Source organism: Larimichthys crocea, chromosome I (assembly GCF_000972845.2).
Source record: "Larimichthys crocea isolate SSNF chromosome I, L_crocea_2.0, whole genome shotgun sequence".
Lineage (NCBI taxonomy): Eukaryota > Metazoa > Chordata > Actinopteri > Sciaenidae > Larimichthys > Larimichthys crocea.
Window position 1 is genome coordinate 26579478 of NC_040011.1, and position 72089 is coordinate 26651566.

Consider the following 72089-nt stretch of genomic DNA (forward strand, 5'->3'; position numbering starts at 1 on the left):
AACCTTTCTTCATAAGTGACCATTAAATGCATGGTTAAGTGTTCAACCACCAGTAAGCCTCAGAAGAGCGACTACAGGGCTATATCGCCCCTGTGCCATTTCACCGTAGAGGCTCACCAGAGGACATGTCAGGCCTGCAATGTTTTACAGCTCAGTTTGCAGACAATACATCTCAGAACCAAATCCCTTCAGCAACATCTGCTGCCAATTTGGCGGAGGCATTCCTGCAGTCTGCACTGTTTAATATTCACAGGGGTTAGGATCTGCCGGGACAGGGGTGGACGGGGATGGTGAGGAGGGGGGAACCTGCTTCTTCAACAATCCTTTGGTCCGTAGTCCAGACATGGTGAAAAATGAGGGGTTAACAAAGAGTGAGCCGGAGCAGGGGTGGGTTAACTGGGCTAATTTGCAGGGATAATAATGGTGTTCATGCAAGGCCTTTGGGGAGCAGCGGTGTGGAACACAGACCTGACGGTGCAACCACACAGGAAGTTTACAACATGGCCAAAAATGTATTTAATCATCAAACAACAGCAGTGAGGACTTGGCGGCATAGCCAGAGCCAGCAGCCATCCTGAAGATGAAGACAAATGTTTAGAGAAGGAGCCAGACAGCGCTGCAGATCTACACCTCCGAGTGTTCAAACTCCTGATTTTACTGGCCAACTCGAAGCACAACATGTCATAAGTGCATATTTTCTTCAACGACGTACTTCTGACAGTAGCCTTGAGCTTAATAGTAACACTATAGAGAACATTATATATGTTTTTAATTATTCCCATGTGAATAACTAAAAATATATTGTTGTACCATGAAACGAACAATAAACCTGGAAGCATTGCAGCATTTATAGGAAATTGCTTGTGAATGGTAGAACTTAAAAAGTATTTTATTAGCAGTAATCAAAATATCCTGCATACATAACAGCGCATATGTGCTGCCTGACTGAGTCGAGAGAGAGTAATAACCCAGTTAATTGATAATTAAACCCATAACCTCTTTAAATATGGCCACATAATGTCCTTGTGAATTTTTATGGATGTATTCCAGGCACTGCTAACTTTGGAAACAAAGGAAATTCAACCCAGTTTCCTTCTTTTACTCCAAGTTTATCTGTTTATGCTTATTTCTGTGAGAAAATGTATTTTGGTGGGTATTATGTTTTAGGATATACAATAGCTTGTAGAGCAGGAAACCTTAACTTGCAAGCAATAATACACAGAACCTAAAATACTCGAGTTCAAATGTATTTGTTTCAGTGAGATGTAGTTCTCATCTGTGGGAATATTTACTTTTCATCATGTGCAGAAGCTATCCATAACTGTCTCGTTTTTGGGGAGGTGAAATGGCAATTTATGTAAAAATAAATTCTCTCTATATTTTGCAGTACATGTCCTTGTTCCCAAAAGAACGCGCCCACCCTGTTGAGAGGATGGTATTTCAGAAGTTCACACAACCGGGGCTGTCTAATGACTCCCTGAAAGGGTGATGTGGATCGTGCGACACCTCTGCTGCACCCTCACTAAAGGACACCCCTTGCCATGGTAACTGCATAAACATCTGTCTCCCTATTCAAGGGAAGGTCTTGAGGGAATATACGAGGCTGCAATTTATTATATATAAGAAGAAGCCGGGGTGTATGGCTACATTGCTGCTTAGTGGAGCGAGAGAGCTACATGTAATAATGAGGACATCAGATTTCACATAATATGAAGTGCAGTATGTCCTGCGTACAGTGTTACACAACATACCGTATGTAATGTAGATATGTGTGAAATCTAGGAAGGAAGGAACTGTACATAATGTGCTCCTGGTTCAGGAAAAGTTCAACATTTTCGTAAATTATTGCTTATTCTTAAATTATCTGCTTTAATTATTGCAGAGAGTTAGATTGATACCACGCTGATGTCTGTATGGTAAATATACAGATAAATAATGTTTTAATTTGACTTGTTCTTAGTTTGTGCTGCTGCCCGGCCAGGACTCCTTTGAAAAATAGGTTTTTAATCTCAATGGGACCCTTCCTGGTTAAATAAAGGTTAAGTAAAGATTATTTAATCATACTTATACATATAGATCAGTCATGAGCAAATAATGTGAACAACATTCATGTTGGTTTTTGCTGGTGTTTATCCTCCTCCAGCACTACACTTAATTTGTCTTTTTAGCTTCATTCATCATGCAGAGACCAATCCAATAAACAGTTTGACCTCTGACCTTCTGGAAAAGTGCTACATGACATCTTATTAGCAACTACAACTGCAGAAAACAAAGAATAGTTTATTATAGTTTATTGTTCACATGTATAACAGCACATAACTTGGACTTATTAATGCTTTACGAACACGTTAAACCACACATTTGATGGATTATTAGAAAGTGGGAAGTAATTGGCCCTTTATAACTCAACAGGCTGAGATGTTTTTTGTCGTATTCATAGTTCATAACTGGTCTATAACTGATTTATTTATAGATGACAACATATAAACCTTTATAAAGGGTGACTTATTAGAAACTGGTACCCTAAAATCAAAGAACTGTTCACTTTATATAAAATTCAGTGTCTATGGTGTCATGTTTTTAATCCAGTGACTTGGAATTAAGTCTGTACAGACATTTTTCATTCAGGATCTTGTAGTTGTGTCAAAACATGTTTTAGGAATCTGTTGATGCATGGCATCCAAGAGCCATCCACACTCTTTAACATGTTTTACATTCCCACCTCATGCCTTGCATTACAACGATGAGCAGTTGGCTTGGTGCTGACAGAGTCCGTAAACATTCATCGTATAGGGAACAGTTTGCTCATGCTGAAAATGAAATGACCCCAGGGTGATGGAAATGTATGCAGTGGCCTCATTTAAAAAATAAAAAAAAAAGGTTTAAAAATAATTTATGACAATATGATTTATGGCCAAACACCATTAACTATGTAAGTAGTACAATTGAGGGGCAGGACTTTAAAACGTACAAGTATTTCTTCGTGTTAAAATGTATCTCTGGTACAAAAGTTCAATGTTTGTTGCACAGTAATGCTGATCGTTCATATGAAATGTGCTGTAAATTCTTGTCAAGAGCAGTGACTTTGCAAACATAATTAAAGTAGTTTGTTTTTACTAGGCAGAGCTGAGGTAAAAATATATATTTTTTGCTAATGAGTCCCATTATCAAACACACAGCAGTCTGATAAATACATTAAGTATTTTTCTAACCCCAAATGTGGATTAATTTCAAATGTCTGCTGGCATAAAAAACATTCAGACAAGTTATACGTGAACATTAACAGGCTTAAAAACAAGCACTGGTCGGTTAAAACCACAGCCAGGAGCAGAGATCTCTATCTATAAGCCTCAGTTGCGGTTGGCTGGTGCTTTCATATATTGTCTGGACGGTAAATGAAGCATACCTAATGGGATAATAACATGTCAGATATCCAGGTTGAGCACAGAGCTGCACTGTTTTTCAAGAGATGCTGACTGTGTCAAAGAGCCAGAGGTTTGTTCGGGTGTCGCTTTTGTTGCCTTCTGAGTTGTGTTGTTGGCATACGGTGAAAGGTCTATGGATAGCTGCCAATGGCTGAGGTCATTATAGTGTGAGTTTCTAGTAAGCTGTGACCACAAAGTTACTTTCACTGAATCAGACACAGCAGAAAAAAACAATGCAAGCGGGCCTTCACTGTGGTTTGGATTGAAGCTTAAAAAAATGTAACCAAAAATATTTTGACAGAGATTTTAACAGTAAGAAAGATCTACATTTGAACCTTGTGACTGCTGTCTCAGTGGACACATGCCCTGCTGAGCACCTTTAAGCACAAACATGTCCTAGAAATAACATTTAAATATTCCTAATAAATTTTGAGAGGAATGTTAATTCCACCTGAATTACATTTTTATGTAGCAGCATGGCTCTAGTGTGTCAGAGCCTACCAAAAACAGTACAGTGGTCCCTCGTTTATCGCGGGGGATCCGTTCTAAAAATAACCCACAATAGCTTTATTTTTTACAATTATTATATGTGTTTTAAGGCCGTAAAACCCCTAACCACACACTTTTCTCAGACAGGCATTAACATTTTCTCACATTTCTCTCTTATTTAAACACACTCAAAGTTCAACTTTCGCAGATTTAACAAAAATAAGTAGTAAATGAAACCAAAGATCAAAACCTGTTTTCAAGCCCAAACATTTTTAACGAATTTATTTTTAATGATCAATCTACGAGGTTTGACACAAGAAATTATTACCAGTAACTCACGCGTATTTCACAGTTCCTCTGACTGCAAACATACAGCACTTCACAGTCACACTGCTAGAGATTGAACATTTATGTAAATCTGACTAGCTGAACGCATTTTGTACAGTACTCCCTTAGCTAATCAGGACGCCGAACACAATGCACGTTTATACTGTACAGTACGCTGTAAAAAAAAAGCATGCAGAATTACACAAAAAAAGTCCGCGAAACAGTGAGGCCGCGAAAGGTGAACCGCGTTATAGTGAGGGACAACTGTTGAGTGCCATGAAATTTATCCCATACATGCATGTTCCCCGTGTTCCCCGAATGTTGCACAATTATTTGCAATCCCTTTGATTATTCTCTGACTTTTCATGAGGTCCAAATTTCAGTTTGACCAAATACCTGCACTATTTATGCACTAAATCATGGTTTAATATGGAAAAAGTTAACATTTTAGAGCATGAAAAACTTGTTAACATTTAACCATTTCTCTAACCTTAACTTAACCAAAGCGGTCTTGTTCCTAAAAGGTAACTGATCAGGAAGCACAGCGTGGTCTAAGGTGTCAAAGTCCTCTCATTTTGACACCCACCAGTCATGACAATCACGTCCCTATAACGTCTGTTCAATACAAGAACAGAATACTTTACCAGACTTTTCTGTGGCAGCCTTGCTTGAAATGAATTGCTCTGTTATAGAACAATAATCCCCTGAATAAAAAGACATAAATGTGACAATAAAGTTCGTAAACTGACATATTTCTAAGAGATAATTTCCTGGAGGCAACTTCCTTTTCTTTGGTGACTGACAGTGAGAGAAGTGTGGTATAATGCACGCACTGATATGAAGAATTTATTCAGAGTGGAGTGAAATTAAACACAGACTTTGAAGAAGAAAAAAAAATCAAACTTTCAAAAACTTTTTTTTCTTCCTTTTTCTGTGATGAATTGCTGCGCTTGAGGTATTCTGTCAAGTGTGTCACTGCGGTTTTTCATCCGGCACAAAAATAAATGATGACAGATCTGTTCTTTTTAAGATACGCCGACATCAGGAGGAATAATGTGAAGAGAGACCAAACGTCAGTATTATTCGCTCAGGAAACCTCTGCTTCACTAGATAGTACTCAGTGGAACATGACAGGAAATTCGGGAAGGAAACAGATGATGTCTAGCAGAGGTCGTGAGCTGGTTTTGAACCCGTGATGACAGGAACACATGGTGTTCACCTCGAGTCCACTGAGCCACACGGACTCATGATTTATCTTTAAGTTAAGCATGTGCCACTGAATTTCTCTTTATCTCTGTTAAGCCGTGTGTTTGGTGTGCACATATTTGGGGATTTTCAAAGTGCCTGGTCTGGTTTTATAGCGAGCTCCCCTGGAATCAGATTACTTTAAATTTTCAGGCTGTGGTTAGTCTAACAGAGATCATGTTTACGTATGGAGTAGCTGCTGAAGGGACGACCCTGTGTGAGCCAACTTGGCTGAACTAGAGAGCAAGTTTAGACCTTCACTGGCCAAAATTAGGTAAACATTGTGTCATCATGCACCATGAGCTCACTGAATGTATTAGATCCAAACAATATCTGTGAAATTACTCTTAAAAATATTTTAGTCTACGTGTTTGTGCTTTAGCTAATGTGCGTGTTGACGCCCACACGTCTGACCTTTTGAGATCTGACTCATGTCAAATCATCCCTAATCCATCCTTATCAGTGCATGTGTACTCTGGATACTACTGTGCCTTCACCCCGGTGTTTTTCTTTCGTGTGATTGGTTGGTTGCGGGTTGATCTGTGTTGTCTGTAATGTTTACCTGTTACAGGCAGATATTCTCCAGGAAAAGTAGGAACACGACCTGGCTGGCCTATCATGCAGTAGTGGGCAGTAAAATGATCTAAAAAACAAGTTATGAACTGTGAACAACAGCAAGTTTAAGTGTGTGGGTTGATCAGTTTTAATTTTCAATAATGCTTAATAGGCTAGAGCATTTTTAAAGCACAAGTTGTACTGACATCCCAGTTTTTAAAGACAGGCAACGTGCTTTGAGAGTAACAGATTTACCTATAATGGAGTAATCAGGATACAAAAAACACTGTAATCTGTTACAGTTGCAGAAATCGCCCCCCAGACATAATCAGATTACAGATACATTTACACAGAACATGCATATCTGTAAAGATGTATATATTTTTGTATTTTTGTATTGTGAGCTCCTGTAACAAACACATTTCCCCAGTGAGGGATCTTATCTTATCTGGGTAAAAATACGGATTATTATCAGGATTAAAATACATTTAAAAACAAAGAACAATATGCTATCATACTCATGTGTAGTGCACATACATTACAACACTTAACACATCTCACAACATGTCCCTTGTCTTGAGTGAAACCATGGCTAATCTTACAGTCACCAATTTCATTGTTCCGCTGTTTTACAGAATAAACTTAAATAAAAGTTATTTTATTGATATTTCTTTTCTCTCATCTTTTTTTTTTTTTGCATATTTGGTTATGAGGTAATCCAAAAGTAATGGAAAGTAACTGAGCTTTTTTACTTTAATATTATGATACTTTGATTAGGTTACGGGTCATTTTAGAGTAATCCTCCCAACCCTGGCAAGCACACACACCACAGCTGGTTCAGATGCTGTGACTGATGACCATGTCTGTTCAATTCGGGGTCAGCTGTTGTCAGTATTTCCAGGTTTTCAGCAATTATTATATTTGTAATAATTTAATTTAGCCTTAATGCATGATTCTTTTACAATGTTGTTATTTAAATTGTTTGTGAAGTCAAACCATTTAATGTTGCATGATTATCCTCAAGTTTGGTTAGATAATGGTAAAGAATTACACTTTACAGGTTATCACGTTACGACCAATAATATTGTAAAAAACAAACAAAAAAATTGTTAATGAGATTCATTTTGTAATGTGCTCTCTATAAATTTACACTTCACTGTTGAAGTGAATCGTGTCAGTTTTATGTGGGGAAGTTGTGAAAGGTTACCGTTAGCATAAAAATTCCAATAGCCTGCTGTGTTTAAATGGCTCAACTATAACAACTAGAAGCAGAGAAGCTTTCGGTTTTAGTAAGTCTTCCTGAGGGAGAACCATAGATGTAGAATAGATAGTCTTGAAACAACATAGACGTCCCTCAATTCAGACAAGACAAACGGATGCCATCTTGTTAACCTGCTAACCGTAAGTATTGCAGTAACCATTGTCTCTGTACGCAGAAGGACATGAACTGAATTGTACTGTCATACCGTGGATGGATAATTGTTTTACGTAATGCATGCCATACGCATAAATGAACTTTTACAGCAGAAATCAGAAACAGGTTTATTGCCAAGTAGAGTAAAAATATAAGTGAGATAAAAATCAAATAATAGAAGATATAAATATATGTACAATAGTAGTCAAACATACTGACACAAACATAATGATAATAATTGAAGCAGAGTAATGCACTCTTAATATCTCTGCCCGTGAATGTCCATGATTGTCAGTAGATTGTCAAACTTAAATTTAAGCAGACTGTCCACCATCTTCTGGGGAAAGACGCATAAGATTGCATAAGATTAAGGTGCAGTTTAAAAATGATGTGACATTCAGCAGCCACAACTTGTGCAGTGCATTCAAACACCATCAAACTTGTAATTGCACCTCATAGGAAAGTAATGTTCTCTCTTCTCTTCTCAGCTGGCTCTTGATCATTCTCTCCACCCTCCGGCCCTCCTGACTCATCTCCACTGTGTCTCCCTGTGGTATCCATGGTCAGTGTGCTTTGTATATTGCTGATGTCTGTGTTTACTAGTCTTACATGCAATGTTAGCCGGAGATGTCACCTACATGTACATAAAGTACCTGAGTACACACATACAGCTAGCGTGTAGATTTAAACAGAAAGGAGAGAAGAGTCTTCAGGGTTTGTGTTTGATAAACAATTCAGTGGAGGTAATTAGTTGATAAGACATCACTTTGATTTACTGTGGGGACTTGACTGCATTGCCTGCAAGCAGAGACTCAAACTCACAGGCTTTGTATTACCATATGTTGAATTTTTAATCAATTAACATACTGAAGGAGAAATTATAAAGTGCAGATTTGCCCTACTGGAAATGTAAGGGCAAGGGCGATTCTTGTTATTTGCATACGGCTCATGTTTGCGCTACCATGCACAGTTCTAATACGTGCTCCTATATGGCTTCTGCAACTGTCGAAAAAATGCTGTCTGCTGCTTCTGAAGTAATTAGTAGCTCTGACCACTCAGACAGCTGGCCAATTAAATGTGCTCATGGCTGCTGCTGCTGCTTGATGTGTGTTGGGCTTCACACAGAGGTGTAGATGGGAGGACAAACTCATCTCTCCGTAGTGGGGGGAGAGATGCCAGGAAAGCTTGGCTGTGTCTGAGAGTGCTGTGTCTGTGTGCTTCTCAACTGGCTGTGCGAGCAGATAAGAAAGGAGGCAGAGGGAGAGCTGCTGATTCTGGGGTTATTCCACAAACCAAACCGCCCTCCCACCCTCCTCGCTCTTCTCCTGGTCTGTCTTTCTCTGTGCAGCTGCAGGTCTGGGAGCTGACCTGCATTAAGACATCAGAAACTGCCTGACGGGCTAATAGGAACAGTTTTCTAGAACATCATCAAAAGCTTGGTAAACTGTGGAGTTTTGGCATTGATTTAAGGAAATCTGCTATTATGGTTTAAATAGAGTTCACCTAATCTATGTTGGCAGATTAGAAATGCCTGGACATCGACCAAATGCTTCCTCACTGACTGATGGCTCTGTGTCTACACCAATGTATTTATTAGACATGCACAAGTGCAGCCTTTACTCAATGAATCTCATGAGCCAACGTTTCTTAAGCCTTTCTTACTTTTCATGCACCATGTTCCTTACAATGGCTGTCATTATTGGAGAGTACAGTGTTGTACAAAGATGTAAAAAAATCATCACTCATTCTTAAAAGTTCTTTTGTTGAAATGCGCCTAAAGGATTCTTTCTCTTTTATTATAACCATTTGCTTTTATTGTTTTCCATAAACCCTCTGATGCTGATGGGAAAATAGCTTCAGTTTGGAGTGGTCTAGCCAGTGGGCATCTGACAGTGATTTGCTGATCCTGTGCAATTGCATGATGGCTCTCATCCTCTAAGGCCACAGGGCCTTAAGAGCCAGCCAATCATTGGCCCTCAGCACTCTGCTGTTGACAATTATAGGTCAGTGTGTGTCACGACATCATTGTCTTCCCTTTGAATGGCTCAGTACCAGCTCCTGCGGCAATCACTTGTGTTTTTCTCTTTGCTATTTCAAATGGAACAGAAAATCCAGTAACAACATGACTTCTGTTTGCTGAATCATTGTTGTTTGAGAATGCACTCAGTCAAATAACACATTCTTCTAGTATGCAAGCAAAAGTATGAAGTCAGTCTGAAGCTTTGCCTTTATTAACTTTTACTGTTTAATAAAATGCTTTTAACTTTTCTTTTATGAATTATGTGCAAGATGAGACCTGTTACACCAGTTGAACATAAGTTTGAAGTTAACACTGTTCTTGTATGCTTTGCTCATTTGCATCACCTAAACTAAGCCATCACTTAGGTGATCAAAACAAATTATCTGACTGTGACGTATCACTAGCCACTATGAGCTAGTGATTGAAATAAAAGATGGACAATATATATAAGCTTGTTACATCATTTATCATTTATGTTACAGTTGAAGGTATTTTTTTACTACATATAAAGACACACAACACAAATAAAAGTCTCTGGAAAACGTCCATCTTGGTGAAATTATTCTACCAAAGTCAAAACCTGATCAGTTACAGGTCTTTGTTACAAACAAAAACACATTAAATGAATGTTAATGGCATCAATTCCAAATAAATGCAGCATGAAATCACACTTGTGATGTGTCTTCATCTAATATAGATTAAAGTAACTGGACAGCACAGTAGTCTGTAAAGAAAATTTTGCACTGGCTCATGAGTCTCTCTCATCATCCTACTATTACAACAGCTCATTTATGAGACTGTTAGTGGGAGGTGTAAATTTTAAGATGTCTTCACGACTGCTTTGTCTAATTTTAGCCTTTTTATTATTGTTGATTTGGAAACAGAGTTATTTATGAAAATATTGGTTACGCAATATTGGCTTTCTAAATTTGTCACCAGACGTAGACAAAAACATTCAGCGTCTCTTGGCAAACTTGACTCCTTGGAACCTCTTGACAGATCAGGGAAATACCTTGAGGGTAGCGAGGTGACTCATGTTGTTGTCTGTCTTTGTGTGTGCGTTTGTGTGTTTGAGTGTCCATGTGGTAAAGAGGTTTGGACCGTTAACAACTCTGTGGTCGCATGGCAGCCCACAGAGCATAGTGACGCCTTCCTGACAAGGTTGGATCAGCCCTCAGAGACACGGCCTCTTAACAGGCACTAACAAGATAATAACACTGCACGGTTCCCCAGATCAGCAGCAAATTGTTTCGTTAAGTGCTTTAGGGTTAGAAGAGGAGTGGGCTTTACTGACGTGACCTTGAATGGATCTCATCAACGATCTCTGTAAAGTCCAGGATGTGTTAACAGATAATCTGTGCCATGCACAAAGCTGATAAACATGTCATTGTGGGTGACACCCATATGATCTGCTCACCTACTTCTTGGCTCTTAGCATGCTATGTATTAATGTGTATGTGGTGTGGTTACAGATAGGGCTATTAAAGAAAAACCTCAAGGACAACTGGATGCTTTAGATTTCCGTTTGAAGCCGTTTGCGTGCTGTTAAAAACGTAACTTGAAGGAAGCCATGAGGACATTTTAATATCAAAAGCATCCAAACAATAGAAAACATTCTTGTGGGGTCGTTGCTCAATAAAAAGTTTTAACTCTTTCTAACGAGACAGCACAACACAGTGCACAGCTTTACAATGTCACATAAATTCCCACAGGGTTCCTTGTTTACCACCTCATATAAGATTTCACTTAGCCAGTGCCGCCATACCACTTCATGATCAGCACACCTCCATGCTTGTGTAACCATGATTAAGAAGGTATTGTAGGTAGACCGGTGCTAACATTTCCCTGTGTAATAGGAAAGGAAGTGTCCTCTTGGCCCCAAAAGAGGACACTTGGGGAAAGGGCTTAAGGAAGTTAACAGTTTATATCCTAAGTCCATCCGTCATCAATGTGTAACCGTCTAATGATGGGAAAGTTATGACCCTTATTATATTAGCCTACGGGCCAGTGCACTCACTTTGTTCCTGGCCTGTGAGCTAAAGGTAATGTGGCTAAGCTGTGTATAGAATAATCCTCAAGGAAGTCTTGGCTCATTGGACTTAAGTGCAGAGAAAGGTGCAAATTCACTAGACTCCATTGTCGTTTTTCCCATTGACGGTTTTAAAAAGATTACAGTAAACCCTAAAAACATGTACAGTAGAAAGGAAACTCTTGGCAACTCATGCAGCTACTACTTTTTTCTGTATGTCACCCGCATCCCAGTTTTGCATTTCTCAGTTGCGCCCCCCCGACCCCCGTCCTGTGTTTGTGCTGGCTTTGTTTTTATGACCACGCCAGTGATCCGTCGCCACTGCAGAGCTGCTGGTGTTAACACAGCTGAAGTGCATTACACAGACTGTTGTTCCTGCCTCTTACCTGGCTCCAGGCGCTGTTTGCAGCCGGGTCACTTCAGAAGCAAATGCAGACTTGTGCGTGCATTTTCTCTCCCGTACACATATGCAGGGTTTGAGTGTGTGACATTGTGAGAATGAACCCCTTGAAAACATCAAATTTCCTGTCTTTACAGCATCCCTGCGGCCAGCTGTCCATCACAAAATGAAGGGTATGATCAATGCTTGGCCAAAGATCTGTAGCTATATTGAGAGGCACACCTGACATTTAAAAAGGTGTTGAAGATTTTTGATCAACAGAGTGATTCGTCTGTTTCTCAGTGAATTATCTAGCGTTAGTTGGCTGTGCATGTCATTTTTAGGTCCTGTATGTTGCAGCTACATCGCAGTTAATAACTGACCAACTGCTAACGTTAGCTAACAGTAAATAATAGCTGGAATCCTCTTAGCTACACTTTACTTTTAAGCACATCACAACAGTATCTTAATCACCTTAACCAGGATCTCAGGGCATTCAGGGCTGATTCTTTGAGCAAATATGGCAACAACAACAAAAAAATCACTGGTATGAATATTTGATAGTTAGACTTATTCTGGCACCCTGGAGACCAAATGATTCATTGATTGATTGAGAAAATGCAGCTCTAAGCAAAATACTAAATATATAAAATATTTGGGAAAAGCAGTGACCAGCCTAGAAAATAATCTCGGCTCAAATGCTGCCAGCACACACCCTTTGAATCATGTACTCGTTGCCACATAACTACAGAATAACCTTGATAAAAAAATAATAAAAAAATGTAATCAAAACCTTTGCAGCACCTGCTTGTTACATGTGTACTTATTTCACAATCACAGTCTGCACATTCTGCATAATTTGAGCGCATGGAGTCCAGGTGGTTGAATGACAGCAGTGAGCTGGGTAATATCCATCATTGTGGGTTTGTCAGCGGTTCTGTGGGCTTTGTTGGTGGTATTGTGGGAGAGCCAAAAGCAGTAAAGGTTTTTATGATGTGGCAGAAGTTGATTCAGGGACTCTGTGCCAAGAGCAATCCAGATGTTACTCTCACGGTCTATTTCTGTGGCGTACATACGTGTATACATACGTTGAAGTAGCAAAGGCACATAACATCGGCCTTTCCTCTTTCTCCAGCTGAGGGGATGTTGTCAATAATTTAAATTACCTCATGAGAGCTTGTAGCTGTGTCTGACACTCATTATCCTGTGCAATACTGTACCTCACTCATCATACTGAATGCTTTATTTTATTTTTTTCTCACAACAAATCCAGTATGCCCAATGTCTCCTTCACCCACCCCCACACTCCCAGCAGTGAACTGGTTGCTAGCAGGCAGTGACACACATTCCAGCAGTGACAGTGAACAGGACTGGAGCCGCTCTCGCAGATGGACCTTGAACTCTTTAAAGGGACGTCTGGCCTCGTAGTAATGCCCCACCGGCGGCCCTTGCTGCCCAACTACAAACTGTAACTCTATAGCCTCATTGTCACGCTCCATATCCTCCTGGTGACCCCAAGCCCAATTATACAGCTGACCCAGGCTTGATGATATAACCTTGGGTGTCTTTTGGGGGCTGCCGGGGCTCAGGGGTGCACCTCTTGTCTATCATGACATGTCAACTCGGTGCGTTAACCAGACACTTCCCTGAGTGGTCCCAGTGGGGGTTTGTGAGGAAGAGAGCCCATACAAGGCTCAGTACATTTCAACACATTGCCTCACTGAGGCTCTCTTTTTAGATAAACAGTATAACAAGAAAGTAACATGAATGATGTTGTCAAATGTGTCGTGTCTAGTGCAACGTCTGTAAAACTAAGCGTGCATATCAACACATATTTAATCAAAAAGTATTAGTCAAAGGACTATATTTTAACTTTATTCCAAAAGTCCCCCCCAAAAAAGCAGCAGAAATATAAATGTTACCTCTACTGAATTATTTTTTGATTACCCAGCAGTGAGGTCCTCCATTGTATGTAAATATGACATGTATGCATGCTGAATATCAGTGCATCTAGACATATCCGTAGACTCCATGCATGCTCAGCAGCTGTGATGCATTAATGTGCAGCGTGCTTAGTATGCACTATAAGCTCTGGAAAGGCTACCTGTCACTGGTGAAGTGTTCCTTAATGGATGAGGAGTTGATTTACATGTGCATAGTGCAGCGAATGAATTTATACACAAGATTCAACTGATAGTAAAGGTTAATGTCCATGGCAGTCAGGTAAACATGTCTCACGTAGAGTTTGAGGCTAGGTTCAACTGCAAAAAGGTCAAATACACAAACAACTGTGCTGACTTGAAGTAAAATATTTCAAGTAAATCTTCATTAGCTTAGCACTTCTGTTGAATAATGAGGACGCAGATTATTTCTGATTGGAGCATCTCATTTGAGTTGAACAATTGTGAGACGGCTTGTTGATTTCGCTCAGCTGTGTCAGTCCGTACCCTGAATAGAGAGGATGACAAAGGTTTCTGCCAAGTGCAGTTGCACTGAATATCAAGCGTACATTTCACTCTATTATAACACTTATACCGTATATTTAACTTCTACCTGTTGTCCAGTATCTTGATAATGACTGCTGAAGCTGTTGTGGCTCTGGGGATGGAAATGTCGGTTAGTCTAGACAGAAATATCTATCCAGTGGATTGACTTGACATTTTGTACCGATGTTCATGTTCCCCAGAGGATGAAGTAGTCAGATTTCAGTGATCTACTGACTTTTCCTCTGGCACAACCAGCGAGTTGACTTTCTTATTTTTTTTAGTGAAACATCTCAACAACAGTTACAAGTCTTACCCAATTAACTATTTCCGCCTCTGCAAAGTTGGTAGACACAAAATCTCTCTTAACATTCATGGTTCCCAGAGGATGACTACTGAACGGTAAATGGACTGTATGTATATAGTGCCTTTACACTGCGCATCACATTCCCCTGGTCATACACTGATGACAGTCGCTGCTATGCAACACTTGTGGTGTTGAGTGAAATGTCAAATTAAATTTAGTGCAGGCATTCACGTACCTCTGAGGATAAATTCTAATAACTTTAGTGATCCCCTGACTTTTCATCTAGCACCAACAGCAGTGAGATGTTAACATTACTTGATGAACATTTGCATGTAGCTTAAAGCTTTATATTAATGTAAACCTTTCATTTTCCAAAAAATAAAGACAAGGCACAGTGTTTTCTTAAAATAAGATTTTTAATATTACTTATTATCATAAAGATATATTTACACACTTTACAGAAATAGAAAATAAAAACACAAAGCTACGCATGAAAGGAAAAAAAATAAGTACTCCAAGAGCTAAAGCTTATCTTTTATAAATTAGAAACCAAAAGTTCAAATATGTACACAGTATTTCAACCATTTCTGATACACTTGTTTTATTTATTTATTTATGTCATTTATTTTTGCCCAGTTCAACATCAAAACAGAGACAGGGACTGTACATTTGGCCTGGTGAGTAATATGAGCACACACCATAAACAGAATATAAGTTTCAGGAGTAATACATTGTCTTTTAAATGGTATCTGCTTGAGACCTAGTAACACTGTTGCGATGGCGTGTAAACCTACAGACTGCATCTCTCCTCAGATTGTTCTGAATGTAGCTGATTTCGGACACAGTGGTTACATAGATGGAGAATGTGTCGCAATCAAGGCAGGAGGGGCCTGTGCTATTCTGGGTGTAGGAAGTCTCATTTTGAGGCTCCAAGATAATGACAGATCTTAGTCATTTCCCATAGGAGATAAAATCTAGTTATCCTTTGGATTGCCCAGCCGGTGGAAATGTGTGAATGCATTGGATTGAATATCAGCCACTTGATCTTGCAGACACCCACTCTGAAGGCCAACATGATACAGTTTGATGGGCTTAGAGATTCACAAGGTAAAATCATGGAATGTGTTGCGTTGCCAACTCTGTTTCCATTTCCACAATGTGTGAAATGTTTGGTTCAGTGTATCTAAGGAATTTTATCTGGTAGAGAACTCAATATAGAATGACAATAGGATAAACAAAAATAATAACAACATAAAAACCTTGTGATTTTCTGTTATCTTTTTGTGCGGGGGTTGTCTCTATAGCTATTGGGAAACAGAGATCAATGGCTAAGCTAATATTTTAAAACCTGCTGCTAGCTTATTCTCGTCTCCACCAGTAACACAAATCTGTCCCTCTGCTCATCCCCACTCCTTACACACTCCCAGCCAAATGCATTTGGACAAAAAGAACTAAACACAAAGGGGCAAGTTCTGAGAACAAACATTTTTTTCTACCAGGAAAACATGCTAACAAGTGCATAGGAACATTACTCAGGCCTTGTGATGGTCACAGAGAAGAGGAACTGGAGAGGAAACATTGAGAGGATAGGAATCGTTTCTCTTGTGTAAGCCTTGCTGGAAAAGACCATTAAGGAAAATGGTTTTGCTCCCCGAGCATAATGTATTGGTTTACCATTTCAGTTTGAGCCTGGACGTGCTTGTCCTTCCACACCACAAGGCCCATTAACCTGATGTGCAGGGGAGGACTGTGGGCTATCAACTACAAGAAAAGAACGCCTGAAAGCTTTCACGTGTCCACGACATATTGTGCTGCAGACTACTTTTCTATTTTGTTACATCCACAAAAGATACAGCTTTTCACACTGTATTCAAAAAGTAAGCTTTGGACAACCAGCTAGACAAGAATCAGACAAAAGAATTGTCACAATACACTGGAAAACCATTCCATACCAAGAGACTCTTGTTTTCAGGGTGTATTTTTCCAGCAGCATAATGGAATTGCAAAAGTGCAGCCTTGCAAACCCATACAGAGAAGTCTTGGAGCAAAGCCATGTCTATTTGTTGGGACTAGTTGACACTGGATGCTTTGGATCAGTGGAATATTTGGCTTTTTTTTTTATATTTTTGGATTTAACTGATAACCAGACCAAGATTAAAAGTGTATTTTACATGAACATTGGTTTGCTCTGGTCTCTGAAAGGGCAGCATGGCTGGTGCAGATGGTGAGGATACATTCATGAAGAACAGTGCGGATACAGACGTCGCTCGGTTCCGTAACAATAACTTCTGAGATGGGGGAAATATTGATTTGAACCCCTTTTCATGACCCAGTCTATTTCCAGCTACTTCCAACTTCCCAACTCCTGCGGCTTTGAACTTCCATCCATAGCTCGTATCTTCCTACTATCTTCCCCAATAATACATGAGACATCCTGAGCAAAGCTGTCTCACTCCCGAGGAGCATTAATGAAATCTACATCTCTGTCTGAGGGTATGAAAAAATAATGGTGGAACTGAAATTATTACTCTTCACAGTGCCCTAGGATTTAATACATTTTTAATCAAGGTGATCTTGGCTGGGTGGATTACCACTGTGATTTTAGATGCTCTCTTAATAAAAGCTTCTCATGCTGGGACTGAGAAGCCTCTGCATTTTATTATAATATTTGCATGAGACATGGCGAGAGGGAAAAACGTGTTGGAAATCTAGGTTAACCTGCCAGTTGCTTATGTGGTCAAAACTGACTTGAAATAGGAGTGTTTGCTGATTGAATCGCAGTGGATTGAAATCAGATTTTCACCTAAAATCTGAATGGAAAAAAAAGAAGAAAAAAAAAAAAAAACAACTAGGAAGTTGCTCCGCACACCTAATACACAACGAACGATTGCAAGGTGGCTGCTCTACAGGTTACAGTCCTAATATGTTACATGGTTACATACTGAATCAGCAGGGGTTTGAGGATTGGAAAGAGGGGGGAGGGAGGGTGTGTTTCAGTCTAAGCCAATTTAACAATGAGCTCAGACTAAGTGGCCCCGGCCAGCCTTGGGGAGATCCATCTGAGAAAGATTAACTCTGGGATTTAATGAGCGTAATGATCAAAGCCACGACCACCTGTGCAGTGGAAGGGCATACTAGAAAGGCAACTGTACCCAACATGGTATAAGGAAAGGATCATGACTAGGAAGGACTGGATACATGGCTATATTGGTGAATACATAGAGGGAGAGTAAAGATACAGTATACGAAAATATGCTCATATAAGCTTTAAATGTACTGAATGTTTGTGTTTTGTTAAATAAATGCACAAAATAGACTGCTCTAGTACAAGCCTCTATCACAGCACCCTGAGAAAAAAAGAAATAAAACTACTTAAACACAGAAATAAACAGAAACAGTAATATATTCCAGTATGATGGAAAGGCATAGCATTTCATTAGTGAAAGATATCGGTCAAAGGGTCAAATCAGCTTTATGCTGAATATTAAAACAGCCAGAGCACTAGTGGTAGGCTGATCATGGTGACATATTAACTGAGCTGATATTTACTTTGAAACTGTTTCTCTCTCTGTTTTTTTTTTCTTTTTTCTTTTTTTTGGTCTAATTTAACTGTCCTCCTCGCTCACGTGGGATTTCTGTTTGCAGAAATTTAAAAATGCATAATGTGTCAGTGTATCAAGACTTCAAACAAGAGGTAATGTGTTTCTCCTTAACCTTTCATTCCTTCGTTCCTGGCAGCATTGTGGAGAAGGTTATTATTTGGCACTTCATTAAAAGGCAAGGCAGCCTGTCGGTGGAGCAGACTGCCCCTGCCAGTTAACAGTCGTGTAGAGCAGCTGCGCAGGGCAGCAGAGTGGTGAGAAGGCTGGGGATTGGGGACGGGATTGGGATTGGGATTTGGGGTCAAAGGACTCATCCAAGGTGGGAAATGTTACAGTAACCTTGAGCGCGTCAGTAAACCCCCCCAAGGTGTTAATGAGTTCAGAAACACCAAAATAGCTTTGGATTAAAGAATCTTCTAAATGAAGGAATTATTCTGTCACTTAAATAGATTGTTTTGACAATATGTGCTCTTTTCAGTCCAACTTTTCTTTGCATGTGGACGTACTGTCATTAGGAGGTACAAAGCACCATTAATAATGATAATTAAGCGATGGTTATGTCGTTCAGATGTGACTCTCTTGCTCTTCCATTTTAAACACGAAACCATGACTTCCTTTTCACAGCAGACATCCAGAGTATCATAAGTGAAACTTAATATTTGCTATTGTCAACTATTAAAACTGACACTGCCCTTCCGCATAATCAGTGACCTCTCCCGCTAGCAAAGCCTTTAAGTAGCTACACAGCAATGAAATCCACGGCAGCAGTAACCTTGGATCTGAGAGATGGGAATACCACACCGTGGAGAAGTGACAGATGCTTTAAGACTCAGATTGTTTTGACCGGGCTCCCTCTCCACCACATGTCATGCAAAGTGTGTGAGACACTCAGGGAGATCGCTATGTTTGGGCTCTATTAAGCAAATGATAGGAAAATTGAAAAAATAAAACACTTGGGAGTAGACAGAGATAGATAAGTAGTGAGGGAGTGAGAGAAAGAGAAAGAGAGACAGAGAAACAGAGTCTGATAGCTCGGGCTCCATACCCCCCACCCCCCTTCCCTGCCCCCAATTCCTCCTAGAGCTGAGGGTGAGCGGCTTGTCCTGATTTTTTGTGGACAGAGTTGCTTGAAGAACCAGCAGGTGCTATGGACATCACTCTTCAGGCTGGGCAAGCGTAGGCCCTTCATTGCAAGGCCCCCCAAGGCAAAGGAAGAGCATAGAAATCAGAACCTGGGGGAGGGCGCTCAAAGCAATGCCTGCAAAACAGAAAAATAACACAGAAAAAGTGCCATCAGTGTGTGCTTTTTTTGTCTACTAAAAATCATTTCATGAGTCCTGCAGACATTTCAATTTCCTCTCCAATAACAATGCCCCTGAGGGAGTTTCTGTTAGAGCTCCCTCTGAGTTGTATCTTATGTTATCTTGCACTTGGACAAGTAGAAAACAGTGAAGAAAGGGTTATACAAGACATGTTTCAACCAGATTTCATGCTGTATGATAGAAAAGTGGAAAACAATTGTATATCTCGCTGAGGAACACAAGCCTTAACATTATTCTACGCTCTGGGCGCTGGACTCCTTAACAATGAGGAAATCTTTTATCTTCCCTTGGCTTTTATCTTCTGTTCTGTGATAACTTCCCGAGATTTCAGAGGAGACATGACAACAAGGTTCATTCACTGATAAGAGCCTCCTCTTGTTTCAAGATGGCATCTTTCTGTAGTCGTGTAATGCCCCGACAACTGACGTATAGTATGTCTAATCTCCATTGAGATGTATTGTTGTTTGTTCCTTTGTGTTTTTGGGTCCACCGGGATGATCTCAGTGCAGCAGCCCCTTGAAGTCATACTATATCACAGAGTGAGTGTATGGGAGGAGTTGCAGACCTGCTTGTACATTGTTTTGATAAAAAAAAAAAAAAACCTTTGGAAGACTCATTCACTGAGCTTACTCACACTCAGTGTCTCAAGGGATTTTCATAAATTGCCTGCGGTTTTAAATCTGTAATATCCTGTCGTCTTTTAGACTGTCACTGGCATGGCTTAGATCCGAGAGTTGTAATAGCACGTTAGGATCTGAGTCTACTCAGATGCTTAAAGAGGATGACCCAGGTCGCCATCCTTCTTCTCAGACTCTCTCACATCTGGAACGTGTAATGATGAAAAGTCAAACTCAGGGGAAAAAAGATGAGCTGCTTTTGACACTGAAATGGGAGGATGTCGCTAAGTAGCATAGAGTTGGTGGATGGACACTGTCAAGTCAATCATTGTGCTTAATCTCTATTTAAACAGCGCAGTAATTAGGCTGAGGCCAATAATGACATATCCGCATACAGTCTGTCTGCCTACGACTCTCACCAGTACTCAGCTGGATGTCTCCATTGAACTCTAGCTTTGATCAAACAAAATGCATCTCCAGCTGCGTCCAGAGGTGTTTTTCCCATCACAGGCTCAAACTAAAGAAGAAAGCGAGACACGTGAGGAAGAACAGAGCCTTTCAAGGCTGTTAGCGGGTTGTAGGACGACTTGATACTATATATCGGGTCTTGTGAAGGCTTAATTCCTCCAGCCAGAATACATCATGCTGAGGCAAAAAGTACAAACTGGAAGTAAACTGTAAAGAAGTTAAAACTTTTAATTCCTTGGATCATATAGTCAGTGAAGTTTGGTAGCATTATCACTAAAATGCTGCATCCATTAGCAGCCTGATTCCCTCTGTGGTAAGATTGGGGTGATTTGGCATGGTATGTGGGGAAACCCATGAATGAGATGAACTATGAACTTAGCAAACAAAGAGAGGAGCCGGAGTTGGAAGCGAACAAGAAAAAAGGAAATCTTCAACGTGTTGTGGCTTAAGTGCTTCAGAACTTCACAACTTCCTGAAGCTCATCGAATTGTGTGGCCAGCATTCTGGCACCGAACACAAGCTCTGACCGCTCAACTTGCCGGGAGGATTCTCACATTTTATTGGCAGGCTGAGGAAAGTTGGAAGATCCATGTAGTCCTTCAAGTGCAGACTGCCCTGGCTTGGTCTTAACTCATTGTTTTCATTGTCATTGAGTTCAAAAGAAGCCTGACCCTTTCCAAAATACAAAAAAAAAAACCAATAATGATCAATAATTCGCTATAGATTGTAAAACCTCTTTGGCTGCTTAGAGAAAAGAGCTTCCAAACTTCTATAGCTTTGATCCCTTTTCCTTAAAACTGATTAACCATGCCTTGACACTCTCTGGCTGCATCCTTCTCTCACTATGGCTTTAATTTATGGCAGCCCTCTGCAGGTCAGTATTGTATGGTCGACACTTCCTGCAGGGATATTGTGTCTTGTCAAGTTTCCCTGTCTCTAACAGCGTCTGGGAGAGACGTGAATGGGTTCTGTGCTTCTTAATGCAGGGACATAATTATACTGCTGTTGCCTTCCATTGCTTACATTAGCAGGTGCATAGAGAGTTTTAGTCTGTGTGCAGTACATTTGATCATGTTGTTTTATTAGCTGTAGTATGTTTTAGTTTCTCAGTGAAGCTCAATATGTTTTTATTGAAATACAGAGACTTCAGAATCGAAAACCAAAACTGTGAAAAGGTGATAAGTAAAATATTATCTCTGATTTTCACACAAAGCCTTTTTGGTTTTACTTGACAGCAAGTTAAACATTCCTTCACGAGAAGAGTGGTGACCCTAAGAAACCTAACTCTACAAAGTATTATTTTTGGAGAAAGGGTTTTAATTGACTTTATCACTGGAGAGAAATGTACACTAGCTGAATTGACTCAAAGGTTGGGTTTCTGCGTATGTCTCCCATATGAGGAAATAAGTGACGTAGCCTGGGCATGCAAGTTGGTAGGCTAAGGTCCAATAATCTGTTAAGACATGGACTTTTTTTCAGTGCCAACAATAACATCCTTAAGATGGAGTTAAGTCTGGCTGCGGTGAACATTTGCAGAGTTTCCAGTGTTTCTGTAAGAGTTGAGTTTCCTATTCATCATCGAAAACATCCGAACTGTTTCTGCCAACAAAGTATTTTAGGACTCAACATCATATTCCTCTTAAAAATTTCTCTATAAAAATGTGTTTCCTCACTAGTCAGCAGTTATGACCTAATTTTTTCGTGAAGTACTGATCTCTCTCTTTCTCGTAGCTCTAACTCTGACAGAAAGTTGGACAGAAGGTTTGTCTGATGGTGAAATAAAGCAGAGATAGGCATTTCAGGAAAATCCGTGGAGGATATGAGGCTTTAAATGTGTGACATGGACTGTTTTATTACAGGTTTGATGGTACTTTTTGCCAAACAAATCGTAACAAGCGTCTTTTCACCCCTGACTGCTATTAACTCACCTTGCTCTAGAACGGCATGGGCCCCTTGTGGGAAAGACGTGGCCGTGGGCGTCTCCTCTTCCAGCCGGCTGGTCTGTGGGTCTGACCGCCCCTTGCAGGGTTTTGCTGGACCATTTTCCTCACTGTGGCCGCCTCTTCCAGCTCTCTGCCATGCTCCGTGGAGGCCATGGGACCTGGAGGACATGGATAAAAGAGAGACCAATTAGATCTCCAAAAATGACCTCCCTAGTAAATAGTATTTTACAGCCTGTTCTCACACAGAGTATCACATTTTGAAGCCCATCAGTGCCTACAGAAAATGCAGTGCAAGATCCAAAGAGGGATCCCAGTGGTAATGGATGAGGAAACAAGAGACATGTATAGATAAGTGTGTGTGAGAGTGTGTGTGGGCCTCTTCAAGCCCACCCAGCATTATAGTTCATCAAGTCAGTGTGGTGGAACCAAAACAGATAGATGTAGCCCTGGCTGAAGTGAGAAACCCAAAACCCTCGTGTCTCATGTCTCTGTCACTCTCGCCAAGATTACAAACACCGCACAGCACCAGACCTTGCGGAGGTGCATCCTGTCACAGTGTTTGATCCAGGATTAGAGATGAGTTTAATAGCGTGTGTCTCTCTGAGAATGTGTGTGAATATCTTGGGTGTGTTTGAGTACATGTGTGTTTGGGAGTGATCCCAGATGTTCTCAGTCATCTCTCAATAAGTGTGGCCTGATCCCCTTAAGCCCCTCTTTTCCAAATGGTTTGGTCCACCACAAGCATCTCTATGACCTCTCAACCTATCGCAAACTGAAAGACCTCGTCTTGGAGATTTTTTTAGAATGTCTTTACTTGTAATGGGATATTTAACTTTGGTGATCTTTCACACGAGTAAGAGTGTAGCAGGACTTTTTATTTGGCCATGTTAAAGTGGCTAAATATCTCAGGGACATGTCATTGTATGTGTTAATAACACAGTGATGCATTTTTAATGAACAATTAAATGTACATAAACCTCCATTTATATGTAGAGAGTATATTACTGAAACAGAGCTGTGTAGATGTAATTAAAGAGATACAGCAATGATTCCGTAATTGATTTGAGTAAAGAAGAATCATAATTGAAGCGGTAGAGTTAGAGACATCCTGACGTTCAAAAATAAAATAACCACTTCTTCCAAACAGCACACCTGTATTTGATTATGTAGGCTTTTTGAGATAAGACATTATCAGGGTTTTTTCTTCAAACTTTACAAAGCTACCACCAGAGACACAGAAGATATTATACAACTGATTTCACAGGTCCAGTGAACCCTTGTAAGAGTGCACCTATCTTACTTTCCAAAATCAATATTATGTTTTATGATCTGCATTTCTAAGATTTCTTCAGAGCCACACTAACCTATTTCTCCAAAATACACTAGAGATCTCCATCAGGTATTTCCCGTCAAAAAGCTGATTGACATCACTCACATGGGGTCATGACATTGCTGTCTCCTCTCCTTAGAGACACCGGCACCATTTTTAGAATGCCCAAGAGAATGACCTCGCTTCAGTTTACGAGGGCTTGGGTGAGAACACAGCTTAAGATAAGTCAGCCAGTTGACTGCAGAGGTTGGGAAAAGCAGCAAGTATACTGAGGACAAGCAGTTTAGTAGCTTATATAAGCCTAGATGATGCTGGGTTCACTGGTTCCTTAAGATTATTTTCTTCAGTTAGTGTATTGAGTGGTGATACCATAGACGGCTATATGAACAAGACGCAACTGTGCCCTCAGGGATGTTGCCTGATTAAAAATGTCTTTAAAACCTGTGTTCAAAACACTCAGGCTTCTCTAAAAGCCAAGATCAATTTATTGAGTGGAGGGCAGCTTTCTTCAAAAGCTGAATTCAAAACGCCATTAGGAGGAAGGCAAAGTCTCTCTGCAAGCCTTTTTTAAATTGTTGACCTTCAGCTGTGGCATATTAAAGACACCTTTAAAAGAATAACTTCCATAGAAACAGAAGAAAAATAGAAAGGTCTCTACCCTTCAGGTTTAAATAATGGTGAATTGCTGCAGTGAGCTAGACAGCTTGCTGAATGTTTTCAATGCATATCGCCAAAATGCCAGACGTCTCAAGTTCCATTTCCACACTAATCTTCTTCCACAAGCACATTACACACTATATTTGTGGGTGAACAGTAGGCTAATTCATTTGCAGCGAGGAAAGTCTGTGTTGCATATTTCCGCATCTAAAGCCCATCTTTGCCCCTTGGAGCACTAATCTGCACGTTATCCTTTTGTTATTGTTCCAGATACACAGTGAATGAGGGACGTTGACAGATTCTGAAGGCATTCAGCTTTTTAAAATCCAGGCAGTTGAACGTTAATACACTCTAGATTTTGAGGGGGGCCTACTTACTTTTACCCCTGAAAATTGTTTTAGACACAGAACACTAGAATGGCATGAAGTAAAGGCTGAAGTGTGCGCTTTAAGGTTTAAGGTGTCAGTATGCTCAAAATGAACAAGTTTGTACAACGTTTGGTCTGACAATGTCTGAAAGCAGGAGCTATTTTAGCGTTTGGTTGGTCACAGTTGAAGGTGGTGTAGAAAAACCTGACATCATAGAGAGGGGCAAGACGCAATAATTGTTCAAACGGGAACAATGGCGAGAATGTCCTCGAAGACATTCTTAGTGTTGCACTTGGTTGTACGCAAGAAAAAGTGCCAGAAGTAATTGGGTAAAAAATGAAAAAGCTTGAGACAAGTTAAAATCTTGCCTGCTTTCTCACTTCTACACACCTTGTGCAATTGTTGCGAGTCAGTGTGGTTGTCTGTTTTGGAAAGTTACATAAGATGTCAGATAAAATCCCCACCCAACTCCAGCATTGGAAAGGTGTGGGGGAGGGGATTTCAGGCACTGAACTCTCCGTTCGACAGGCCATTCGACAAACCCTTCGGTTAAAGAATACTGACACCTTAAATGTCTCACAGTGATACCTGAAGTAACTAGATTGTTACACAACGGCCAACTGCAGCTGATGTTTGAGCGATGGGCTAGTTTAACAGGTGCTGCAAACACATGCATGGAGTCACTTGCACACACACACACACACACACACACACACACACACTGCAGTGCAAGATGGTAAAGTAATTGTATCTTGGCTCGCACAACTCATCTGCTGTTCCTCTCTGGGTGGCTCAGGCTGTCATAACCCAGGTCCATAATGAGACAATTTAGATGTCTCCTGCCATAGCAAGCTGTCAACCACTGTTCAGCACTGGGGTTTGAAGGGAGAACATCTCGTGATTCTCCTGACAAATCTCAACCCATCCAATCTGGCTACAGGATAGAAAAGTGTAATGAAAACTGCTAAAAATAAGCCAGGCCCTAGTGATAACACTGGCAGTATAGATTAACTCTTGCAGCCTGTAGGGAAAGCATCTCCGTGTGACAGATATGACATACAGCAACAGCTTTGTATCTCAACCCATCTGTAGTGGAACTCATATAGATTGAATGTGGCAGCATCTGTTACATCTGGATAAGACCTTTTGATTATTTCCATGGCAGGTCTATCATTGGATAATGCATATTTCATCTCCATAAACAAAGATATCTCAGCTATCTTATTGCTCTGTAATTGGATCCAGTCAGTGTAATATCCCATTTGATCTTCTCCCATGAGATATTCCCATGTTTGCATTCAGCTGGTAAAACAGTATAATGCCAGGATAGCGTATGTCTCACAATAGCATATGTCTTATCTCAGGTTCTTATGACCTTGGAGTTGGTTTTGCCCTCTTTCCACCAAATCTCAACACTTCTTCCCCCACTTGGTAATTCCCTAATTAAATTTTAATAATGGGGGAATCTCAGGAATGTCTGGTAATTGCTTCTGCTGCTGCTTGCGTCACTGGCGCCACACAAAGAAGAGTGGGAGAGGTAGAAGTGGTCAGGCAGAGAAGAGTTGACAGTGTCACAAACTGGCCATCCTCAAGACTAGTGATGAATAGCGGAATGGCTGTTCCCTAATTCCCCGCCCTAGTTTCACCAGCACCTCCTAAGGTGATATCTGTTATGTTGTCTTTTTCAAATGGCCGGCTCTCCGTCTTATTATGGCCCAGTGGAAAGTGGAATACTGACAGCTTATCCCTGTTGATTCTGCAAGAGTCCATCAGTGGAGCCTGGAGAGATATACATCTTCCAACACTTGTCCATCCAGTCAGAGAAGAGAAATGGCTATCCTCTGGTTTAATGCCAAGTTCATCAACTGCCCTCACGGCAGGCAAGATCAAACTGTATATCACAGCGCTGTGTGTCAATACAGGAACATAGACAGCATGGCAAATGGGCCAGAGCTGCTTATTAATAGTTGTAAAATTGATTTGTGTGTATCGCCTGCCAAAAGGACCACATAACAAATGTCTGCACTTGTAAATGCAACCACAGCATAATGTTTTTTTTCTTCTGCCACGACATAAGAGATTAAACTATACCAGCCTAACTATAGCAACAAGTTAGCGCGGGGTTGTTTGCATGGTTTAGAAACTGTTGCATCGAATGTAAACAGGCACAGTCGAGCATGGCCACTAAAATGTGATCCTTGCTGTGTTTAATTTTCTCTGTGTCACTGCAAATTGATTTGCTGTCCTCTTGAATCTTATCTGTTTGTTTACTCGTCTTGCTCATCACTCACAGTCACACTGATTATGAATCAATTGCGTGCGATCTCATTGATCCATTTTCTCAGTTGGCTGAGCATCTCAAAGACATTTCATCTCTCTCTTTTTTTTTGTTGTTTTTTTACTGTCCCTTCATCACTTATCTGAGACCTCTGCGCCATAAATCTTACTGAAGCCTGTACAGATGTATCTTGATGTGTAAACAAACAGCTGGCAGAATGGGAATGGGCTGGTGCTGAAATGAGAGGGGAGGAGTTAACCCTATGTGTCCACACTGTGATTTTACTTCATATTTTGGCATCAAGAAGCTCATAAATGATCAAAGCTGGATAAGTAACTGCTTTCACAGATGTTTTTAGGCTTGCACGTGACATATTTCTATAGTCCAGACTGAAATATTTCAACAACTATGGATTGATGGATTGACATTACATTTTGGATGAATTCTACTAAATTTGGTGAACCATAACTTTTTCTCTAACACTGTCGGAACAACTGTTGGATGGATTACCATCACATTTTGTACAGACCTTGAATGAATTGGAAGAATTCTTGATTTCCTTAACATTTAATTGCACAAATACCTGATATTCCCAACACACTATTCTAAATGACGCACATGATGAATCTGATCATTTAAAGCTTCGCAGCATGCTGACATTAGCATTTAGCTCAAAGCACAGCTTCACAGAGCTGCTAGTGTAGCTGTAGCTCTGAGTTTCCCTCCCGATTAGCCCTATGATTGGACTAAATCTGAGACCCAGTTAAAGCTTGCCCTCTTTATTCACACACCATGAACACTATTAACAACACTCACATGAACAACATAATTCAGTGTAATGGTGGATTGGGTTTCTATTGCAAAAATAAAGACCAGCATTACTGTATTTGCTGACATTCACAGGAATATAAAGATAACAGTGTTATGTGATGGGAGGTAGTTTTAGCTCATGTGTGTGAGTGTGTGTAATCCTTATGGGTAACAGGACAATATTTGTGTTAGTGGGAGAGAGGAAGAATAAATACCCTGGTGTGTGTAGCCATGGTTATTACCATGACGTTGGAGGAGCAGGCCTGCTGTCTCCATCGTGTGCCTCCTTCCTTCATTCACTAAAAGTAGATTTAGCTAATGAATCCCTCTATAGCATGCCATTACCACAGACATACTAACCCACACAAGCCAGACAGAGACATGTCATGAGCTGAGATGCTTCCCACTGCATAAGCACATTAGGGGATCAGGATTATTTAGCCAAGGATGAGATGTGTTAATTGTGCCAAATACAAGCCAAACATTCTTTTAACCTAGAATAAACCTCAACACTGCTACAGCATCACATTGGAAATTTGCTAGCTGCCCGAGAAAACCTCCACACACATCCATCCTGTACATATGGAAATGTGCCTAAAGAGGAGGTCCATTGTTGTTCAGATTTCGCAATCCAATATTTAGTGTCGGAAATGCTGCTTATCGCATGCCTACCAGTAAGTCTGGGCCTTGGCAGAAACTGGTACCAATTGCTTGGCGACTTTCAGACCACGTTACCATGGCAGCCACCATGAAAGGCACTCAGTCTGAAGTAAAAAGAATGACATTGTCAGCTGAAATCGACCAGGTTCTCAATTTACAAATTATACTGCACACAATCGAATCCATGATCAGGCTTCTGACTGTGTCTGTGGTGTTTTTAAAGTCCTCTACGGGCCACCACACTTGGCCTCTGAGTGTTCCTCACGGAGGGGGGGTTTGTTTTGGTCGTGAGCACTTTTCCTTTATTTCTGTCGGAGACTGTTTGATATGCAGCATTGTTGCACTGTGATAATGCTAGGCTTGTGGCTGAGTTGAAGGCTGGCTTTGTCTATACAAACTCCAGCGAGGAAACCAAAGTGCATGAAAAGTTTCTCCCATTACTGCAGCTTTTAAACTTAACCCCTCGTCTCCCCCGCTCTTAAAGCCCCCCCCTCTCATTGAAGGTTCAGAACAAATTAAAAACAAACTGTGCAGCCTGCCTAGTTTCTGGCTTTCTGCAGATGTCCCTTTGAGTCAGTCGCCTGTGAAGTGAGGTGCTATATATGCTCCTGAATTAGAGAGTGTATGAAATGATGAGGTGTGAGAATGCATACTCTGCTATGATCAGAGCGCTGTGAGTTCAAAGGGCCGGCAGCAGCATTGAGCCAGCTAATGAAGCCACTGACTCCCCTCACCACTTGACTGCCTGTTGGTTTATTCACAATCCCACTCCAGTTAAAGAGGTGAATTTGTGGCTACAAGGTTATTGCAGGTTAGAACCTACTGTTCACGAGCAGTGTAGTCAGAGAAGCAAACATGAAATATTTCCAATGGGAGATTTTTTTTTCACAAGAGGAGTCAAAACAGCTGAGAGCAGAGGCAGGAGAGATGCTGGTGTTGCTGTTTCCGTTACCAGCAGTGGGCTAAATCTTTGCGCATGGCAGGTACAGTAGGTAGGTAAGGCTACCAACCGTTGCCCTAATCTCCAGAGATTGCATGTCAAGGGCAAAGAGATCCTCCAACCATCCGTTTCCATGGGCACGCTAATCAGATGTGAAACACAGCCCCTCCCTCTCCTGTGTCATCACTCCCCCCATGCTGTGAACCTGCATGTCTTCTCCCATTTGAGATGTGGGAGAAAGAGAGAGACAGAAAGAGGGAGAGAAACGTCACTGCGCAGGGTTCACTGCAGCTTTTAAAGCCTGAGGGGACTCATCGCTTCTTCCCATAGCACATACAGTACTATTAAGGGAAAATAGCAGCAACATTGCATCAGACTGTGTTACGTCTCCTCCCCACTAAAGAATACAAAACAATGGCTCTGACACCTAAAGCCTGACTGGATAAATCAGTCACCTGCAATTAGTATTTGAGATATATAGCAAATATATATTACATGAATGAAATAAGCTGTATTCTGTGGTAACGCATTGCATCAGACGAAACTGAACATGATACCTCTGAAAGTAATAGTTGAATTATGGCTCATGTAAAACTGATAATAGAGAGGTTAAATGCTTTGTAGCAGAAACAAAAAAACAGATATAAAATTACACATTGAATTCAGCTCCATTATATTTAAAAGTGTAAAGATGTCTCACTTTTATTGTTAATATAACGAGCCTATGGCGTGCATGAAAGATGATATATGTTATGTCATATGTATGTCACATGTAAGTTGATATATTTAGTGAGGAAATAAAATTTATGAGGATTTTTACTGACAGGTTCAGCCGCTCCGTGCTGCAGGTGAGCTAAAGCTAAATGTTTATTGGCCCTCAAGCTGCAAAGTTTTCATCAACCGTTGAACTGTTGATACATGTGGATGCATGTTTATGAATTCCATATTTTGTTTTGCTCTTCTACTTTTACAAACATCTGTTCATGTTCAGGGGCCCAGCGAGCAGCGGGACAGAGGGACTCAGCGAGGGGCCCCGTGTTGAACCAGGAAGCAGTCTGTGGGGATCCATGCTATTAGTCAGTGGCAGATAATTTGATTGACCAGTGTTTAAATGTAGACCTGTATGTGTGAAATAGTCTCCCAGGGAAAATAACATTTGTGATCAAAGACAAAGCTACTGTGATGAATAATGCATGATTTCATAAATGAATGATTTCTGTGTTGTCACAGAAGGGCCCCCAGTTCTGTGGAAGACGGAAGAGATCTTACAATTACCATTTTCAAGCATTTCATTTTAGCCTGAGAACATAAGGTGCATGACAGTTTGAAACTGCGTGAGGCACACCGCAACATCCTCCGATTCTCTGCGAATAAAATGACATGCACATCCTTTTTTGCCTGAGGCTTTGAGTTTAGGCAGATCCCAGTGGGGGCGTCACTAAATGAACCCAAAATCTCTCCCACAGTCCCGCTACACCATTCATAGCCCCAGTCCACACTGTTCATCTTCACAGCAATGAAATCTCTTGTCTGACTTCGAACACTCCTAACAACAGGCAGCTGTGCAGAGCTTTTAGCCGTATATTATATGAAATCTCACTGATCCACGATGGCGCCTATAGAGGTTTGATGTATGTAGTGACAGTACCCTAAACCATTTTGATTCTCCAGAGTAATTCACTTCTGCTTCAACGTGCCCTTTCAGCTGCTCAAGTATGAATTTCTACCACAAATGACATCTCTAAAACAATATACAGGAGTCATATTTTTCCAATTCTGGACTCCTACAAATTGAGCATGAGAGTAATTAAAGCACCTGAATTCCTAAAGACCACAATATTTATTCTGCGGTCTGGCAGCCCGTTAATAAAAATGTCCACTTAGATCTTGATCAGGAATCTGATCTGCCTGGACTACCACAATAAATGTAACACTTAATGTTCAAAAAGAGACTCATAAATCACTTTAATATTGGACACTGGTGGAAAACAGCGGTTTTTGAAAATATCTGGCTCTAATTAAGTTGTAAGGAGCGCCCCGGGCCTGAGGATAGGGTCTGGTGATCACATGAGGTCTGGTTAACATGGGACCCCCCCTACACACAACCACCAGCCCTTGTCTAAGCCTCCCGGTTGTGCCCTCAAAACTTAAAGGGGGGTCTGCAACAGACATTTTCATATGGAATCAGAGGTGTTAGTATGTTTAGCTGAACAGATTTCTTCTTTGCAGCCAAGAGATATCATTATCCCACATATGACATTTGTTAAAAAGGACTAGATCACCAGCTGGGAGTTTTTATATCTAGCTGTGACTTCCTTCACCACAGAAAGCTTACACAACCCCTCAGCTCCCAGATAGCCTCTCTTCCTGTCCGCCCTTTTATTTTTCTGTCCCTTGGCCCGACTTTTACTCCCCCTTTGCTTTTTTCCCCTTCGTTGAATATGCTCTCAAGGGAGATCTAAGTGAGTAGATTTATTCATTCAAAGAGTTCTGAATTACATTACAGCAGCCCAGCAGTCACGTATGCCAAAGTCTTCAACGGCTGAGCTCTCCGGAGAGTGTTAGCCCAAAGGTTAGCCTTATATCCCTACCAAATGAGTTATGATTTTTCACTAAATCTCTTCCTCAACTCCCACCCACTCCAGAGCAATTTTGAGTGCCATTCACCAACCTCACGTTAGGTGATATTATACAGATGCAGAGCGGCCTATCACAGAAAGCCTTTTTTTTCTCCTCATTGAAATCTACAGCTACACTGAGTTGTATATTATGTGCCCTATAACTTTGATATATTGTTAATATATAAAATAACTGCACAGGAATGTCTGTTTTTTGACTATTCCAACAATTGAAGAACTGAAAAATCTCCCATTATTCTGACTTGGCAGTGTTCAGATATTATTCCAGTACGGTTACCCCACCGCTAACTAAGTGCTCGCACCATTTAAACAGCCTTAATTTTCTACTTTTGCTGGGTTACATATTTGTTAACAAGTAAAATGAGATACAATGGCTCATTTTAAAGTAGCTAAATTGATTGTATTAGAGTAAATATGGGATATTATTTAGATGTACTGCCATTTAAACCTATTTTGCAAGCAGTCTGTTGACACGTCTGTATTTCTTTTTACCAAGCAAGATATATCGTCGCTGTCAGAAATGTCTGAATATGGCAAAATACATCCAGAAATATTAAAGGGTAAGATACCACATTATAAATAGTATGGCAAGCTGACAAATATATATAATCTCACATTATATCCTGTCAAACCACCGCTAACCCATGCAACATAGATATATACTGTCTGGATCACAACAGCATTGTTCTAGTGCTACTATTTATGCACACAGAGGTCAAACAAGAGCCAAATCAGCAAGAGAATAACAAATCACTCTTTAGTCACATCCAAAACACAACTCGCGAAAGTGTGTGTGTGTGTGTGTGTGTGTGTGTTGTCTGCAGCAGATAAACTATACTGATGCTGCAGGCTGCTGGCTCTATTTCCTCATAATGCTGCATGAAGAGGAAATCCAGGTTCTTCGTGAAATGGATTTCATCTGACCCTGTGTGTGTGTGTGTGTTTTGTGGTACGTGTGTGACATAAACCCAGCTGGTGCTTACAAGCTCCTGTGCCTCAAAAAAAAAAAAAGAAAGAGAAAAAACAAAAAAAAAGGAAAAGGCCCTGCAATTCTCCATAATCCCGTAATAACCTTTTCACTGCTCCCCCTTTGACAAAAATGTTTGCCCACTGTTAGTATGTTATGCCTGGACATCTGGAAAAGTTTAGCCGCTTTTGTTCGCTTACCGTTCACCATAATCACGTCCACGGGCACAAACACCTTCTTCACATTAGAAAACGAAGGATTATGATTTAAAGCTTCCGGGCTGTGGTTGGTTTAGATGTTTTTAACAAAATAATCAGACGTAGCTAGTCAGCATTTTATCGCCTCTGGGTGTTGTAATGAGGCTGCATGTGCTGAAGCCCTCCGCTTTTTGGCTGTACTTTGACCCGTAACACTTGGTTGAGCATCTGAGCGAGGCGGGCTGCGGTACAGTATGTATGCATGATGGTGCCACAGAACAGCCAGCCCCAACAATACATCAAAGTTTAATACGGAATAATAGCACTGCTGACAGCTCTCATAAAATCGCCCCCCTTTGCAAGCAGACGATTTCTCTGTCAGATAATGGCTCTGATCTGGGCTTTGTGCCCCGCTCTCTCTCTCTCTCACACACACACACACACACACACCTGTTCAACCCAGACCTCACAATTACACCTTCTGTGTGTATGTGCATAGGGGTAGGTGTATGTGAATGTCAGAGCCAGCTGCTATTGTTTTTATTCTGTGCGTCCCTAGGTGAAGATTGGCAGGGGTGTTTCCACGGCGGAGAAAATTGAAGCTTTGATATTCTTTAACAGTCTGTGACAGACACAAGAATGTTTTGAGAATAAGGACTGTTTATATAGCAGTCTGAAGAGTTACATGGGGAGGAAGAGCAATCGTCCTCGGGATGAATTATGGATACCACATGTCTAAAGCTGGAGCCCACTCTTGAGCCAGAGTGCTTTTCAAGGATGGGTAATTGAAGTGTGCTGCTAAAGGATGCTAATATTACATAGAGAAAGCCACAGTAGCTCTTTTAGTGTACTGGATGAATATTGTAAGCAGCATTAGGTTGATGAGGTGAATTGCCTGTTGCACTAGGAGTTCTTTCTAATATGCAAATACATCCATAAATACAGTCAAGACTGTAAATCAGTCTATATTCAAAGCTTCCTGTGCACACACACACACACTCTCTCTGTCTCACTCTCTGTGTATATCTCTTTTCTTTCTCAGACACACATGTACACACACAGATGCCTGAGAGAGAGAGAAAGCCCACTGAACTGGAAAAGCGTTTGTCTCAAGATGAAAGGCTTCACACCCACTGCCTACATGCAGAGCCTCTTCCGACACCTTCCCGCGACAGCGCATACTGTAGCAGAGGCTTGTGCTACGCAGACACACTCCAGCTAGCATCCCTCCCCACACCCATCAGCGCCGCAACACACTTGCATCCCCTCCTCTCTTTCACTCCCTTTCTCTCTCTTCCTCCTCTCTTGTCAATGGAGCTCTGATACTACAGTAGCAGCCAGGGGATAGAGAGGCACATAAGCGGCATGACTTGTACAACGTTGAGAAGGATAAGCTCCCACGAAAAAAAAAAGCCTGAGGCACAGCAGCCTTGTTTTTCCCCGTCGCTTATGTAGCACGGTGGGCTCTCAGGCGTGGAACATGCTTAGCCACACGCAGGGCGTGAAAAACGACACTGACCATGATGCTAGATAATTGCTTCCCATTTACTCATGTGCTGAGAGCCTCTGACAAAAATAGCATGTCGCTGTAACGAATGTGCTGGGAAGCATGGGAACTGTGAGTGCTGTGGCCATGGATCGATACACAGAGTGGACAGCATCTTGCAAGCATGAAGTCTACACAGCATCTTACAACCACAGTCTGTACAGCACCTAGCAACATACAACCTATACAGCATCTTACTATATATATATATTCCTAGGCGTATTATCGTCCAAGATGTACTGTGTAAGGCATCTTAGAATCCCAATCTATGCTACATTATCCACATGTATTCAACCTAAACACAGCTTCTGTCTGTGTGTCTTCTAAGCCACTGTTGGTGGGTAGGTGATAATCCCAAGAATGGTCCAGACATTTACACAGGCCTAACTGTTGTTTTTTCACACCACAATGTTACCTGCATCACATCTGCAGACTTGCCATCAGTCTCCAAACTAACCCCCAAGACACATTCTCACAACCCATTTACTCCCATGAGCCACCAGAGACAGAATGCCCTGCCCCTGTATAATTGTCCCAAGTCAATGTTTTTGTTCCAAATATTAGACATTTTAGGTCCACACTTAAATTGATTGAATTGATATCTAGTCCAACAATGGCTCAAGAGATGCAGCAGCACTTTACGGAAATTTACTGTGACAAGGCATCAAGACTGAGCCCCTGAGGAGACGATCCATGCATCTGGGATCTGTGTTCCCCTCATCGATGCGTACAACAATTACAGTCCTCATTATTATCACCACAGGATGAACGCACGCATATATAGGTGCTGTATTGCCCCTGCTGCACAATCACAGTCATATAGCACTTTGGTCAGATGGAATACATGAAGCCACAATACATATCTTACATTTCATAACAGCCATAACAGTCACCCATACATCCAGCATATCTATCACTCAGGAATAGCTCCACACATGAATGTCCATCAGCAAAAACCACTTAATATTTCATACTCCAAGTCTTACAAGCTTACACCAAGGTGATGCAGGGAGAAAAATAAGAATAAAAAGCTTGAAAACCACATTCAAGTTTATCATAAAAGCCATGGCAGTACAATAGCAGACAGTATAACCACTGCAGTGCAGTACTGTACACAGCCAGGTGCTGATATTCCTGCCTTTTAGAGCCCACACAAGGCTAACCATGCTGGGTAACTGATCAACTACAGCTGCCTGCACGAGCTCAAGGCAAACACAGAGAGAAATAGAAAGCAGAGGGAGACGACCGGCGACGAGGCTGGCCGCTCCTGTACTCACCAGCACTGGCAGAACACAGCAGAGACACCAAGAGCACAATCACCAGCGTCAGGATCTTCACATTCATTTCTGCACTCCCCTCTGGCTCTCCGCTAGTCACTCGCTGATATACTGTAGTGGTGTGTGTGTGTGTGTGTGTATGTGTGTGTGTATGTGTGTGTGTGGATGGGAGGGAGAGAGAGAGCAGCTGAGCGAGAGAGAGAGAGAGTCTGTTTGCTCTCCTGTGTGTGTGTGTGTGTGTGTATGTGAGAAGTGAGTGTGTCAATTTGTGGGAATGTGTGCGTGTCTGTGTGTGTGTGTGGTGGTGGCTCCCTGATTGTGCCTGTGTTTTTGTCTAAATGCGTATTTGTATATCAGTGTGTGACAGCGCCACTCCAAGACTGAAGGCACGTCTTTATCGAGCTCTCCCACGGAGGTGTGTGTGTGTGTGTGTGTATGTGTGTCTTCTTTTCTTCTGTCAGAGAAATGGCAGCATGAGCCAAGTTCAGTGGAGCTGTGAATGTGCTGGAAGTCCGCTTGCAGGTCTGTCTGTCCGTGTGTGTGTCTCTACGTGTGTGTGTGAGCCTAGTTGGTCATGTGGCTTATGTATCATTGACTCTGTGGGTCACGGAAAAGCCTCCCTCCACCACCCCCCGCCCCATCATCACCCAACCTCTCCACCCCTTTTCTACAAACATGCAAGTGCACACGCACTGAAAGAGAAGGAGAGAGGTAGCAAAGGGTGGGAGGAAAAGGGGGCGTTGGGAGGAGAAGGGTGGGGGTGCATGCAGGTTTATGATAATACCCAAACAGATGCTCTTGTTGAAAACTCTTTGAATTGCAAACAGGGCAGCTTGCCAGGAATCCAGGAATCAAAATACCAGCTTATTAGGGGAAGTAGATGAAAGAAGGGAAGGTGTGAGATGAGGTTCATGCTTTCCTGCTTTTGTATCTACGCCAGCTGTATGGACCTTTCTTCCTCACACTATTCTTTACCAACAGTGGCGCTGGCACCACTGTCACGAAGGAAGGTATGACTTAAATCATTCGCGCTGTTTGAAGTTAGTGTCCGTGACTCGGAGAGTAACCGCAGGAAAAAACTTATCAGACTCTGACTGATCCCATCGCTTGCACTATTTGTTCCACTGCCCCTGAAGTCATTTGTTTTATTTTGTTGCACAGATTTTATTCTTTGCATGAACAAAAGCAGCAACAAAACCACCACCCTGCATGGCTATAAAATAAATCAACACAATATCACACAATAAACAGGAAAGGTTGCATTTCTTGCTGTGAATTGTGAGAACTGTAAGCAGGCACTAGAAGTACAAGAAGTCTTCTTATCGCGTCTAGCCATAGAGGAACATCAATACTAAAAGTTTCTACGTCCCCACTTGAGAAGAAAATCGTCCTGTGCTGGCCATAAATTTTGCATTTTAAACTAAGCATCCAGAATATGGCAGAAACACCAACTCCACCCTATTACAGCATGTTATACTCCACCCTGTTACAAGATCTGGCCCAACAACCATCAGTAGAACTAATCAATGTGAAGAAAATTAATCTTGCTAGTAGTTAAATGCACTATAGGGAACCAGTTGTTTAATAATCTTAAATATAGGTGTTTTATAATGTATTCAGTCCACTTTGGGCTCATAGATCTTAGTCCCCAAAGGGCTGAAGTGACACATGATAGATGGACCGCCTTTGGTCACAACCTCTAGACACAAACCCCCAACCATAGTCCTTTTTCTCTGTGTTGTCACTAAACAGTCACTTTAGTGGTGTAGACCTGAGAAGAGGGGCCCTGTGACCTTCGACTCTGCAGCTCCTGCTTCACACAGCCCGGCCATTGTCTCCCTAAGGCCCTGGGTCCCAGAGGGCAACATGTCTGTGCCACCCACTTGAGATCCAACAACAAGAGCACCTTCCATTTTTACATGCAGCACTTGAAGCCTTCACTTCATGTGAAGCAATCCTCTCACCTCAGGGGTGGCCAAGCCCCGGGGGCTAAAGATGCTTATCCAAGCCTGTCCTTTTTTTAGCTGAAAGATAATTCTCCCAAGTGCCTTTAAAAGAATCTGTTCACAGCATTTTCTCAAAGGTGCTCGCTGATCACTGACAGAAAGCATGACCAATTCTTTCCAATTGTACGTAATGAGAGATAGAGGGGATTATAGTGCCATTACCAGCCCACTTAGTACTTAGGAGTAATTCAAAATTCAATTTAAATCAACATTCAGGCATAATTTTAAAGCAATGTGGGATAACTGCTGCCGAGTTATTTCAAATTAACAGTTAATGTGGGTATTAAGAACTGAGGCAAATATCCAGAGGGTGCTGAATCCAGGTGCTACCCATGACAACTTATGACTGAGGATTTACCATCATTATAATTTATTTATAGTCATTAAAATGTCCTATGGATATGGATACGAATGTGTGAGACATTGTAAAGTTGGCAGTATGGGCTCAAACATTTGCACTCTATTAGCTTTAATTGTCTTAGCTTGAAGCAGAGCCGGCAATGAAAATGTAACAGATGGTGTTTCCTCAGAGTGTATTAGTAGACTGTGTGCCATGACGTGAGTGTAAGCCAGTGGAGGATTGCCTTTTTACATCCAGGGATGTGGAGTGAGACCTGGCAACGCAACACAGGCAGCAACAGTCAGAGGGCAGTAATACAGCCACATGTACCTCAACACAGGAAACACTTGGCTGTTTACAGGAAGTGCTTGATGAAGGAATGCGGCGTATGTCTGGATTTGGTCACTGATGACGACTTTTCCTGATTCCTGAGTTTTTAATAACAGGCAGGCATTCCACAGATACGTGTAACACAGATGATGGAAAAGGTATCATCGCATTTCCTCTGAGCAACAGTTTCTTTGCAAATATCAGTCATGCTGTACCGCAGAAACTGTCAACAGATGGCCTCTAAGCTGTGGCTAAATTAGTCCCCTGATCCCGGGACAGATTTGCTGCATTATTTACTGTATTCACAATTAATGTGTTTCCTGTTTATCATCCGCATCTATAAAAAACCCCTGATTTCAAAAATGCTAATGAAGTATGCGGATGTTTTGTATTGTTGTTTTGATGAATGAATCAACAGTGGCAGGCCTCTCGTGTTGTTGTTATTGTTGTGCAAAAGTGAACTCCGCACTTCCGCGTCCGCTTCCATTTCCAGAGCTTCCATCAGATACAGCGCACCTTTATTAAAATGGAAAAAACAAATCAGACCTCCATCAAGATAAGCGTCAACAGCTCGAGTGAACGCAAAATGTCAACGTGAGATCTGGTCGTGGATGCTAATTAGCTTCTCCGGAGAGATCAGCAACGAGAGAAGAAAGTGTGACGTCTACATTGGGACAATTTAAAGTCTTTTTTATTTTCTGAAGATATGAGAGAACACGAGCTGTGTTTTTTGCTCGTCTGAGGCTTTAAAGAAATGTGATTCTACCCTCGGGCGGCCTGTGCTTCATATCATGAAATGTCAAGAATCAGAGGCTTGGTGGATTAACTTATCTGCCTTTAATCGTGACATTATCAGCAGCACTGCAAATTCAGCTGAGAAATGTTGTGGGCTTGCCAAAACCCCCTGGAAGATAGGGCAGCAATTTTCTGCCAGTCTGTAGTTCTCATTTTGTCGTGTTGCCTCAGAGCAACCGCACACATACACACATTTTCTGTAATTTCATACTTGCATGAATAGAGTTCCTAGTAATCATTAAACAACTATAAAGAACTGCTGTTGCCCTGAAATGCAGCAGTTAACAATTATCTTAAACCGTTTCTGCAAAACACATTTTTTTTCATGTAGATAACATAGTGACTTATTAAGTTGCTGTCTTTCTGGGGAGAAATTATGACAGACATGGGGGTCTGTTTATCCCTAAATTTGAACACCAGCTGGAGTTTATCTCCTCTAATGTTGGACAGGCTCTGAACTCAGTTATGAGCTGAGAATAATCACAAACGCAACAGTAATTGTATAAATACAAATTAACTTCTCATGTTCCTGCTCTTCCTCTTTCCTCTTTGACAGATTCCTCCTCTGTAGTGTGATTTAAAATCCAAACTAACCAAATTATTACATTTTTCATCATGAGCTTCCAAATCGTTTTCACTGCTGCTCTTTTCCTAAATCGACCAGACAAATTACCCCCTGGGACTATATGCTGGGTTCTTGCGTGACTCTCATACAGTTGTCTCTATAATCAGTCCAATATGGCTGATCTGTCTTTGGAAACAAAGGAGCCCGCAGATTCTTGGAAAGATGCGTTGTGAGATGACAATTTACTGTAACCGCAGAGATAAAAAGGCAACTTTTTATTCCCAGCGAACTCCTTTCACCAGCAGTTTTATTAATCACAATAGGCTTGTCAGTTGACTTCCATCTTCACAGATTTGCAGGCCTGTGATGTTGCACCTGCTCGACATGCGATTTTAAAAACTCTATTCACATCACGGAGTAGGTCTCAAAATCATGAAATGGTCTTGTATTTTACCGTACATTTGTCACTCTGGTTTACAGCAAGGGCAGGATCAAACTCAAAGAGCATGCAGAAAACACGCTTCACACCCTCATAAGCCTGTCAAACCCAGATTCTCCATAGATACTGTACAACAACAAATAAGGGAAGTCTTTTGAATCGGTCTGCGCTCTCCGCCGTCTAATCAGCAATAAGAATCTACTGAGGGTTTTCTCCAGGTGGCTGGTTATACCAACCCAGCTCCTGACATCACTGAGCTCTGTGTTTCACTGCTGGTGTTGAATGCCTCCTCAATACTCAGAAACTCTAAAGTTTGACACCTTTAACTTGTTGATGTGTACTGGTATGTGCTGCAGAGATGGGGATTGGTTGCGGCATGCCAACTTTTCACATGCTCTTGTGCACTTAAAAATACCAATCTTCTCATCCCTGAGTGCACTATTCTTCAGGAGTGTTTGTTTTCGCTGCATTCAGAAGATATGATGATCATCCACCCTTCCTTCATTGTAACAGAGGATCAGACAGAGTCAAAACAGGCTTAAAAGAGGAGGTGTTGTATTCAGAGTGGGTAACTGCTCTCTTGCTTTTAATATTGTTGCATTTATCAGAAGATGAATCTGTCTGAACAGAGGCATGTAGTTTGGAAATGGCTGATTTGTTTCTTATAGATGCAGTTTTTCTTTTTTTTCTTTTTTTTTGAAGTGCTTGGGACTGAGCATGCCACGGCTTGGTCTCGCTGACGTACAGTGAGACAGAAATGTGACTTGACAGATGAGAGATAAGGAAATGTTTTTCTGGGGGAGTAGTCAGACTCTGAAAACAGACGTGAGGTGTCTTTGAAAGCTCACAAAGCCTGAATGTGTACTGTGAAGTGACGGAGCTGAAGATCAACGTCTGCCGGAACCCAACTCACTGAACCATTCACTAAATTCAATAATTTCTTCCGCCTTGATACAAGTTGTGGGATGTTTTAAGGAGCAGGAGAAGTGCTCTTTTGAAAACAGGTTCACAGTTGTTGTAAAAACAGTTTTTACCTGTAGAAGAAGACCCTGAACTCTTAAACCCCTTTACTATAGAAATGTTTTAATTGTTCCTCTTGATTATTCTATGTGCGTATGTTACAACACAATAACTCCAAAACACACTTAAACCTTGACTTCCACCTATAGAGAACATGATCTGATTATATTTTGGAGTACAATGTTGTGCTTTGAATATTAATGGAGAAAACTATTGGAGAAGTATTTTTTTTATTGCCAGTAAATCTTGTGAAAAGACCAAAACAAGCAGCGCATTACTTCATAAGCTTTTCAACTCCCCCAGCTTATCTCTGGCTCTCAGCCCCAAGCTTAGTTATTCCAACAGAAGACATAAACCTTTAAAGAATATTGGTCAACAGTTATATATTTTACTTTTTTGTAAAAAGGCTAAAACTGTTCAAATATGAGTAAATAGTGCATTTTAGGAAATAATCTTTACAGTAGTAATATCAGCGCCATTGTTGATTTTAGCCTTTACTGCTAAGGGCTATTATAAACAGGCATAGACCAAATGCTAAGGTGGATGGACCGTCAACCATTCAGAGCAACAAACATGACCTAAAACCAATCACAGCAATGAAACCTGTGACTCTATCACTGAGTGACACATGCAAGTTGAGTGTAAAGAGTGGTGATTGGTCAAATTACAGCTAAACAGTTGACTAAAATGTGTTTCTGAAAACACTTGAGGCAAGAAATATGTGCTACAGTAACAGAATTTCTATCCCTATTTGATCAGCGCTGTCCAGTTTGACAGTTTGATCTGAGCTTTGTGAGTCTGGTGTGTTGCATGGACAGGCCTGCAGAGTGGACGCTTCTCTGTTACTGGTCCTGAATCACTGTATAAAACTCTACCCATATTAAATGTTGTGATTGGCCCAACCAGATCCAGTATGGGTGTAATTCAGTTTGAACGGAAGGGTAGCCAGATGCATTTGCCGGAGAAAATGAAACATGAGCTTGGCAGATTCATCTGGTTCCCAGGCTATTTTTAATGAGATTTGTTTACAGTGAGAAAATATAGAATCTCACCAGGCTGAAGGAAATGAGTTAAACGATTGGCGTGCAGTCTTGGCAGTGCTGATCTTAAAAAAATAAAAGAAAGTTATTAGCTGTAGATCACCATCCAAAACCATCCAAAAAAGAGAATATTGCTTGCAGATAATTGTGTATTAATGTACTGTCCTGTTAGCTTTTTGCCCCTCTCCTCTTCCTCTTTGTCCTCCTCACCGCCCCACTTTCTTGTGTCATGCAAGAGACAGAAGTAATCATAATACCGCCAATATGCTCAGACAAGACGACTACAGCGTGTTGGCATGGGAATATCTGATTAATGAAACATGAAACAGCTTAATTATTTATTTCATTAGTTATGGTGATTATGGTGAGACATTAGGCAGCTCAAATGCCTCTTGTTCCTGTTGTGACTGATTATTTCATACTTATAGACAGTGTACTGCTTCTTAAGGTCAGGAAGGAACCATTTTAAATAAATGGAGGAAAAAGAACTTGTGATTCTCTCAGTTGATCGTGAGCGAGTAAAGAAAAGTAACGGTTACTTAAAGAACAAAGTGGGGAAACTGGCAATGTTTTGAAGTCGCTGTTCTTTTGTGTCTTATCTATGTGTAAGATTTCTCTTTGATGTCATGTCACCTTCCCCCTATTATGAATTCTCTTTACTCTTTCCGGGAAGAAAACCTCCCGTTCAAAATTTCCCTTTTTATTTTTCCGATATGTGCAAATCAAAGTAAATTATTCATGGCCGCATAGACTATAAAGTTTAAGCAGATCTGGTGACTGTTTCTCCAGCTGCTATTGTTATGAACAAAAAGAGGAAAGGGGCAAGAAAAGGCAACTTCATTAATGACACATTATGTTTTATGGTGCACTTGGAACTTCAAGTATATCCTGAGCATAATTTGTTTCTGTTTTATGTGAGCCACCCCGGTCCCCACCTGCTTCGGTTGGGGTAGATGAAGGGCATTTCTCAACATGAGCTTTGAGACCCATTAAACAAGCTTTCATATGTACCTCAATGAAATGCAGACGGTGAGCACCTGACAGTTGAATGAAAGCTCATATTCCTTCAATTCTTTTCTCTAATATTTGGTTTGCTTACTTGACAAATAGAGGAACACAATATTTATGGGCAGCATCGAAAAATTGATTGGAAAAGTTAAAGAGTAACGCTCCATAAAGTCTACTTGTCATTCAAAATAAAGAAATATGTTTGTTTCTTTGTGCTCTGAACATTTTAAAGATGTTAAATACGACTGTGAAAAGAGAGTTTAAAGGAAGAAAAGAGACAAGAAAGACGAACAAAAAGGGAAATGGAGCCAGCGAAGGATATGCTGTCCTTTGTACTTTTGGCATGTTGACAGCACTTGATAAATGGACGTCTCTGAAGGAACCGCGTCTCTCTACAGAAAACGCCTGACCTCTCTCAGTTACGTAGCAACTAGACATTTGGTGTTAGGAATTGTATTTCACATCATTTTTATCTATGAATGCACACAGTCATAAATCTAACGCAGACGTGTGTTCCATTAAAGAAGAAGGATAACGTTTTCTTAACTCTTTCTCTCTTAACTCTGCAGCTTATGTTTGGGGTCAATTGAACAGTTCCTGCTATTTGGTTTCACTAACTGCCAGACATTGTTTTCCTGGCATTAGATCTGATACAGCCCAACAAATGGTGAATGTCTCAGTTTAAACTCTCCTGACCAACCCACAAAACACATGTACACACACAACCACTCTAGCATATCAACACTTGGAGGCTTTCACACCAGAGCCAAGCCTTTTAGTGCTGTGATGTCAACACATAGCTACATACAGTGATTTTCACTGTAACAAATCACTCAAACATTTGCTGATGCTTCATTTTGAGAGAGCATCTTAAAAGTCTTAAAACCGCCTGCATAGGAATGTCACGTTTTTTTTCTCCAAATCACTTTGATTCTGTAGCTTCAGGGGAGCTTCGAAAGTAATTATGAGAAAATGTTTTGTGGTTGTTGCGCAGGAAATTTCTGCCTCCCCACAGATTCGACCAGCTTTAGATTCTCTGTGTTCATATATTTCAGTAATCAAGTGCTCCACTCCAAATAGCCTACAATCAACATTTTGCAAGGAAAAGTTTGATAAGAAAAAGTACAAATAAAAAAAGGACAAGGAATGTACTTTTAAGAACGCATTAAAGTTATTTAGTCATATTTGGTGATTAGAGATCTAGAAAGAAAAGAAATCAGTGCACTTAAATCAAAGCACACCACTTCTTCACATCATTCAGCTCTTTGATGTTATAAAGTTATGAGCGTGACACAGATGACCAGGCTGGTATTCATACTTCTCCAAGATGTGTTATGGATCTGGCTGTGCTGTATGTTGGCATCTGTTTCTCGTGCTTCAAGTTTCAGTTCTTGGAGACATTTAACATTCCCATCAAACCATTTAAGTACACTACGAAGTCGACAGATGAACCCAAAGACACCTACCTCGCCACCCTGATCACAGTCATTTGGGTCTGCAGTCTGGTTGTGCAGCCATGTACCTAGGAATTATGTCTATATTTGATGTTTCTGCACACCACAATTTATCTCCAATGCCAATGTTCAGTGCCACTTCAAGAAGTAGTGTACCCCACATGTAGTGAGGTGGAAAGTAATGGTGTGGAGGTTGCGGTGGTGGATGGGTGTGTAGCACGTCTGACTTTTGTTCAGCAGACGAGAGTTTGCATGCCAACAGACCTGCAATATTATCTTGCAGGTCTGGCCATGAGGAGATCTATTTCTAATGTGTTTATAGTGTAAAAGACGGGGGAACAAAATCCACAACATTTATCTGAAGTTAATATGAGACATTAGTAGTCTGACCTTGTCAAATTGAGAGGGTATCATCCAAAGTTAAGCTTTCCTTCACTATCTGTTGTTATCCTATGCAGCTCAACAAAGAATCACTGTTAGAGGAGACACAAAGAGGGAATCTGTGTCAACAACACTGTAACTTTAGAGGATTTGCACTTAATTTGTCTAAAACAGATCACCAAAAGCCTGGTGTCAGCTTCAGATTAATTTTGTGATAGATTTTTGTCTAAGTCACACACCACCAATATTTCACTGATTTTGGTGAAGCTGGATCATATTTTATAGAGAAAATGTTTTCTGCCTCCTCCTGCTGCTGTGCATCAATTCATTGTGATTTACACAGTTTCCTGATGGACAGTAAAGTACAGTAAACTGCAACTGCAAACTATAGCTGCTGTTAGCTAATGTTACCGCAGTTTGTTAGCAGACTTGTTACCTGACTATGAGCTCAGAGCACTCAGGGAGTGTTTGATGGTTGTAGCACTGGGGTTTTGCAGCCAGTGTCATGCCAGAACCGGAGCTAGGCAAGACAGCAATGTAACCAGGCTTAGAAGCTTCTATGGATATAATGGTAAAAAGGCCAAAGAGGACGAGGCTGAGATGTTCTTGACTCATGATAATGTATAATATATGAATATGATATCATCAAGTACTGTTGTATTATTGTAAACTTTCTTTCTTGTGACTCATTTTTTGTATGTTCATATGTAACTGTTTAGGCTTTGTGTTTAATGTTATGTTTAGGTAACAGAAGCAGATTGCCTGTTTTCATTTAAATATTTCTGCTGACTCCAAAAGAAACTGCCACACATGAAACATCAGACCTGAATCTGTGTTAAATGTGTCATACATTAAGTAAACACTCAGAGTACTCGCAGTAATTTTTCAGTGCATTCAGTCAAGAACTCTCTAAAATACAAACAAATCAGCAAACAGTCCTGAAATGTTTGGTTTAATTGCTATATGATCCCCATATGTTTGCCCTTATTGTGGAGCTTATTTCCTTTGGTGCCCTGCTAAGTGGTTCAATAACTTCATGTCTGGATTTCAGCACCAGCACCAGAGCTTTCTGACAGCTCCGCCTGAACAATCAGCTCCAGAGGAGATGGCAAGGTGACTCAGTCACCCTGGGAAAACAGAGGATGATGCTTAGTGGGCCGAGGTGTTCAACAGCACATTCCCCTCTCTGATCACCACTAAATGAGAGCAGGTGGTGCAGTGTTTTGCCCTGCTTGTCCTGATATGTTTGTGATCAAATGAGTGGTCAGACCCCTTGGTGCTCACTCATTATCTGGACACTGAGCTTGTTCTGCACTGTGGGAGGTTCTTCAGCACAGATAAAACTGGTATGTACCATGGTTTGTGTATGTCACTTGAAAGCATACAGTGCAATGAAACCCTTGTTTCTCCACATATTGGTGATGAAAAGTCAACATTTTTAAGATAAATGCATTTACATATCTTTGAGTTGTTTCTAATCGGCACTATTTATTTATTTATTTTTTTAAAGTATCTGCTTTGTTAGCAAAAGAATAAAAAGCATCATCTTGAGATTTCTGGAAAAAAAACATCCCTATTCAGTATCATTCAAGTGTGTGAAATAAGCTCCATTTTCTGGTTTTGTGACACGTTTTCAACCCATATAAAGTCGTTTTCACACTCCGTCTCCCTTGGCAGCAGTTGCAGTGTGCCTCTGTGGGTTGCTGGAATGGTTTGTTTGTTACACATGAAAGAAATGGGTCTGAGCTGTTTTCTGCAGATGTTTATTCACCGTGGCACTGCCTCAGAAAAAGTCCAACAGAGACTCCTCTCTCTGCGGTTGGCATTTTGTAAATTAATTGATTTATTTGGTCTGGGAAGATTGCACGCGTCACATATTTCAAGCAATCAAATCAGCAATTATGTGGTTTCAAATTTCACGTCTGCGTCCAGCTGTGACAAGCACAACTGTCCTCAGAGAAGTCAGACTAGGTTTAATGTCTGTTGAAAAAGGCAATCATTCGTTGACACGACAGAAACGCATGCTGTTATTAACAAAATATAGTATAATCTTTCACATATTGTATGATAAAACTCACATCTTTTATCGCTTACTGTCATGGTAATGTCATTACTTAACATCCTGACAATTAAATGGAGAATGTCTCATACTCCCTTCCCTCAGCTTTCCAACTGGAGTCAAGAATGTACACTTTGGGGAAAACGTTGGCACACCAGCGAGGAGCAAATCAACAAAGTAGCAGGAGATGCAATATATTCTGTATTAGATTACATATAAGACAGGTATTGTATATTTTCTTTACTTGACAACATGTCCAATTTTTCCTCAAAACATCAGACACATGAACGCTTGCTGAGAAGAGGAATGACTAAATGAATAAAACAAATCTCTTTTTCTGATGTCTATTTTTACTGCTGGGAAGAAAGTTTAATATATGTTAAAGGTAACCTGTCGAATATTTGACCACTAGTGGTGCCATGGAGCAACTTTTTTGATCATGATCATGACCATTTTGTATCCTGTGCTACACCAGCATATGAAAGAGGATACACATGTACTCAAACGGCATACAAATGTGTAGTGCATGCAAGCCATGAAGAAAAACAAAACAGAGAGGTGAAATAAGACCATGTATGCTGGATTTAATGTGGAAAGTCAGCGGTCAACCAGGGCACTATAAATAAAAAACTCAGTATTTTCCTATGGATCACCATAAAAAAAGAGACATCTGTGAAGCTGTTGACAGGACACCTCAAACTGTAAACACAAAGCTATTTCTATGTGCATGACATCACCTCAATATAAGGACTTTTTGGCATATATGCTGAGTAAGCTGTTTTCATTGGAACAAATGTGTGCCAAATCGGAAAACCTGTTTCCAAAACTCATAATACATCATGAACATGATCCAGAGTAGAGTTAGCTAATGTTTTTAGAACATCTTATCTTGAAAGTTGGAAAAATATTGGTTGCTAGACCTGGTTGTCCAATTGTCTGTTATAATGGTAAACATAACATCCATTTACCCCAAAGACTGGCTATCAAATGTAAGGGGGGCTATATGGTGAAGTTTCAAACTATTAAACATATGGACCACTTATTATGGTAATGCTATAAGAAACATAGAAATGTTCCAGCCAAAGGCAGTGAGGAAAGGAAGATATAAGCCAACATAAACCTGTGTTCAGTCTCAAAATAATAGTTGCATATTGATTGCAACTTGGGTCAACACTGCTACGTAAAATCATCCATTCATCTAATTGTTAAATTTGACCACACATCTATTACTGTTCATCAAAGCTAAGTAGAGGTTCCTGTTGTCTCTAATTTCAAATCTTTTGCTCTAATGCTCAAGAAGGTTCGGCATCACATGCAACAGCCCAAGGGCAAACAACGATGGGGGTGGGTGGACAAAAATTTGGTGTGGGCCATCTGTGTGCTATTTAGTCCAGTCCCAGCAGTCATGGCTGCTTAATTCAAAAACTGTCAGAGAGTGTCATTAGGTGCAGCCATTTAAAAGCTTCAGATTTCATTAGCCACAGGAAGGGCCACATTACCCTCAGGATTAATGTCAGGTTTCGCGGTTCAATGCTACCAGCAGTGGACTGCATTAATGTGACTGGGTTGACCCTCTTGTTTAAATACACCCCAACTCATTAAGCATTATGTAGACCAAGAGCAGCCCTTAAATAGCCCATGAATTATGGACATTTTGTACAAGCAGAATTCTTTTTACACCTCAAAAATCTCAAAAATCGCCCACGACTTCCTGCAAAGGCTAAAATTCAATCACAGAGCACTAAATCTTCAGCTGAGGGGAGTTATCTGCCATTCCACAGCCAAATGTTTTGTTTATACTCTTTAAAGCAGCATTGCTCCTACTGTACTGTTGCATCATCGTGACTGTTTCATAACAATTTGTCTTGATGATGTGGGGTGGGTGGTGTGCGTTGTAGAGGTGGCTTCATACTGAACATGCCAGGAACTGTCCTGTCAGGAAGCCTGAGCCACAAGCTCGCTATCTAGAGGAAGACACAGAGAGCTGAGTCACAGCGTAGTGAGACGCCCAGAAAACGCTAACTCGTTGAGGATGAGCTGTGTCATCACTCTTCCTGTTTTAATTAGGCAACATGGGCCCTCCAGCAGCCAATCATCTCATCTGCTTCCTTCCCTCCATTGACTACAGACAGTCGTGTTCGTTAGATGGTGAAAGTGTCTTGAATTTCAGCAGAACAATTGCATTTTCTTGCAGGAGGTTATCTCATTCAACCCGTCTTGCTTAATGACGAACATGAAACTGTCAGCACTGGTGACGCAAACGAGGCTTAATCGAACAACGTGCTGCACTCTCTGCAGTTTTGCTACATCATGTTGACATCCTTCCAAGGCCGGAGGCGGTGAATGTAATACATTCTGTCCTCCTGAGGGGCGGCGTCACTGTTTTGTTGGGGGGTCACGGAGCCTCTGTGTTTCATCACTTACTCATTCATCACAGTGTCACCCAAGTGCCTGCGTGTCAGGACTCTCAGTATGCTTTACCAGGTGTGAGAGGGGTCTGAATTTTTGGCACTCTTAATCAGGAAATGATCCCAACCAGCCATGATTCATGGTGTGGTCTGGTTGTCATACTCTATATGTTGAGCTCCAGAAGCAGCATCTTAAGATTGAAATTTATACTTCCACTCCTGAGAGCTGTACCTGCACCGATGAGATCTGTTTCCTCGGCAGAGTGGAGGCCTGAGCTCACTTTCCAGAGTTTTGACAGATCTCAAGAGGCAGAACAATATAAATGTTTGAAAGGCATTTTGGACACAATTCCCTTTCATCTTTTTTCCTTCACACGGAATCTGCAGACTGTTTTCTGTGTCAGCCAGAGGGGGTTAGACCTTTGTGGAATAGCAGCAGTACCGCCATACCGCTGACTTGGCAGTGAATCCATTTTTTGCAATTAACACTTTGTTTATGCTCTCACTTTGGTGCCCAGTGGGCTCTGAGGTAAGCACATAATCTTTAAACAGGGAGGGGGAATAACTGTTTAATGCCCTTTATTACTCAAGTGCAGCTCAGTCAATATCTCTGTCAAAGCAGAGGATGTTAGACAGATATGCAGTCAGTGTGTTCAAGTAAGGCCTTAAACAGATTCCAGGCTTAACTCAACGTCAACCATAGACTGTTAACCACTGAAACCAACTAGATGTTTAGGTAAATTGTTCTGTCATAACTGATAAAGTTTTTGTTCATAATGTGGAGTTTTATTTGCTGTCAACAACATCTTCATAAAAAAACAGACTAAGATGTAATGCTTTGGGGGATAATGACCACTCAATGGTTTCCAGACATGTTTCTTTAGGGTTTACCTCAGGAAACTATATTGGAGCAAACAGCACATAGCTTCAGTAACCAAGAGGAGATCGGTCCAGGTGGAAGGCACATTAACTGCTAGTGTTGCTTTCCTTGTGTTGACTGCGCTCGTCTTGGATAACTTCAACTGTGAGACTTCCCACTTTGCCACTGGCATATTTTATTATGTAAGTTTGTGTTCTGAAGACTGAAAATGCCACATGAATCTCTCAGGAATCATCTCTTTCAATGTCTGCATATTGAAAGGATTAAAGAAGATATGTAATTGTGGAACAAAGCTACTAGCTCAGACAAAATAATGTTTTACTATTGAGTGGCTGGTAGATGTTTACCTTTATAAACAGCACGTGCAGAGTTTAGGTTAGAGCTCAGGTTGTGTATTGATGCTGTAAATCAGCGAATCAGTTTTACGTTAGTTAATCGTTAGCCCCCTGCCCCTGCTCTGCTGTGATTAATTACTGTGAAGTGAATCTACGATATCATCAATGAATCACCTGCAACAGACCTTGAGAGACCATCTTGATCCAACTTGTTCCCTGGCTTCACATCTTGTTCTCTTGTACAGTACTTACACATTTTGTACACATTAGTTTTCCCTGTAGCTAAATGAACCTAATATTATGTTGCATTCATATGTAATAATATCCCTCTGATGGTGTACTTCCACTATAAAATGTTGCAGGAAACCCTGGTTGTGTTTTCAATACTTCAAAAGACAAATTTCATTCAGTGTATATTTATTAAGATATGTACCTTATTTTCCACTCTTAGGATCCTACAGTTTTACATTTGAAACTCAATCTTGTGTTGACATAAAAATAATCAATAGAAGTTTGTCTTCCTTTAAGGTAAGTTCATTTTAAACATAACTCCCTTGTTTCCGGAAAAAAAATGGAATTAAACAGACGAGCAGGAGTACTGTGTTTTGTGTCGAAAATGTTTGCGTCCTATTCTGTTATGTACTTTGAACGTCCGTAACTGTTGATAGACTGGGAAAAGACAATGTTGTGAAAGGAAAGGACCTTGACCCACTTTAAACAACAAAGCCGCGCCGTGGGAAATGGATGAAGGATAATTTAAAATAGAGGTGAGATGAAAGAAATACACCCAAAAGCAAACAATGCTCGTATTTTCTTGTGTTTGTCTATTTGAAGGCATTGCCAACAAGTAGAGTACTGTTCACTACAGTGGAAAAATCCTAATGATGACTACACTTAAGTGTGAAGAGCTTATTGAGTTTTCCCTAGGAAGTCTCCCCAGTGCATCGTTTGGAACTGTGCTGTAGGCAGTCACTGCAGAGACTCCAATTACTGACCAAGTCCCACTTGGCTGGCTTCTAACTGTGACCAGCAAATTAGAAAGAGAGAGAGAGAAGAGTGGGAGAGAGAAAGGGGCAGAAAAAGCATTTAAAAGGCAAGACAAAAGTTTTGGTTGCAGTGTGATACTGGCCGACAGGAAGCCAAAAAAGACAAACGTCAAGCAGAGTTTAACAAGTGCATCGCCCGAGCAGAGGGAGAGATAGGCAGCTCTTTGTTCATGAGTTGGACACACTCCAAACGCCTGCTTCATGGGATGTTCTTCGATAATCCAGCAGTGAGCGGCTGATTTATGACCTGCATTAACGTTCTGACTGAACTTCCTGAACAGAATCTTTAACTATAACCAAGGCACATAAAGAAGAGGAGAAATAACATGTAACAAGGAAATAGATGACATTTTCTAGAAAGGACATGTGTATGGGAAATGTGTGAGTATTTTTAGTAACACCAGTGGCATTAAAGTCAAACTCCTCTTCAGAAATCTGTACATATGCATGCTGTCTGTTTAAGCTATTGCATTAGTACTGGTCAAAACACAAGAAAAATACATTTAAGAAAGTTCAAATGACTGCTGCTGTCTTCAGTAGCAATAAAGGCAAGAAGTCAGTGTAAGACTTCACTCATAGAGTACGTGCAGATAAGTGCATAGTGTAGTGTTGGGCCACAAGTGATAAGTTGGTGAGATAATACTTCCCGTCACTTCATATGCTTGCAACATGTAAGAGTCACAGCGTTGTAGTAAGCCACAGTTGGATGAAAAAAATGATTCACCGCCTGCAAACAAAACCAATTATCTCAAGGTTCACAGGCCAAGAGCTGCTGCCTGTTGTAAAAGAAAACAGAAGACCGTCATCTTTGTGTGCATGTGTGTGTGTGTCACTGAGCACATTTTCAAGGGATCCCAGGCATTTTTTTTAGCCAGTGACTGTTTTGACGTGATATCGTGTTTCCCAAGACAGGAGCTTGTATGCTTGTGAGGGTAGAAGGATAAGAGTGAATGTGTCACGTTTTGACATTGAAGTAAGATTACTCTGTTCCCTCCAAGCAGACACACATTAAACAAGTGGGATATCAGGGAAGCAGAAAGGCAGATGAGAGGTAGCTGTGCGTGTGTGCACTTCCACATGGGGCTTAAGAGGCAGAAAGGACAGCTGGTTCACTCATCACTACTTTGCTGCATGTGTCCTGGGCTTTCAAAATCTCCAGGGATAGATTGTTTCTTCTGGAGGGCTGATGTGGGGTGTACAATAACTGGTTAAAAATGGACAACAGGATTTTCTAATGTAGCTCAAGGTGTTTGCTATTTTTATGCCGTAATGGTGTAAACATGACATTAACCTAAAAATAAGGGGCTAATTACTTGGTGGACCATAGCTGGGGATCGCCATTTTGTTGTAGTCTTTGTGATATTTGTGAGTTATTTACAAAAATGTTTTATATATAGTTATTTCCTGTCGAGCTTTCCGTTCTTCTGGCAGATTTTCTGCTCAAATTTCTGTTTCTTTTGAAACAATGGCCGCTAACATAAGTGCCATGAGTTGGCTCAAACTGCAGTCTCAGTGGACGATACAACTGGCTTGTTTAAAAGATTGTAGCTAAAGCTACGTGTCAGCTGATGAGCCATGTGGAAGACATGGGAAATCAAGTTGTTCTTGTATTTTAGTGTACAGCTAGTTAGTCCCAATGTCATAACCCTGCTCTGCTGCACAGCTTACACAACACATACTTTTCCATATTTTTGAAACATTGTGTTATAACATTGTTGGGTTACGTTGTAGTTAAAATTAGTTAGGTTTAAGTATAAACATCTACAAATCTGATAAAGAGCAGGACGGAGCTGCCAACACCTCTATACACTTTGATAACATCCAGGGCTTCCACACTATTGATGTGAGCGGGCTTTTTACACTACACTGTAGTTATTTTAATAAATGTTTCCCAGCCTTGTAAGCAACGCTTAGGTTACAACTGACATGCTGGCATAGTCTTCGGGGGAGGGATTTAGTGAACTGTCAATTACAAAATTATACAAAAATAAAGCATTTTTATTGCCTGCAATCTGCTGTTAATGCTCAGATTCTACAATAACAAGCACGTACAGACCACGTCTTGATTTACAGTCGTAATAAAATAATGTGTTAACACCATAATTTGTATTTTGTCCTGTGAATATAAATTTGCCAAAAAGCACATAATGTTACATTCACATATCAGCTTTTTCTTCTGTCCTTGGCATTCACGTCTGATTAATCAGCAGGTTAAGTTTCACGTAAGCAATGCTATCTCAGAAAAAGCAGTGAGTCTGAGCTATTTGTGGGAAGGATGACATACTTTCTCCTGTTCCGACTGGATTCGTGCTCGCTTATCTTTGCTCAGTCCACATCCACACTTTACACAATACGAGAGCTGTAGTTTTTCACTCCCACATGATTTGGTGACACTTTGATGAATCTTTTGTCATCTTGCGGTATATATTTCGCTCTCCTAAAAGGACCTAAAAGGTTGAAAGTGGTGTTTACCTTTTCTGTTGCTGGAAGGTCTACCATTCACATGTTTTTCTTTTTCGTGGGAATGATAAGTGAGGATGAACGGCTTTGCTTTTATGAGGCTAAAGGAGTAAAGTAAATTGTTATATTTTCCTGGATGTCTGCATCCTTGCGGCATGGGTTCAGAATATGCTGTAAAAAAAAATCTCCATGGTTTGTAACATATTCAGAGCCTGATCTGAGGAGACACTGCAGGTATAGCAGAATAGTTTGACTGACCTGTTGAGGTTACCACTCTGTCTATTGTCATTGCCCCTCTCCTAGAGATGAAAACATCCTATTGGCTCCTCACGCATGGCTAGCTCAGACCCATCACAACAAATCTTTCTCTCTAGGCCTGCCAGACGTGTGTGTGTGTGTGTGTGTGTGTGTGTGTTGGTGTGAGAAAAATGGCGTGGCAGACGAGGGAGTGATGGACTGGATGTGACATACAACCCCCGAAGCAGCTGAGGATTAATGGCATCAATAGGTGAGCTCCTCTAGAAGGATGTGGACGGGTAATAAGGACTTCCACCAGCTACAGTGCATCCATCCATCTGCCTTTCCGGATCCACGCTTTCCTGCAGCTGGAGCTTCCAGATGTGGAGCCACCTGTGGATAGAGGGGACTGATTTCCTGCCACAGAGGCAAAGAAGATTCATCTTAAAGAATGACTCTCAACTTGATACTCCCCTGATGTTTTGTGTACAGGGAATAACAATTTTGATTCAAGGGCACCTTTGGTGGTCTGAGCTGGAGATGGTTTTCAGGTGAGGACGGCGTCACTGGTGGCGTGACAGTTTACACTGTGGCTAGGGAGGCGGAAGATATAAGACACTGCAGGGACTCCAGTCAAGGTCCAGAGGAAAATGAAATGTGGAAAATGTCACTGAGGTATTCTGACATTTTGCACTTTGAGGGAGTCTGAAAAGGTTCAAACACCAACTGAGAAGTAAAGGCGGCAGCTATGAATATGAGTCACCTGCATGAGGAGACATGTTACACTCTTTTTACCAGTTCACTACTTCAGAGGTGTTAATATATGCATAGAAACTAATTTAAGAGCCATTTTGGATTTTACAAGTTTGAGTGTCGAGTATTTATTTTAACTGATGGAATAAAATGATCTTGGCTGGTGATGTGAAGAGTGATGTTATTTTGAAATGTGTTTATGAGTCCTGGTTTGTCTGATTTTGATGAAGGAATTTTTTGTGGAAAGTCCCTCATTTCATAATGTGAGTCAATATGCCCACATTGCGTGTACGCTATCTACTCATTTATCCGAGAATGTCTGAGCCATGCTTAAAATTCTTTGTGTTATCTTTAAAAGATCACTTCAGCCAAATCATAAAAAAGTAACGTTCCTAATTACTCATCGTGGTAGTTTTTGGTTCTGAGACTTCAACGTAATGCATTACTGTTAACAATCTCAGCTTTAAGTCCATTTTTTCTGTGTTTCTAAACTCATTATTGGCTTAAAAAGTTACCTGTGTAACTTTTCTACCATAAAATAATAAGATTTTGATCATACACTGACTCGAATAGGCTGAATGGTGTCATTCCCACTCAACACCTGTACGCCTGTTATCACACTTTGTTGTGCTCTGTGTATATGGTGAATCTAAATTGTCTGTAGGTGTGTCACTGATTGTTTGTCTCTATGTGTCAGCCTTGTGATGAACTGCTGACGCATTCGGGGTTTACACTGCCTCTCGCCCAATGTCTCAGATGGTTCCAGCCCTCTGTGACCTTGATAAGGATAAGTGGTTATGGAAAGTAACTGTTTTTTGATTTTCTCTCTGATGTCTCTGGCTGCTCCGCCTCAACTCTCTGTGATTTACAGAGAATCCTGATTGCCAGTAAACTGCTGCAAAATGTTGCTGCTGCATGTGCTGTATGTGTCTTAGCTCAGTTTGTTAGCTGGGCTGCCTGGACTATGAGCTCAGAGGAATGGTGAAGTCTTTGTATTTGTTCCACAAACATTTTGAAGAGGACGTTTTTAGGCCTGGGGCGTGGGGGATGCTGAGGGGGCGGAGCTGGTGTCGTGGCAGAACTGGAGCTGGGCAAATAAGCAATGTAACTTCCAGGCTTTATGGACATAATGACAGAGGTGGAAAGATTGAAAGGGTTCACAGAGGAAGCTGAGAAATGAAAAAGAGCATGATTGAGCAAAAAGCTGTTGGATAAAAGTAAATCTGGGACAGGTGCTTATTTGACTTACAAGGTTTGAACATAAGTAATATAAAGATAACAAATTCACGTGTACAGCTGTCAATTGTTATGACAATGGGATTGCACCCTGAAATGGGTGAAATTGCTAACATTTGCTTTAAGCAACTTTGCTTAACTAACATTGCATCTGCAACTAAGTTTGGATGTCAACAGATTAATCTCCTTGGCAACTTCCACCATAACAAATTCAGTGAACTAGACCATGTGATATGATTTCTGTAAAAGTTCAATAAGGGAGCCTTGAGTTGGATCCAGAAAAAAACTGAAATACACTTTAGGTTCATATGCAACTTAAGTCTATCCTCGGGAATTACTGTGATGAGTACAGTGTTATCTTAACTTATAGAAATAATCAACAGACTACGACCCTAGTTGTGATAAACTGCAGTTATCTCTTGATGAACCTGTTAGCTATAGCTTGAGGTTTTCCTGTCACTGCACCTGACTTCCAGGACAATACCCTGTCATTTTATTTCTTCTTCTGAGGTTGCCTGTTGCTTCTGTGGCCTCAGACAGAAATCACAGACGAAAGTGCTGCCATACAACATCAAGGAGGCAAAACACCTGCCATCACCAACTCAAGGTCAAAAAGCGGCACTTCATGCCCCCAATCTATTAGATTTTCAGATACTCTGCTTTTCACCGAGATCAAATCGCTTCCTGCCAACCAGATTAGAAGTGCTGGTGGGGGGCGAGGAGAGGGATAGTGGGCTGATATTAAAAAGGACCCATGCTGCTGACAAGTCTTTGAACAGGATCGAGCTACACATGCAAGAGAGATTGTTCTCGAAAACCTGCCCTGAGGAAAATTTGAGCAGAAACTGTCCTTGTGACTTCAGCTAAAGTCTGTGGTGTTTCTCCTTGTTGTTTGATTGGTGTTCACGTGTCTGAAGTCATTTTAACATTATGCGGTCCACCCAATGTCAAAGTTTGTAGTCACATTAGCGGGGTGTCTGCGGGGTATTAAAAGGTAGTAAATCAACTTAGTGAAAATCAAGGCCCTTAAAAAGTATTAAAGTAGTAAATGTCTGATTGCGAGGTATTATTTTTTAAAGAATAGCACGTGAAATGTTAAAGGTTTGCCAAAATGTATTACATAGACTGTATAGTAGAACTATTTTACATAGCGCACAGCAGTAGACTCAGGATTGTTCTGTGTAGTTCATGCATTCGAGCTCTCTGTCGATATTTACGTCATTTAGAGTTCACAGATCAATGTATATCCGAAGAAGTGGTGATGTTTTTATTGGCAGATTGTCACACAGCCAGTGGTATTGTTTAAAGCGTGCGTGTTACCCACACAGGCTAGCTAGCATGGACTCATCACAGAGCTGTGACATCATTTTGAGACTCAGTTTGTAACATTTAGTCAACATGCTGACACAGAGAGTCTCCTGTTGTTGCTTCATGTGTGAAACAATGACCCTACTCTGGACTGTAAAAACGGCATTCAGCGTCGCTCCCTCTCCTCCGGCACAGTGAGTTACCATGGTTATGGGAACGTCCTGGAACTTTGTAATGACTCAAGAAGTTTGTCGTCAGTGTGATGGTACGACATCACTGAAAACTGAAAAGTTCTGTACATGCTTGATTGCTAGAGTAAAACTTGAAACAAGCTTTGCACAAAAAAGTTTGATTTCGTAGACTGAAAATTACATTGAAAAGACCAAAAAGAAAAGTGTCAGTAGAACAGCTGTTCACAAGCATCCTCCTGTAAAACACTGTTGGTCAAGTATACTTGATGTCTTCATTAGAGAACATGGGTATGTGTGGAGTGGTGCTAAACTCTTACTGTACTGTAAGCATTGTGTCATTTCTTTAGCAGATATCAAGTAGTGTAACTCAAATTATGTAGATGGATCTATCTACAGTGCACTCCTAAAGGGAGGGAAGAAATCACTAATCAAAGAGAAAATAAATCAACAGCAAAATCTCTCCGCTAGGAGGAAAACATAGGCTGTGAACTATAAACTCAAAGCACTCAAAAAGGGAGGAAAAACTAAACTCTGGTCTAGAAAGACCGGAGGCTCAGCTGGACTCTATGAAACTAAAACAACAACAACAAAAAAATCACTCCAATGGAGGCTAACAAAGGGCTATGAAAGAAAACAGAACTACAATGTTAAACTATGAAATGTACAAACAAAATATCACTCTTAACGAGGCAAAGAATACAGGCTTACATCCTGAAAAAGGCAAGGACAAAACATGGACTATGGCTGGGGCACACGGCATGAACGAGACATTCTGGCACAAGACAAAGGGAGACGCAGACTATAAAACACATGAGGGTAATGGGGAACAGGTGGACGCAATCGGGAATCAGGGAAGACACTCGGACCGGTGACACATGAGGAAGGGCAAGTGACCTGAAACAAGAGGAGATTTTTTTTTTTTTTTTTTCAAAAATAAGTATTAAATTTTAAAAATAAAACAAGACAAAAACCCAGGACAAGACAAGACAGTCAAAAACTAGTTTAGATGGCTTTAAATACATGAAGAGCTTTAAAATATAATATAATATATATATAATATAATGTTTTTGAGAGGGCTGGTTTGATATAACACGATTTCACCTGAAAATACATGAATCAGAAATCGGGTTGGTCATTACATCTTAGAAGCAGTCTATCCAGATTAATACAATTTTGTTACTGCATTTTATTTTCTGGTGTGAAAAAAACAAAACAATGAGCTAAAAGAAGCTACAAAGCTCCATAGAGCAATGACTTTGTTTTGAACAATCACATGTAATCAGCTGGTAACACTGTGAATGTTTAATTTCAGTATTTTAAATCCAACACATATTAAATGTATTATAGATAACAATACAATATGACACATATAAAAATGCTAATATGTAATAAACCTTTACTAGTGTTTTTGGCAACCTGACCCTGAACTGCAGCTTCATTATGAAATGTCAGATTTATGTTGGCGTGAGGAGGCTTATTTCACTTTAAATCAGTATTAGAACGTTATGTCCTCCTTGTAATCTTTTTCTTATCTAAAGTATTTCAACGTTTCCAATTGGTCTTAATCCTAAGAATAACTGATCCCCCTTAACTAGTTAATTGTCTAATTGTTTAAATCCACACACCGAATAAAGACCCCTGTCATCATATTCAAGCTCTTGAAGAGATCATGCAGGGTTGGGCTCATTGGTCAACTGTCCTGTTGTCCTAAACCCAAAACGATGCTCCCCCCCATCAGACCCGCCTGGGACGCTTAAACAATCTCGAGCAAACAGACTCATTGTAAAATGGAAGCGTATGCTTGGCTAATGGGGCTCAGCTGTCCAGTCAGTTTCACTCATGTATATCTCCTAATCTGGTGGTGGCTCTGCGAGGATAAGGGGGGGATTTCAGAGGCGATACAAACAGACAGATAGCAAAGTGCGTGGCGGAGGCCTGGCCCAGGATGTCAGTGTTCAGGGTGGGTAACAGTGTTATTCCCTGCCATCTGTTTCCCAGGCGGCGGTCCAGCAGTGCTATGTTGAATGCACAGGCATGAGGGAGTAAGGAGCAGCCCACCATGCAACACTATTGGCATTGCAGCGTTTCATATTAACATAGCAGCGTGGCCGGCCTCCTGCGTCTGTTTGTAGGGGCGAATGGGTTCGGTTCAGGCAACACACAGATATATTAAAAAAAGCTCTCTTATTCTCAGACTGCCCATCTGTCTATCGTCTGTCTGTTTTTCATGTCTGTGGCAGTCTCTCCACTCAAAGAAAAAGGACTGGCACCGTTACAATTTTCTCCATATTATTGAGCTATAAAGTTACAGAATGCAGACAGAGAACACAGAAAAGAGATTATTGAATTAGAGCAAGTACAACTGTTTGTTTTCTTCCTCCGTTTCACCTTAAAGCTGTCAGTCCGTGTGAATTTCCCATGAAAAGCCACTTCTACTTTCCTTTATGAAGACGAGCGGGACGGTAAGTGGCGTCAGTGTTTGGTGACATGACGAACGCCGTAAATGGCATATCATTTTCTGTTTGGGTATGTTACCCAAACAACAAAGGAATGTTATGAGAGCAGTGGGGTCTCATCGCTCAACCTTTTATGAGGAGGACTCACAAAAGGCCTGAATCACTCTTCCTCTCTGTCTCTGCTGTCACCCTCAGGAAAAGTGAGCATGCCGTAAATCACCTTGGCAGCTCAGTGTTTTGAAGAGGCAGACTGCCTGTAGCCAGTGTCGTTTTATGGGTTGTTATTTCACTCCATGTTGTTGAGAGAACGGCTCTAAAATTATGTTGCCTTAAATGCTGATGTGTTTGCTTGTGAACTGGTGAATCAAAGTAGGGATCAGTGGAAGGACATCCACAGAAAGAGGGCCCAAAGTTCGTGGGGGAACCTCAATCCAACCTTTGTCCAGAATCTGAACCTCAAGGAATTCAGCTAATTCTTTTAGTATGGAAAGTGGAGGCTTTATTGCATTCTTTGAGGATGTGAACCTGAACGTTTAAGTGTTAACTTGCATTAACGTGCGCTTTATATACAATGAATTACTTTGTGTGAGGGCTCATGGGAGAGGTTTAGAGGAAACCATAGAGGGTTTTTGGTTTGGACCATGTTCCTGGTATCAAAGTGTAATGATAAAGAAACTGAAATGATTACCTCACTTGGAGTAAAACAGGATCTTCAGCTCCAGAAATCTATATCACTTTTCTCTATTTCTTTCCTATGTGCATGTGAAGTTTTTTTGTTTGATTTTGTCCCAAAACATTTAGACAACAATGTGACATGTCATAACTGTGTTCATGCTTGCATGTATAAGTCTGTGCAAATCCCAAAACAGGCTGTTCATAAGCTCCAGAGAGAAGGAGAGCTGGATTATTTCTTCCTGATGCCCTTTGTTTGAAGAAAAAGGTGTTGACTGACAGCTGAGCTCTTGGACCCTACTCAGCCAGGGTTCAATGCGGATGCCTGGCTAATGAGGTCGACTACAGGGATTATAATCAGACAGGGAATATTAGCATTCTCATGTGTCAGTCAAGCTGGGAAAACCTCCTAGTGTTGCAAAGTCAAAGCGGGCTTTTCAGCTTCCGATTGGTTCATGTTTACCATACAACAACATAGACCCATGTCATGTATCCCCAGGGCGGCTTTAAGGCGTCTCAGGCCTTTGACAGTTAATGGGGGAAGGAGTTATGGTGGGAAGTCTCACCATGGGTCCAATTCCAAGGCCCCAGTGGGCACAGAGGGCACTCCAAAACGTACAAATTATCTCCTGGCGGCTTTTTGGCAGTAAAATGTGGTCATTTTAACCTTGCAGTCTTTAACCTCTCAATAATCATTCAGCGAAAGGTAGACCTCAAGCTGGGACTGGATCCCTGCTTTGTGCTGAAATGTATTAATGGGCATCACGTTTGACCCTCTCCAACCTCAACGACACTAACCTCTCCCTCCCTGCTCAGGCCATTTTAAAGAGCAAAACAGAGAAAGAGATGAGAGATGGAAAGAAAAACATAAAAAAAAAGGAGACTCGCAAGAGCTATGTGACATATGGAAGCCATCACAGGCCTGAACTCCCATCTGTGTCTGCAGTCATGGCCTGCTGGCACCCACTAGTCACTGCGCAGGATGGGAATAATCCAGGACAGAGGAATTGTGATAAGAGGAGTCTGAATCTCTTGAGGACAAGATTTCAGCGTTGGGGGAGGGGGAGGAGGGATGGGTTGCAAGCAGAGGGTGTTATTGTGAGGTGCAAAAGCTCGCTGGCGTTTGCAGAAAACAGGTGCCCGTCAGCTCAGTGGGGTTCAGCTGGGTTTAGTCGGGCTGAGTTTCTCACGTTTCTGCTTGCAACAAATCCATGGCTGAAACTGCAGTGCTCCCACTTACTTGTTTCCCATAAGCCTGTAACAAACTGTAAATATAAGCGACACATTCCTTCGCCTTGGAATTTAAACAGTTTGTAGTCTGCAGCAAATGTGTGTTTCCTGTTTCGCAGTTGCCGAGGTGCGTTTGATTTATTTCTGTTTGATTTCTCGGTTTGGACTGCAGTGGCAGTTTTTTGGCAAATGCAACAAAGTGGAATAAAACTAAATGAAAGGCATAATTAGAAGAGGAAATTGGCTTCTCATCTCAATTTACATGTTTGCATTGTAGAATTCGCCTAAAGGAATGAATTTAAAGTGTGTTATTGTAAGTCTGAGACAGCCGAACGAAGAGGTAATTTAGGAGTGTCCTGACCACATTCATTCAGGCTTCATATCCTGGTTCACTGCAGATCTAATCAGCAAGTTGAATGATATTTGCTCCCTCCAGTCATGTTCTATTTTGTTCTCACTCTAAAAATGGTGCCCTATTGAAACAATAGCAGCTCATTTATCAACATAAGATTAACAATTTATTTAGCAGCGATTAATTTACTGTAAGCTCAACAAATGTTTATATATATATATATTATATATATTAGTAGATAGATATATATCGATATATAATAAGATATAATATATATATATATATATATAGTAATGAGGTAACTGGTTTTGAGCTTTCATAAATCCTCTTGACCAGAACTTCTTCTCCTTTGCTAGACCTTACTAACTGGCTCAGACCAAGTTTTTTTGTCAGTGAAAAATTTATTGTAAAGCAGTAAATTTTTTATCACCCCTTTTCACAGGACCCCTGATGGTAGGCTGTGGAGCTGTATCAATCTGAGAGTGAATGCCCCTCAGCATTTTCATGGGCATTCATCTCAGGCACACACCGAACTTACACACATACACACAGATTAAAGGCGCTACAAAGACCAGCATCTCGTGTACCATTCAATCGTATCTTATGGTAAAACAAATGAGCCTTTGAATTTCAAGCAACAGAATAGATGCAACATCTGATCTTGTGTGACAGTGCAGTCAGGTCTCTTGGGTCCTCCACCCTGTACAGCTCAACGCTGCCCTGAGGACACAGAGGGCAGGACCCTTCAGATTTAACACCTCGCAGACGTGAACACCTGGGATTTATTAGTGATTGAGCCCATGTGGCTGCATGCAGACAAAAAGTCTTGGCCTTTGTTTCAAACAGAGGAGAAAGTTGTAACTTTCAGTCTGTTCCCTATTTTTTCTGCTATACCTGCATTTCATGTGCCTCCCTGCTGCTCGTCCATCTTCAGTGGTCTTGTGGGGAGCAGGGGGAGTCTTTTCAAGCTTGACTAATGTGGTTCAGATAGCGTGCAGGATGGCGATGGGGGAGCACCTTGATCTGGGCCATACCTTGTTTGTTGTGCCGGCTTTACTTTAGCCGATTCTACTCTCCTTTTTTGCTCTGTTGCTCTGCCTCAGCGACTCAGTCAAATGAAAGAACAGCTGCCTGACCTCTTTTCAGCCTGGTTGCTGTGGTCTGGATCCTCAGGACAGAGCGTCATGTCGAGGCCATCTCCAACAGGATGTCGAATTCGTCGTCACTGCGGTGAACAACACTTGCCTCATCTCCCGGCTGCTCGCTGCAATCAAGCGCTTCTCTTATCATGAGGAAGTATTTCTGCAGGAGATATTTTTTTGTTTGTTTGTTATTTTTAAACATATTTATTTCCTCCGGTGCAAACAATAAGACAACATCCTCTGACGGGGAGGGGTAGTGTGCCAGTGCTGTGTGCAGCTGGAGGTGACACAGCATGCTGTAGTACAGTAATGGAGTCATCCATCAACAGGCCCCATTAAAACACCTTGACAAGCCAGCTGAGGCCACTCCAGTGGCCATGGTGACCATTCTAAAGGTTGATATTTGTTCTCAAACATCGGCTGCAGAAATACTCAGAGTAAACACAACACCACCGACATGGATCTGTTTATTTGTTTGCAGTATTTATTATCATGTTTATATTTGAATTTGTTTCACGAGTTAATCCGCTTAGGTAGCTGCAGTATGAAAAAGTGTAAAGTAATTTATCATGTGAGTGGAGAGCGTGCAGATAATTTCATTTTATAGACATGACTTTATTACCAAGACTAAGCTAATAATCCACTGTCATTATTGATCAGCTACACAGCCTTACTTTCGGTTTCTCCATGTGGGCATCACAAACTTTCAGCTTGCAGAGAAAAGCAATTTAATTGGTCTTTCTTATTTTACTTTCTTATTACTGTCATTTTTAGAACAGGTAGAATGAATGGGAGGGTTGGATAGCTGTTGTGATGCAGGTGTACTCATGTTTGTCTTGATTGTTCTAAACATCATCTCACAACAGTTTTATCATCTGCCACCTCAACTGCAAACTACTGTGCTGTTATGCTGTAACATTTGCTGTAATGTGCTGTATGCTGTAACCTTTCTTCGTTAAGGCAACATTTAAATAAACAATTATTATACAATGTACTATATGTGTATATATTCAATTTAGACAATTTCCTTTTGTTATTTTATGAACTCACATGTGTTTGACCAACCGTTGTTGGTCAAAATGTTGTTTTTTTCTGTCCTTGTTTTGCTGTTTAAAAGCTTCGTTGTTTGTTCCCTGCACTTTAAGTCCTCTGAAAATTCACTCAAGCTGAGATAGAGCAATTATGTGCAATTTCAGCTCTTAAGCCCATCTCCAGCAATCACCATGGAGATATTTAAAATGTGGTTAGAGTCAGAAGGCAGACAGAGAAAGTGGTAATATGTTCCCTTTTCTGTTGACTGCTCTTTGTCCTTTTGAAGTTTAACCAATTTCTAAACAAATAAATCCTTCTTCAAATCCTTTCCACTGGTTTAAACAAAATGTTCACCACATAAATTGAGAAACACTTCTGACCGGATGGCTTTAAATTATTGCATTGTCTGCTTGGGACAAACATTGAATCCCCAGAGTCCTCTTGGGTGTTATTCCTGCTGTTTTCAGGTTTTATTTGTATTAGAGCCCAGCTGAAAAAGTTCCAGTAAGCCCCTAGTGTAAACTATCTTTGACCAGTGATCAGGATCCTATTCAGACGACCGTATCTCCTCCATCTGTGGCATGTCGACAAGCATCCTCCTGCATTCCAGTCCTTTTGTTTGCAGAGGTAGAGGGAAGGACATTAATGAGTCTTCCATTGACTTAACATCCTTGGAAAGTCCGCCTTGGCCTCACACCTGCTGCCTATAAGCCGCTGGAATCTCTGCTCCATCACTTGTGAGGATGTTCACCCTGGAAAATATGCGGGCTGCTCAAGGCCCTCAAGGTAGCGCAGCGTGCGTCGAGGAAATGAAAGAATGTCAACCTGGACATCGCCTTAACGTCTACAAGGACAGCCAAGAATGCAGCTATTGTTTTAATGAAAACATAGTCTTCATCATTGATATTAAGCACCTGTAGACTTAATATACTTTAAATCACCATTGTGTTAATGTTGTTTTTGTTTTGACAAAGGTGAAGAGGGTTACGGCTGTGGTTTGATTTATTGTGGACATAAATCATTATGCATTGGCAGCTTGCCAACACAAACATCTAGAGACAAGTTTGAGATATGCAAAATGGCTACAAAACAAAACAAATGCGCTGAGCTATTGCTGGATGTAGCTTCATATTTACAGACATAAGATCGATCTTTATTCTAACTCTAACGCAGGAAAACACATGTCCCTTAGCAACAAACTAGTCCTTTAGTAGTCCTTGCTGTATAGGGACCTGATTGGAACATCAGGAGGTGGACGTCACAGTGATGGATGAGCATAGAGGTTTATTTTCAGCTCAGGGAACGATTCATAAACTGTGAACAAAGTTGTCTAAGTTTTCTTTCTAAATCACAATCAAACATCATCCAAACTTTTCAGTCAAAGATAGTCACCCAGCTAACCATCGCTAAAATTGGTGGAGACAAGCTCAAAGATTGACTTACTAATAATTCAGAGCCCTTAGCTGCATGTGATGACACCTGAGAGGTGATCGAAAGCGGTCTTCACCGGAGTGGTGTTAAGCTCAGTCGGTAGAGCAGCCGCTCCACATGCAAAAGCTTGCTGCGGAGGCCCAGGTTCGAATCCCGACCTGTGTGGCCCCTTCCCACATGCCGTTCCCCATCTCTCTCCCCATGTTTCCTGTCAAATCTACAGCTGTGTCTATCATTAAAGCAAAAAAGGCCACAAAAAAAAGAATATTAAAAAATTTTGTAAATTTAGTATCGCACATTCAGAAATTTCAGTGACTCAGAAGAGAATGATCTCAAGAATGAACAAGAAAAATCACTGAGGCTGTTTCAATATTTGCTAATAAACAATCACACACCTAACTGGTCGTATCAGAGGGCTGACCTGTGTCTTAAATAGAGCTAGTAGAGATAGTGTACTGCTCTCTGCTTCAGCCCTGTAATATGCCTTTGAGCATCTGTGACAATGAGAGCCAGATGATACCCAACTGAATTTGACTTTGATACTTGATGGCACATTTCCCGAGCCCTGCATCACAGCTAGTATTTTATCCGATCTATAAAAGCTCTACTGTATAATCATTACTGTTACTGATCTGTTTTGTCCCAGTGGAACAAGCTTTAAGTAATGTGAAGCATCAAATATAGAGCTATCAGCGTTTAAATCTGTCAAAGGAGGGGTAATATGATAAATGTGTACGACTCTGTTAAACTGCAGGTCCCCACACCAACATATAAGAAATTTAAGGTTTGAATGGTTGTAACAGCTCCACAGACACCGTGTATTCTGTGTATCTGCAGCTGGTTTATGTTACGACTCCTAACAGACACATAAGCCTCTCTTTGACAGCTCTGCTAAGCTCAGGACAAGGCAAGTCCCTGAAAACAGTGCCCTTGGATAGACAGACAGAAATATGTGTTTTTATCACATGCATAAGACAGACATAGTTGATTTGTTAGGGTCAAAAGTTATTCAAAATAAAATGGTATCACTTTCTATGAGCTCATATCTTTTCTTCACTTTGAACTGCACTGTCTGCAACATGGCTGACATGCACTCCACAGGCAAAACGCATGTTATGCACTGCAGGCTGCCGCCAAAATTACTGAAAGGTTAGACATACAATCAGGAAATTCTCAATGATGGGTTGCAGCAGCTCAGCAGGAGTGCAAATTCCCCGCTGTTACAGTGTGTCATGCCTTTCCCTTTCCTCTATGACCCCTCAACCCAACAGGTACCACACTGCTGTGTTGCAGTGACGGCCTGGAGGATTACAAAGGGGCCTCTGGTGGATTTATGAGCACCATGCTTTTGTTTAGCCAAGACGTCCTGCTTATTTTTGTTTCACTGTTAGAGACTACATGTTGAGATAATGAATCAACAGACAGGAACAGGGGTTATGGATCCATAGAGAGCTGCTCCTTACTGGACACCTGGTTTGACCATTTTGCTTAGTTGTGGTTGTTGTTGTCATTTTCTGGATTCAACGGCACCTCTGGATTCATTCATGTTCATACATTCACTTCAGAAATGATTACTTTTGCATTCATTCAGAATTAGCAACCCGTGTGGGCTATATGGTTTCATTTTTGTGTCATCTCCATACATTTGCTTTCACACTAGGTTTCACACCCTCGGTTTTTAGCCTTGTTAGCTTCATGCCAAAATCAATGTGGCTGGTTCACCAATTTAATTCAAACTGAAATATTAAACTATGAATTAAATATAAACTATTACATTCGTGCAGACATTCCTGATCTCCGGAGGATGAATCCCAATGGTAGTAATTTTCTGTTTTTTTCTTGTGGCACCACAAACTTTGAGTGAAATGTCTTGTCAACTATTGGATTAATTGCATTGAAACTTTACTTAGACATTCATGTAAATGTTAGCATGTTAACATGCTCAACTAAAAATCTGTATGTTAGCATTGCCATTTTAATAATGTTAGTAGATTTTAGATTTTAAGCTCAAGCGTCACTGCATTGTGTTCAGCCTCACAGAGCTGATGACATGGTTGTTTGTCTGTGGTTAAAAGTGAGCTGCCAAAATTGAGAGCTGACTCAAGTTTCATTTTTTCATTACATTTTGCTTTTCATTGGCATAGTATATGTACTTACAACACAACATGCATGGATGCTGATGATTGGTACAGACAGAGAGGAGAAAGAAACTAATTTCTTGAGCTCGTGCCTGACTGGAACATGAAGTTAAAAACATAGCGGCTCATCAGTCTTTAACATAACCGTATTGGACACAAAGCTACACTGTGTCAAATTAAGTGGTAATACACACTGATACATTATGTACTGTAGGAATTGCACTGCTTATGCGATGTCAGTTATGTTTAATCAAAAACACATTGACTTGACACACTGAAAATACAGCACGATTACAGCCTGTACAACAATGGCTCAATGCACCACCATAGCTTCACATTTTTCACCTCAACCTCTGAAATCCTGTTGCTGCAGCATCAATGAAATGTATCATGACCACAATGCTTCCCCTGTTCTTTCTTTGTCAATGATATGTTCAATGATATGCTTGGTTTGTCAGACCGTCAGGGGTTGGCAGTTTTTAAAGGCTAGAATAACATTTGTTCACATTGATAGAGCCTGGAAATGGGGGCTGTTTTAATCACTTTAGATTGCAGATAAGGGTAGACTGAAAGGTGTAGCTTAGCAATAACACAGCTAAAATGTACTATAAATAGCATTTGTCATCAGAGCTGAGAGAAGAAGGTGTTTGAGCTACCAGGCTGGATGATATGTCGACTGAGGTCAGAGTGTGCGTGCCGACTGCAGCCGCTCCGTTTTTTCCGTTGGTCACTGCTGACACCCATAAAAGTCCTGCGCATGACAGGGTTGCAGCAGCAGGGTCGCCCAGAGGTTTGTTTTTATTCTACTTCCAAGAGACACTTTAAAGTCATTGCCTCCAGCAGAATTTCACATAAATTGTATTGTTCTCTCAAACTGAAGTGACAAGTTTAGCCAACTAAAAGTGTTCTTTTGATTGTAGTTTTAATAGTTTACATTATATGCCATTCAGTATCAGATGGGTGGATGATTTATAGCATTCGCATTTATATTAAACATTCAACACGTGAATGTTTCTGTTCTTTTCTGTCTCCATAGTATCCATAAATAAATAACAGAAGTGTTTTTTTCCTCCACAAAACAATGACTCATCACTAATATCAACATTTCGTCCTCATCTACAGTGTTACGAGTTCTCCACCAAGTTTGTCTCCAAGTTTCCTCATTATCTTTTTCTTGTTACATGGCAGTTTCCATGGAGGATAATGATGAGATTTTACACTTAACAAGCACAAAAATACTAACTTATAGTGTTTTCCTCCTCAAGTCTTCCTCTGCTTTTCAAATATGCCGTATCTGCATCAAAAAAGCGGCTCATGGGCTTAAAGCTCCCAGTGACAGCAGCCTCGGCTCTGTTTCAGTGTTAGTCAGAGTACAGCTTAACCCCCGAGCACACACATATAATGGGCCAACTTGGCTGGCCAAGTTTGACATGCAGTCCTCCCTTTGTAATGGGGTCAGAGCCTGTTATGGTGAAGGAGCTTGCAAGGGGAAGAGGGGAAGTGGAATTTGTGGGGACAAGACAAAAGCTTCTGTAACTGAGAGGTGGCGGCTTTTTTTCTTCAGCTGCTGTCTGCTCGCAGTAGAGCAGAGGCCTTCTTTCTGAAGTGTCACGAGGTCAAGTTAGGCACAGAGCTAATCCCTTCACAAGCTTATTATGAGCTCTTGAGTGTACGGACATCAGCAGTTCAATTGACGAAAGCTGAAGCAAAACTCTTGTACTCTGCCTGTTTCAACGGCCATATGGGAAACTCAAAGTGTTTTGATTAATTAAGATAAATTCTTTGTATTTAATCATCTACATTATACTATACATGTACATATACATATTTATACAACGTTAGTTTCAACCAAGTAATTTGGTTGGATAAGAGGCATCTTCTATCGATCGATTGTAAAGTGTGACAAACATTTTTTCCACAAATAACATTAGACTTTGACTCTGAATTGTCGTCAGTACAGGACAAAGGGAATTAAATCAGTCTGGATACTTCAGCACAAACCTCCAGGTATGGCTGAGTCAAAAATATTAACGTCAACTTGGCTGTATATGTATGTAGACTTATAGAACAAAGCTAGCAAGATACTATTTAGGAAAATGTTTATGTGTTGCTTGGCGACAGTGCAGTCTCAGTCCTATTTGTGTTGGCGGAGCCAAATAAGAAATTATGGCTATAGCGATGGAAATGTCAGTACAAACCCCCAAAGGTGAAATGTAATAAATTTGTTGATCCTCTAAACTTTTCATCTTGCTCCATCATCAGGTTAACATTTTCTACAAAACTAAACAAATATGTTCACAAATCGTTGTTACTTAAAAGCTACAATTAGCAAATATTAGTATGCTATACATGTTAAGCTAAGATGGTGAACAAGGCAGAAAATTATACCTGCTGTCCACATTAGAAATATTTGCCTTTAGCTGTTAAATGTCCATAGTGGAACACTTCAGCCTGCTAGGACTGATATGACATGAACCAAAACTCTAAAGCTAAAGGCCACAACACCAGAACAATGAATTAAAGGATGCTTCCATACAGCCAGAACTCTGTGGGTTCTTCACTATGCGCAAACCCAAACATGGTCATTTAATCCATTGTTTTCTAAAGACATTGATTAAGCTGCTTTAAGCAGAACTGTGGCTCATTAACCTGCAGTCAGCAAATGCTTCCAATGATTTCTGATTGGATTTTTCTTAATTTGTCCCTAAATTACTTACTAACTTATCCTTGATTAGGGATTAGTGGAAAAGAAGAATATCCACATCTAATCAGGCTGCAGGAATTGAGCTATATACCGTCTGTGAGGCCTCCAGGAGCGCACGTGTTTGTGTAGAATCAGTTGGTCATCCACGGAGTGGTGAACACAATGGCATTCCTTCACATACAGTAACATCCTAAATGATTAAACGAGCAAATTCCAAAGTGCAATTAATGATACCAATTATAGATATTGTTAAACAAACAACCTGACATGACAGATACACTGACACACACACACGCACACACACACAGTCACATACACTCACGCAGGATATCCGAAAGTAAGGAAAC

General features: G+C 40.9%; 1 protein-coding gene and 1 long non-coding RNA gene across 2 annotated transcripts; one reads left to right on the forward strand and one right to left on the reverse strand.

The window, feature by feature from the left end:
* The first annotated feature begins 7376 nt into the window (after positions 1–7376).
* Positions 7377–31487, forward strand: LOC113746325 (uncharacterized). The gene is made up of 4 exons (XR_003462746.1): positions 7377–7442; positions 7754–7756; positions 7944–8017; positions 30660–31487. It is a non-coding gene; the product is annotated as an uncharacterized LOC113746325 (long non-coding RNA).
* Positions 15313–36716, reverse strand: apln (apelin). The gene is made up of 3 exons (XM_010731961.3): positions 36295–36716; positions 22611–22783; positions 15313–19533 (listed from the first exon to the last, which is right to left on the reverse strand). Exons 1-2 carry the CDS (start codon positions 36359–36361, stop codon positions 22617–22619), a joined length of 234 nt encoding a protein of 77 aa, XP_010730263.1. The 5' UTR covers positions 36362–36716; the 3' UTR covers positions 15313–19533; positions 22611–22616.
* Positions 36717–72089: the final 35373 nt, after the last annotated feature.

Coding starts and splice junctions, on each gene's coding strand:
- apln (XM_010731961.3), bottom strand. CDS start 36,361: ATGAATGTGAAGATCCTGACGCTGGTGATTGTGCTCTTGGTGTCTCTG. Junction 22,784..36,294: donor GCTGTGTTCTGCCAGTGCTG/GTGAGTACAGGA, acceptor CATGTCCTCCAG/GTCCCATGGCCTCCACGGAG.